The 55,804-nt window shown below is 52.1% G+C and overlaps 4 protein-coding genes and 1 long non-coding RNA gene across 7 annotated transcripts; 2 read left to right on the top strand and 3 right to left on the bottom strand.

Moving 5' to 3' along the window:
* Nucleotides 1-4,038: 4,038 nt before the first annotated feature.
* LOC118156918 (phosphomannomutase 1) lies at nucleotides 4,039-13,394 on the top strand. The gene is made up of 8 exons (XM_035311145.1): nucleotides 4,039-4,201; nucleotides 4,310-4,427; nucleotides 5,448-5,524; nucleotides 6,026-6,117; nucleotides 8,547-8,646; nucleotides 9,459-9,534; nucleotides 12,207-12,322; nucleotides 12,856-13,394. Exons 1-8 carry the CDS (start codon nucleotides 4,133-4,135, stop codon nucleotides 12,976-12,978), a joined length of 771 nt encoding a protein of 256 aa, XP_035167036.1. The 5' UTR covers nucleotides 4,039-4,132; the 3' UTR covers nucleotides 12,979-13,394.
* A 2,517-nt stretch (nucleotides 13,395-15,911) lies between these two features.
* Nucleotides 15,912-21,031, bottom strand: LOC118156919 (cold shock domain-containing protein C2). 3 transcript variants are annotated; one of them, XM_035311146.1, is made up of 4 exons: nucleotides 20,546-21,031; nucleotides 17,195-17,434; nucleotides 16,976-17,098; nucleotides 15,912-16,737 (listed from the first exon to the last, which is right to left on the bottom strand). In XM_035311146.1, the coding sequence occupies exons 1-4, from the start codon at nucleotides 20,758-20,760 to the stop codon at nucleotides 16,575-16,577; spliced, it is 741 nt and encodes a 246-aa protein (XP_035167037.1). In that variant the 5' UTR covers nucleotides 20,761-21,031; the 3' UTR covers nucleotides 15,912-16,574. The 3 variants fall into 3 exon arrangements, with proteins under 3 accessions (XP_035167037.1, XP_035167038.1, XP_035167039.1); XM_035311147.1 differs by lacking the exon at nucleotides 20,546-21,031 and adding an exon at nucleotides 19,583-20,519; XM_035311148.1 differs by lacking the exon at nucleotides 20,546-21,031 and adding an exon at nucleotides 18,776-18,826.
* A 932-nt stretch (nucleotides 21,032-21,963) lies between these two features.
* LOC118156920 lies at nucleotides 21,964-23,980 on the bottom strand. The gene is made up of 3 exons (XR_004746495.1): nucleotides 23,707-23,980; nucleotides 22,953-23,144; nucleotides 21,964-22,145 (listed from the first exon to the last, which is right to left on the bottom strand). It is a non-coding gene; the product is annotated as an uncharacterized LOC118156920 (long non-coding RNA).
* Nucleotides 23,981-24,911: 931 nt separating this feature from the next.
* Nucleotides 24,912-31,514, top strand: LOC118156921 (DNA-directed RNA polymerase III subunit RPC8). The gene is made up of 6 exons (XM_035311150.1): nucleotides 24,912-25,158; nucleotides 26,360-26,456; nucleotides 28,044-28,130; nucleotides 29,122-29,185; nucleotides 29,763-29,970; nucleotides 30,651-31,514. Exons 1-6 carry the CDS (start codon nucleotides 25,048-25,050, stop codon nucleotides 30,702-30,704), a joined length of 621 nt encoding a protein of 206 aa, XP_035167041.1. The 5' UTR covers nucleotides 24,912-25,047; the 3' UTR covers nucleotides 30,705-31,514.
* A 1,130-nt stretch (nucleotides 31,515-32,644) lies between these two features.
* LOC118156917 (aconitate hydratase, mitochondrial-like) lies at nucleotides 32,645-50,808 on the bottom strand (the record flags this gene model as incomplete). The annotated part of the gene is given in 18 exon segments (XM_035311144.1): nucleotides 32,645-33,146; nucleotides 33,556-33,677; nucleotides 33,985-34,027; nucleotides 34,029-34,118; nucleotides 34,940-35,131; nucleotides 36,285-36,440; nucleotides 36,615-36,737; nucleotides 36,924-37,035; nucleotides 37,763-37,836; nucleotides 38,751-38,908; nucleotides 40,172-40,277; nucleotides 40,555-40,646; nucleotides 40,889-40,993; nucleotides 42,139-42,289; nucleotides 42,664-42,822; nucleotides 46,950-47,042; nucleotides 49,267-49,525; nucleotides 50,618-50,808. Coding segments are annotated over 18 exon segments (2,370 nt in total), but the record flags the coding sequence as incomplete, so codon positions are not given.
* Between the last annotated feature and the right edge of the window lie 4,996 nt (nucleotides 50,809-55,804).

Below are 55,804 nucleotides of genomic sequence, written 5' to 3'. Positions count from 1 at the left end.
CCCCCCCCCCCCCCCCCCCCCCCCCCCCCCCCCCCCCCCAAATCAGGGGAAGGAAAGATGAGGCACATTGATTTCTTTTCATGCATGTATATACACTGTTTTCCTGAACAATTCTGTAGCAAGTACACTTGGGAAGGAACACAAAGATATCAGGCAACCCCCCAAAACATTGCTGGTGTTCCATAAATGGGGATTGCACATCCCAGATGCTGCTGAAGAAAGCATCTATGCAAAGTATAGCCCTTGGTTCCAGTGCTTCGTTGTGCAAACAAGTGCTGCAAGCTCAGTCCTGCATCTCAAACTTCCCGTACCCCTAAAGATGTCTTTCCTCTGCTGGGCTATCTTTCTCCAGAGTAATATGGATTAGTATGTTTCTCATGCTGTTATTTTTGTGGGGATGAAATGGAAGAAACCCACAGTTCAGTCTCTCTGTCAGTTACTCTGTTGCCCTGCACCTTGTGGAGTCACTACACGAGTGGAAGTCAGGTACTGTCAGTCCCTTTTGCAGTTGTGTGTAGCTGCTCTGAGTGCAGGTGGCCTTTGCCGCCCAGAACGTTTTTTGTTGTCAGTGGCAAATTTTTCCTTCTGTCATTCTCTGCTCGTGCCATCAACTTAAGTGTTTCACTTGACAGACGGGACTAGGAGACAACCGTAGCAGTTAGTACAGATGCAAAAGTTTTCAGTCTTTCACCACGGAAACGTACTGTCTGCAGAAAGCCTTCTGTAGTAAATTAATTACCATGCAGCACCTGTTGGTGCTTCTGGAGAAGGAATTGGTGTTTTCTGGGATACCACAGCATAATTTTCCTGTTGTCTGTGTAATCCCCTCCAGACTCTTTCCATGCCTATTTTGTGAAGAGTAACCAGTCTCTCATGACTATACCACAAAACACAATAGCATGTTAGAGATCTTGGAGCTTCCTCAGTCGAACAGGTATACTGAAGCTGATACAATGCAGCACAACATCTGGGTATGCTAATTTGGTACCCACAAGGAGCACAGCTGTGGTTGTTTCTTTCAGCAAACTATCACTTCAGGTACAGCCATCTGCTGGTACAGCTGTTCTGCAAGGGAAGCACAGGCACCATGGTCTCTACCCCACGCTTCATTGCATGACAAATGTGTCCACTTCAGAGGTCCTGAGCCTGGTTTCTGCTTCAGGGTCTTTTCCTTTCCTGCCTCCTGACAGGATGCAAGAGGTTCACCCCAGGCATTTTGCAGTCTGATTTTTCCCCTCCTGAACAGCCCTGTTGCAGAGAGAACGCTGCTACTTCAGTATCAGTGGGTAAAATTTCACTCAGACTCATTCTGTTTGCGGTAACTGTGGTGCTCTCAAAGAAGCTCCAGAGGATCTCCTTGTCTCTGGACCTACTCTGTGTATAGTGGCGAAGGAACTATAGGAGGGGATCCTGTTTGCTTGATCTTACTGGGTAATGAGACCCTTGTACCCTGTAGGCCTCTTAGGAAACCCATTTTCTCCAAAGATGGTTATGTGTAAATTGCAGGTCTGTGCACCCAACATTCCTCCCAGCCATACCTACTCCTAGGTGCATAAACTAGAACGAGAAGTGTATGTAAGTGTACATAGGTGGTGAACTTCAGCCAGCTGCTTGACAAAGGGGGAGTGGGGAAGCTGAACTCCTGAAGGGGAGCAGAACCCTTTTGCCCACCCACACTTGCTGTTCTGTCAAGTATTGCTGGGGTTCCACCATGCCATTTTTAAAATGTTAATAACATCTTTAGACAGAAAGTGATGTTTTGATTTTTTTCTATTACAATAAAAAAGTACAGCAATTTCCTGTTTGTGTGTATGTGTCCACGCAGCTACCCAGCAAAGGCAGCTCACCAGAAATCTGCTTCACGCCGTTCCCAGCTGGAAATGGCAGGCTAAGAAACCATCCCAGCAATTTGTGCTGTGTACCGCCAGTGGAAGTGACAGTGGCCACTGCTCTTTGCTAGGACTGGTCGTGGGCAATATTTTTATTTAAATCTGGGGACATTTTACTTCTACAATCACTGTGGTATGTTAAAATCCCTCTTCTGAGGGCAGGCAGAGCTTGGATGAGCTGAATAAAGGTCAGGCAGCAGGTGGTTTGTCAGCACAGATTTTGTACAGCCAATGCTCATTTAAATGTTCAAGAATGAAATACCTGATGTGTGCTGTTAAAGAAGAAGCCCAAAAGAGCTTAAGCATAACAAAAGGCTCTATTTTTTTTTTTCTCCTGCCTGTCTCAATGCTGCTATTTTAAAAAGGAAGAAAGAACCCTTAAGAAGCAGGCTTCATGCCTGGGTTCCTCTGGAGCTGCAGAGGGCATACGGGTGAGGGTTATGTAGCAGCGTCCATCATGCCTCTGCTGGCAGGCTGTTAAAAAATAGAGGAAAGATGGGGCGTTGGGTAAGAATTTTTTTCAATATGGGCTTTTGGACACTTACTGATGGCATCCACACGCTGAATCACAGTTTGCTGTTTGTACAGCAGTCTCTATGGGTGTAATAGGGTTAGGGGCTTTAACTAAGGTTCATGGTTGTGGTGATTTTGGTCTATTCTTCAGCTGGGGTGCTGGTTTACAGAATCACAGAATCATCTAGTTTACTTTCAAGTATTAGCCCCAGGTAAAATACCTGGGAGTGAGTACAACGGGCAGATGTTGACCATAACACCAGCCCTAGTCAGAAGGTACAGTGCTCACAGACACTGTCAAAACTCGGACCAAAATACCTGCTCTTGCTGCTGGTTATGGAGCTTTCATCCACAACGGCTATTGCTGTCCAAGTTGCAAGCAAAGGAATGCATCAAGGGCAGGCTAAGCGGGTCTCTGAAGTACTAAATAACTGGAACAGCTGCAGTGGCTTGTTCTCAGAGCTAACCCAGGTCATTTTTGTGCTCTCGGGGAAACCACAGTGGCACAGGCCCTCAGTGGCTGATGGTAGATGTCAATAAAGGTGCTGAGGGAGATGGTTTGGCATGCCGTAGGCTTGGAAAGACTTTGTTAAGCAGCACGATGGAAATAATAAGCTGGAGAAAGCACAGCAGGTAGGTCAGATTTTGGAAAGCTCTATCGGTGGCTTAAAACCAGTTTTGTAGGCATGCAGAAAACCGCAAGCTGACCAGTGCCTTGGTGGCCCTCCTAATCCAGCAGGTGCTGCGGGCTGGCAGTGCTGGAGTGTCACACAGAGCTGCTCCTGCTCCCGGGAACCGAGCGGGGACAGGTCTACGGAGGTGCCTTTTTGAGGGCTGTCTCCTGCCCCATGGGGAAAGATGAGTCTCAGCTGGGTGCTGGAGAAGAAAGGTGCCCGTACACGCATCCTCTGCAGCAGAAGCCTGTGTTGGCCTCAGATGCCAAGGTGAGATAGCACAAAGATCCCAGTGGAGACCACGTCCTTTTCATTAAATCCAGACCCAGATGTGGTTGTGAGCCTGCCTTCTTCCTCATGCTGTAGATAGAACGTAGATGTGCAGGGGTATGTTTTTAGTCCAGCTGGGTGAAGGGGTGAGCACCCAGCTTGTGCAAGCACAAGGTCAGCCAAGAGACTGCAAAGAGATGGTGGTGTCCTGGAGTCCTCAAGGGGAGCAGGTTGGCCCTAAATAACTGTGAGGCTGAGCACAAGGTTTGGGATGCCCTATGGGAGCAGCCAGGAGGACAGACCATAGGGGCAGCCTGGGCTGCAGCGAGAACCAAAGTGCTGCCACATCTCCAGGGCCGTGAGGGGAGCGAGCTGGCAGTTTTTCCCAGCACCATGCCTCTTCCAGTCAGACAGGGGAAGTCTTGTCCTCGTACCGTGTTGTGGCTTATAAACGAGAAATGGCTTGTGTGTCTGAACGCCGGGAGTTCGCTGTGCGTCTGACTCCATGGCTGTCTTTTGAGAGCCCTGGGATTTAGGGCATGGTTGCGCTGCCCGGAAGACAGGTGTATGTGTAATTGCACATAGACAACCCCTATAAAGGACCATAATCCTAAAATCAAATCCCAAAGCACCCTGGACCAGCTGCCCGAGGCCTGACACAGCTCGCCGCCGAGCCCTCCCCCGCAGCCCCGGCCCTGGCAGCCACCACAAGATGGCGCCGCGGCGCGGTCCCGCCCCCGGCCGCCCCCGGGCCGCCGGGCGGGCTGGCAGAGGGCGGCCGCGGGGATGGCGGCGGCGCGGGGCCGGGTGCTGTGCCTCTTCGACGTGGACGGGACCCTGACGCCGGCCCGGCAGGTTAGGGGGGCCGCCGGGTGGATGGGGGGGGGGGGGGGGCAGCCGCCTGTCGGCTATTTCGGCCCCGCGGGCGGCGGGCTCACCCCCGTCTGCCTCCCGCTCCCGCAGAAAATCGAGCCCGAGGTGGACCGGTTCCTGCAGGAGCTGCGCGGCAGGGTGCAGATCGGCGTGGTGGGCGGCTCCGACTACTCCAAGATCGCCGAGCAGCTGGGCGAGGGGGATGAAGGTGAGAAGCATGGGAGCCCGCCCGCTTCGGTAGCCCCGCACTGGGGGTCCCGCTTGGGTGTAGGGGCTCACGCGTGCCCCAGATCAGCAACGGGACCCCGCGGCTGCCCGTGGGCTGCTGGACGCGCCCAAGGAGCCGCCGCACGAAGCCCGGCTCCCGCTGCCCTTCGGAGAGCCCGGCGGGCAGGGATGCTCCAGCCCACGCCGCCAGCCCCGCTGTTGGTCGCGATCCAGGGCCGCAGTCGCTGCCGGAGCTCCCTCCAGGCTCCTGCGGCTCTTGGCAGCCCTTGGCGAATGTAGTCCGCCCGTTAGCTATGCGACGGGTCGCTGGCTGCCTTCAGAGCCCGAGCGGATGGGAGGAGAGGCTGCCCAAGCCGCTTGCCAGCGCACCCGCAGCATCACCAGCCCCGCAGGGGACAAGCCGGGCGCCAGCCGGGCAGGACGCGAGGCAGAGGATGGACCGGGAGGGCAGGGCAGGCAGCCTCTCCTCCCTCCAGCTTGTTTTCCATCTCTCAGATCGATGGCAAACACGCAGCCGAGTTCTAAGGTCCTTCTTCTGCCTCATTAGCAGCGATGGGCTGCGTGGCTCGGGGGAGCGTGGCACCGACGGCTGAGTCAGCAGCACTGTGTTTACTGCTGCCAGGAGGGGCCGGAGTTAGATAACCAATAACTGCATCACCGGAGCACCCCGGCAGCGGGTAACGCGCACGTGGCTGAAAGCCTGACGTTTTGGCGCTCTTATCTTCCGTCTGCCACTGATTCGGTCTGTGACCCCAGTCAGGTCGCTTCCTCCGTCTGCGTCAGCTGCCCCCCTGCCTGCTGGAGATAGCGGCTCTCCCGCACGCGGGGAGCTCTGAGGGTCGCCGCCTGCGTGCTGGGCGCCGTGAGACCTGCGCTGTGAAGGCGCCTGGAGGAAAGCACGCTGGGTCCTGGATCCAGCCAGCGCTTCTCTCTCTGTTTGGCCCCTTTTCCTAGCCGAGGGCTGAAGCAGCATCCATTTTTTCTCTTTCCTCCCTTTCAGTCGTCAGTAAGTTTGACTACGTCTTTGCAGAGAATGGCACCGTGCAGTACAAGAATGGGCAGCTGGTCTCCAAGCAGGTAGGCCGGCTCCTCGTGCAAACACAGCTCTCCTTCCTCGTCCCTGCGTTCCTGAGCGCCACGGGGAGCGGTGCCTGCCTGCATGCAGGTGGGCAGCCTCGTCTTCCCTCCCCAGCAGCCAGATTTGAATGTCCCATTCCTCCTGCTAACGTTTTTGGGTTGGAACAGGGTCTGGAGCCCGTGCTCCCCCACCTGTCACGTGGCCGGTGGGTTAATGGTTGTCCAAGGGCCACCGCAGCCATGGCAGCTGCTTAGCCCCAGGAGAGGTTCAGTGGTTTGTGCTCCTGTGGGGCAGAAGAGCCAAGCAACACACACGAGAAAAATTGACCCACTCCTGCTGTTTTATGATCCCCTCACTGCGTACCGTCAACATCTGGTAGAAAGGCCTAGTCCAAAAAAGCCTCGCCATTTTCCTGGGGTCCTTTCTTCCTGACAGAATGGCAGGAACCTCAGCTTTGTGTGTGCTCCTGCATCTTCCTCACTCCCCTTCTCCTCCCGCAGGCCATTCAGGACCACCTGGGAGAGGAGCTGCTGCAGGATCTCATCAACTTCTGTCTCAACTACATGGCGCTGCTGAAACTGCCCAAGAAACGGTAAAGGGCTGAGCCTGTGCAAATGTCTGTTGTATTTCTAGGGAGCTGTGGACCCCAGAGCTGTCGTAAGAACAGCTGAGCTACTGAGCTCATCTTTGCTCCAGGTCTAACAGGTTTTACCGTCGTATCTAGGGGCCCTGTCTAGGATCACTGCCCCCTTGAGCTGGGCACTGTAGGCAAATAATCTAGGCGGGCCTTTCTTCTGGAGAGTCTGCACTGGTTTTTAGCATAATGCCTGCGCTTTCCCCCTCAGATTTTCTTCCCTCAGAAGCAGGGTACAGCTACTGCATGCATCTGATTTAAGACAGTGGTAACAGCTAGTTGCTGGTCAGGGCATCAGGCACTGTTGGTTGTGTAAGGTTCCAGACAGACAAACAACGGGTCTTAAGATGGGAGGTGCAGAGACTAAGCACACAGTCTCATGCTCTGTCTAACCTAAAGTCACTTGAAGCCACTAGTAACGGGGCTGGCCATGCTCTGCAGTCAACCCACGTGTTCCTGCTTGCTTCCCCAGCATGAGATCCTGCAGTTACAGGGTGAGTCGGGTTGGTACACGTGGTCTGAAGGAAAACTGGTCCGCGGCAAGGAAAGAAAAGGGTAGTTTTCCATTGGATCGGCTTGCTCTGTTATCATGTCATTTCTAGATCCAGCAGAAAAAAAAAAAAGAATAGAGGGGAGAAAAAGATGACATGGAAGGGGAGAGCAGAAGGACCTCTTTCAGAGACAGCCTGCAGTTGAACCAGTCTGGGTTCAACTCAGCCCAGACGTCAAAGCACCCCTCAGACCACAGTTTCACCAACACGTGAAGCCAGCACTGCCAAGCAGCTCTGCTCTCCCCTCGCCTCTGGCTGTTTTGTTCCTGCTCTCCCCCTCGTGTCAGCACCAGTATGGTGAACCCGGGGCGAGTGATGGGCTTGAAATTAAGCTGCTGAAAGAAAGTTGCTAAACTGTGATCCAGATGGGTTTCCTGATGTGAGTCACCACGTGGCAACGTGAGCCCTGCTGAGAGGGGCCAGCCTGGTTCCTTGCGACAGGAGCGCTGGCTAAACATGCCCCCGAAACCGTGGGCTGGGACCCAGAACCCTCAAGGCTGTTTGGTTGCTTCACTGCTGTCTGGTTGCTCAACCCAGTGAGGTTTCAGCTCCCGAGTGCCTCTGTGGATTTAGGCTTATGGGATTTCTAACAAAGCAAGGACTTTAACCCACGTCTCCTGAGTCTTGGCCCTGGGCATGGAGCCATAAACCCTCGGTGCTGCAGGGATGCTGTCCGCAGGCTTCAGGCATGGCTGCCTGCGTGCCCTTTCCGCGGGCAGTTCTCTGTGCTGAGAGACAGGAGGGGGAGAGTTTCTCCCCCGGGGTAAGCGCTTTATCACAGAGAAACAGCAGACAGCTGGGAGGGACGTTAGAGGCTTAGGGAGCTCAGTGCTCCTCAGCCGGACAAGGAAGGGGATCTTCCTGCTCCGGGTAGGTTTCCGCAAGAGTTTTAATCTATTTTCAAATCAGCACTGCTGCCGATTTGTTTCTGTTTTGCTCTACGTCGTTCCTGCCCCTCCTGCGCAGCAGTGCTGGTACTTGTCTGAACCCTCGGTGTGCTCTTCCGAGGTGATAAGCCAACAAAACCGCCTGGAGCAAGGAGAGAAGAATGGGAGCAGATTTTGTGCCAGCTTAGTGGCTTGAACCAGCCCACCAAGGAACTGGCGGAGTAGTGGTGCCAGCGCGAGGCGAGGGTGTGAGGCAGGGAGCTGGGTCCTGTTAGTGCAAGCTTTGATAGGAATCACAGCCAAAGGTGCGGGTGTCAAAGGGCACACTGGAAGGCCCTGCAGGGGGCTGCCTGATCTGTGTCTCACAAGGAGGTCTTGATTGCTCATCAGCCTGCTGCAATGAGTTACACTGACCTACTGCCCCGCATCAGCAACGCCTTACACTGACCTGCTGCTTCCCACTGCCCCAAGCTACTGCCAGCCGCACACAGACCAACGCAGGGAACTTCTCTTAAAGGGGTGGAGATGCCACAGTCTCGGCAGGCAGTTGATGCAGTCCAGGCAACAGCTGTCCTTGCAGCTATTACAACATCACAAAATGTTTCCTATTATCTCACCTAAGCCCATTGTTCCCAGCCTGTTTCCAGGGCACAATAACTGTTTGTGCCTCTTCATTTGCAGTCTTTTTATTAAACTGTCCCTTGGAGACCTTCAGGAGCTGTTGAAGCCTGGTCTGTGCCTGCTGAAACAGGGCTCTTGGGCAACCTTAGAAGTTCTTGCACACCTGAAACACGAGCACCCACAAGTGGGCATGGCTCCTCTCCTCCTGCGTGTCCCTGCGGACACTGCATGCCTCTCTGAGCAGCCGTTTCCCTGGAAAAGCCTTTTCTTTTTCTCTCCCAGCCCCTGTAAAGCCCGCCAGTAACCTCGTGCTCTTGCCCACACACAGAGGAACCTTCATTGAGTTTCGCAACGGGATGCTGAACATCTCCCCCATCGGACGGAGCTGCACGCCGGAGGAGCGAATCGAGTTCTCCGAGCTGGACAAGGTACAGGCTGGGTTTGGGCTCACCCTCCCCTTTGGTGGCTTTGCTCTGTTCACAGATCTCGGGTCTGCTGAGCTCCCCCCTTCCTGGGGAGAAGGGAGCCCAGCTACAAGCTGTGCGCCAGGCCGAAACAGGCAGCAAGGTGGAGACAGGACTCGAGGCAGAAAACCCAAGGAGAGACATAAATAAAAGGAAGAATTTCACTTTGTTGGGATCTACCAGTGCAGTGGGGTTGCCAGCAGTATTCCTTGTGCTGTGGGAGGCCCCTTGGGAAGAAAACATGTATTTGACAGGGTGTTTCCTCGTTTACAGTAATCAAAGGTAGAATTCCACCGCAAGCCTCAGAAAAAGCCCTAAACTTCCTAGCCTAGCTCACCCTCCAGGGTGGCCCAGCAGCTGTCTCCTCTCTCCCGCTCTCCCATCCCTAAGAGAGCTGGAACTGAGGGGCTTTTTAGACCGGGAGAGCCATGGCAAATATGCTGGGCAGATCTGCTGCTCCCCGTAGCCTGCTGGAGCTGCCCTGAGCTGGTGTCTGTAGGCAGACATCAAGCAGGGCTGGTCAAAGCTGGTTAAATGGCGTTAAAGCGGCCAGGAGGAGAGGGTCGGACGGGAGGGAACTGATGGCAGTCAGACCACAACGGCCATTCAGGACCCTGAAGCCCCTTGTTCCAGGGGCTCAGAGAAGGTGGGAGGGGGGAGAGTGATCAGAGCAGAGCAACAAGCCAGAGTTGCCCCGGAGACAGCTTACGGTGTATTTCGGTAGAGTGTCAACATCTGATTATCCAAACCCTTCTCTTTCCTCTTCTCCTCTGCAGAAGGAGCGGATCCGGGAGAAGTTTGTGGCAGCCTTGCAGAGGGAGTTTGCTGGCAAGGGCCTGCGTTTCTCTCGAGGTGAGTAGGGGCGGCTTCCCTGGCTTTGCTTTGGCCTCTTTATTGTGTTTCCCTTAAAATCATGGAAAGGGGAGCAGGAATCCAGGCTGTTCCCTTCGGGGGCCCGGCTGGGTGAACGCTGGAGCTGTGCTCCCCAGGGAGACCCTGGTGAGAGCTCAGCAGGCTTCTGTTCCTGGAGAGCCGCCGCGAGGGTGTCACATTCGCATTTGCAGCAGGTCGATGGCAGAGGATAAACCGTGCTGTAGATTTTCCTCTCTGGGAATCATCCAAACCAGCTGGGTTCTGTCCCATGACTTTATCTGTGCCTTATTCCAGTAGGCTGTGCTCAGCCCACCCCTGCGCAGGCAGGAGGTCTGTTCTGGCTCAGGCATCAGCAGCAGGGTTGCCAGCAGAGCTCCGGGCACATTCAGTCCACTGCACAGGCTCCTCGAGGAATGCAGGGGTGTAAGAGAGGAAGGGATCTCATGTTTCTCAGCGCTGGAGTTTTGTTTGGAAGGCTGGCTACTAGGGAAATGTCTTCTTGGCAGAAGAGCTGCCGAGAGGCAGGGCGTTTGCCACCCTGTGCCGTGGCCTTTTGCAGGGCCATGTCTTGGGGTGGAGGCGCACTTTTACAGCCGGCTTACCAAGGGCAAGGGGCTGAAGGAGGGGCTTGAGCAGCCTTGGGAACGTGGTCAGGACGGGTTGGAAAAGGAGGTTAGCTAAGGGATGGGGCTGAAGCCAGAAGAAGACCCTCCACAGAACAGATAGGTGTGTGTAATATAAGAAGGTGCCACGTGGAAATCTAGCCAAAGGGCAAAGGGGGTGACAAGGCCGGGACATGGCATGTGACACTCCACTCTTGATCCCAGTGTCAGACAGTGCTGTCTGGCCCTCTGCTCTTCCAAGGACTTCCATCCTGACAGCCTCGCTATGCCTCTCCCTTTAGTGTCCTGCCGAGTGTAGCCTGTGCTGCCTGCAGCATTGACACAGCCCGTTTGTCATAGCAGAGAAAGACAAAGGCCCCGCAGCCGTGTCCCTCGGGCGCAGGGGACAAGAGCAGAACAATGGGCCTTTCTCCCCTGACTTTGGGAAGCCGCCACGCAGAGCCCAGTCCTGTTGTGTAAAAGCACAAAGACAATGGGAGCTGCTGGACCCCAGCTCCTCCGCAGCAAAAGCATCGGGTGTCTCAGGTCAGGCATCCAAAACCAGGGCTGTTGGGGCAAGCTGGCTCTGAGTGCATTGTCCCAGGCTGTGGAGGGTGCAAGGTGATGGCAGATCTTGCTGCAGCTCCCCAGACCCATGCTCTGTCTAGACAAGGGACGGTGCTCGGTGTCCCCGACACCAGGCCTCCCTCCCCTCTCCAATTTCCTTACCCATTCCAGCTGGCATCAGGAGCCCTCCTTGCTGCCCAGCTCTTTATGAAAGGACAGAACACAACGAAATGCAGCATTCTTCATAGGTAAATGGCTGTGGATGCAAAAAAAAAAGGGGGAGACTCTTAATGAGGACACTGTTCTGTTCTGGGAAACGGGCAACCAAGCTTAGTTCCTGCTCTTCTGTAGGAGAGCACTTGATCTCACAGGGCACTTGCTCCCTGGAGTACTGCAGAGCCTTGCCCAGGGCAACCTGTCCTTCCTGAGGGGCCAGCACCAGGGAAGGACCCCCAGACCAGCAGGGACATCTCAGCTAGCCAGAGCACGGCATCTGTATGTGTGCTGCTCAACAGCCTGGGGGATCAGCACCTCTCCTCCAGCAGGGATCCTCCCCTGTGGGTCACCCCCTTCCCAGGAGAGGCAGGATTATTATTTGTGAAGAAAGAGAGTGGGAAACTCCAGGGCTGCTGGCGGCACCCCACGTGAAAGCAAGAGGAGCGGGGATCTGAACTGGTGGGGGGAGGCACATCCCGGCTCACATCCCTGTTCCTCCTGACTTCAGCGAGACCAGGACATCCGTGTGCCCTCGGTCATGTTCTGAGAGGAGCGTGTCCTCTCTGTGTTGGAGCAGGGATAGCACAGGGGCAGGCACTGCCTTGGAGCTCCCCCAAAAGGCAGCAGCAGTGCTGGGATAAATTTTGCCTGATGAGGACCAAGGGCTTGTTTCTCACCCGTTTACGAAATACGATGGCGGTGCGTGCACGTGCACACGTACGCGTGCTCTCCAGGAAAGCTCCCCTAGTGCCGTACGCGGGGTTTGCTGCGTGTGTGCAGGGTGCCAGGAGCTCCAGGCCCTGCAGGGTGAAGCAGCACCGGAGCAGTGGTTTAGAAGAGGCAGTGACGTCTGTGCAGGAGCCTAGGAAGTGCTTTGTGCCAGTTTCTGCTAACGTGCTTTGTCCCCTGCTCCCCCCCGTGGGGACAAAGGACACGCAGATGCTCTCTGCGAGGCGTAACCCCAGATCTCCTCCAGCAGGTGCCTCTTACAGCCCCTGCCGGCTTCCCCCTGCAGCCCACTGTTGCCTGCGTGGCCGCAGTCACGGGGCCGTGCTGCTGTCACCCAGCCCTGCTGATGTCACTCGGCCTGTTGTCATGGGAACAGCATCTGCCACCCTCCCAATTCCGTGCCAGAGCCACAAGGCAGAGCTGGTGCCTGGCCGCTGCGTGGGGAGGGCTCCCCGCTCGCATCCAGCCCTCTCCCGGGGCAGGGGACACCCCCCCATGTCCCCACCGCGTTGCTGACGCCCTCCCTCCCGCTGGCAGGAGGCATGATCAGCTTTGACGTCTTCCCGGAAGGCTGGGACAAGCGCTACTGCCTCAACGTGCTCGACGACGAGAGGTTTGACACCATCCACTTCTTCGGGAACGAGACGACCCCGGTGAGTACGCCCCGCACGCCCCACAGACGGCTGCTTCCCCTCCCCGGGCCTGGCTGCCCACGGCACGGCTCCTGCTGGAGGCCGACACAGACCTCCAGTGGTGCCCGGGGGAGAGATGCTCCCCGTGGCGAGTGTTTGCAGCCGCCGGGTCGTGCAGAAATTCATTTGTGCCGCACTGTGCTGGGGAGCGGGTCCAGAGCTCTGCTGGGCCAGGACCTTCCCCAGCCTTTCTGTGCTCGCTCCTCCCGTGGCACTGAAGAAGGGACGCAAGAGGGAGGGAGCAGGGCTCTGTACAGCCCCCCTGCTGCCCACGTGGATAACAAAGCTGGCTTCCAAGAGCCTCAAAGCCCCAGCAGCCCGTTCCCAGCAGGGTCCCTGCCTGCCACAGCTGCTGGTGCTGCTGGCTCCCAGCCCGGCCCCGGGGAGGCTGCGCTGCAGCAGCAAATGGAGGCTCCTTACAGGACAGAGCGCGACGTGGAGGCGGCTCCGGTGAGACTCTGCTAACGCTTTCCCTGTTCTCTGTTCCCCTGCAGGGAGGGAACGATTATGAAATCTATGACGATCCCCGGACAGTGGGGCACAGCGTCCAGTCCCCCCAGGACACGGTCCAGCGGTGCCGCGAGATCTTCTTCCCAGAGAGAGCTAATGAGTACTGACTGTGAGGGCACAGCAGCCCTCTCCCCCTCTTTCTCCCCCCACGAGGAAAAGCACCTTCATTTGAGGAATCTGCTCAGGGTTAGACTGAAAAACACTTTCCGGAGCTGGTCAGGGGTTAGCTAACGTGTGAGTGCGGGTGGGCGTGCAGGAGGGGGCCTCTGTTGATCAGCCCTTCGGCACGCCCCGCTCATGGCTGAGGTTTGTGGGACCTGGCAGTCCGTCCGCCAGCAAAACTCTCTTGCCAGCCTGGGCCTCGGCGGGCAGCAGTACCTGCCCGCGGGACCTGAACGCGTTGGAAGGGGCCATTCATAGCCGCGTGTGCATGTGTGTGTGTTGTTTGTGTCCATCTGTCCGTCCTTCCCCTTCCTCCTTTCTTCTCTTTTTCGCTCTGTTTCTCTTCACGCTTCTGCACAAGGGGACGTGCATCTGACGTTCCTCCCCCTCTGCCCGGGAAGGTGGGTCTGCTCAGGCTCCGGGCAGTCGCTGGAGCTGCTCCAAAGAGAAGGGCCGATGAGGCAGTCAGCTCCGAGCCTCGCTTAGGAAGGGGAGCACGTCCTGGCAGCTTTTAAATGTCTCCAGCGAGGAGACTCCACAACCTCTCTGGGCAACCTGTGCTGGTGCTCAGTCTTCCCATCTGCGTGTCCATGGGGACCAGGACACGCCAAATCTAGTTCCTGGTGCGAACGGAGATGGAGACCAAACAATGCCCTCCAAACCTGCTTTTCCGCCCCGTCTCCTCCCAGGCACTCAGTTTATGTGGTCACCTTTAGGGAGGCAAGTTCCCCAGTGCAGCTGCCCCATGTCTGCTCTTCTGGGTCTCGGTGGGTAGCAAACCCAAACCTCAGCCTTTATTCCTGGCTGTTAGGAGCCCCTCGCCACTCCCTGCCAGTGTCACGGCCGCTGACGCCTGCCTGTTGCTGTCCCATGGTCCTGTTTCCTCTAGCTTTTTATCCCGCTTTCCTCGCACCCCGCACCTGTCCTCGCAGCCCCGTTGCTCTTTGCCTCCCCCCCCAGGATCTGGGCCTCAGAAAGTTTCTCAGCCGCTCCCGCCTAACCACGGGACCAAGCTGCTCAGGCGAGACGCTCGGTGCTCCTACGCCCAGGGCAGGGCTCCCACGGCGCCACGGGCACAGCCCCGAGGGGACTTTGGTTCTGCTGCCCGGCCGCGCTCGCACGAGCAGGGGTGCTGTATGCCCAGCACTGTCGGGGTGCTTTCTTCTCCGTGTGGCGGCACCTCTTGAATTCAGCACGTCAGGTCTGTAACGCATCAGATTTGCATGAGTGCAGCGGTCTGCCTGGCATCCAGAAATCCCCAACAAATGCACAAATTCCTCCCTCTGCCCAGACAAAAGCTGTGTGGGAGAAGAGGGCCTGTTGGAGAAGCCTGAATGCAGGGGGCCCTCTTCACAGGCCACTGTCTTGGCCCTGCACTGCAGCCTTCGTGGAGGAATTGTATTTTGTGGTTCCTCTTTGGCTTTCACTGAGCATCAGGGTATGTGTGGGTGTTTGTTTTTGGTTGGTTGGTTGGTTTTGGTTTATTTCCCTTGTAAATCTGTTCCAAGTCAGCAGGGTCTCTGGAGAGCTCGGTGGTGGTGAAGGTGCAGGACACCGTGGTGGCCCTGGGGGCTGAGGTGACCTCCCTGTGGAGCCACCCCGGGGCCATCATGCTGTGAGTCAGGGGGACAACCTGCTTGTCTTGCTATAGCTCTGGCTGGGTTCTTTGGGGCTTCCCAGAGGCAGAGAGGTGCCTGCTGCCCTCTGGGGCCCGGGAGGCCCCCACGCGCCTGTCCCATAGCGTGACCCCGTGGGGGTTTCTCCCACACGTGTGCGTGAGCGAGTGGATGCGGCGGGCCCCGTGGCGGGGACCGTGCTGCCGTACGGTTCTGTGTCTGCGTGAGGCGGTGGCTCCTGTCTGACTGGTACCAACTGTTAAATGAGAAATATATTTAATTAAATATATATATATATAAATCAATCCTATTAAAGCCCCAACGTGCAGCTGTCGGAGCGTGTGCTTTGTATGGACTGTGCTGTGCCCTCAAGCGCTGTGTGCAGGTGCAGGTGAGTCACAGGAAGGGACGTCAGGGTGAGGTGCGTGGTGGGGATGTGGTGAGCCCGCCTGGGGAAAGCCCTGCGTGCCCCAGGTCCCCTGCCCGGGCAGCTGGCAGCGTCCCGCCCCGCCACACACACACACAAAGAGGCAGGATCAGCAGGGCTCAAGGGAAAGTCACTTTTAATGGTTTATTGCCAATGTTACAAAGGTTGACACAAGGTCAGACAGGCGGGAACCACACCAGAGTTGTAAAAACACCAACGAGTCTAGGGTTGTAGTTTATTTTCAAAAAAAAAAAAAGAAAGAAAGAATAATAATAATAAAAATCAAACAGTTTGTCGTGGCCAGGCTGACTGCCCGGGGCCCGAGCCAGCACAGAACGGGGCAATCCCTACCTCTGGGTTCGGGGCAGCACGAGGTGCAACCAGGTCCTGCAGCCCCCAGCCCCCCGTGCCCGTTCCCCCCCCGGGGCCGCAGCAGCCCACCTGGCCAGGGCATGGCGGAGAGGACCGAGAACGAATTTGTGCTTTATATACGAGACCCTGTCTACACCGAGGCGTTGGCGCAGGGAGCGACCAGAGGAAGGCGCGCCCGTGTTCGCCCCATGGCCACCTAAAATCCCTTCAGCCCCACGGCAAGCTACGGACGCGCACACACACACACACAGGCACACACGGGACAACGGGGGTCCCCACGGGGGCTGGGGTGACGAGGGGAGGGAGAGGAGGAGAAAGCCATCTCCCAGAACCAGCTCCGGTCCAAGGGCAGTGCGTTGCCGGCCCCTCCGTGGCACACAGAAAAGACACAGCGCTGAGCACCACGGGGCCCTGCCAGCGGGCATTTTTCCCTTAAAACTCATTTTTTCTTCCTTTAAGCCACTTTTTTTTTTTTTACTGTAGTACTGAAGTGGTTTGACTGAACAAAGGTTTAACTCCCAGGGAGGGGGGGTTCAGCCGGGACCCACCGTTTCGGGGCAGCACGGTGCTGCCCGATGATGCTCTGACGCTCTCCTCGGCTGCATCCTGCCGGCCCTGCACACCTGGCCCCCAAACCCTGAGGCACCACGGAGGAGAAAGGAAACCAAACCAGTGCTTGCCCGCAGGCCCCGTGTCGGGGCAGAGCCCGCTTCTCCCGACGCCCGCTCCTCCACGGCCTGAGCTGGCAGTGACAGAAACACACACCAAAAAAATGAGGTGGGATCGGGTCACCCTTTTCCCAAGGAGCCGCATGGCTGAAGCCCAGCGAGGGGAACGGGGTCAAGAAAGGGCTCGGCCGTCCCTTCCCAGCAGTGATACGCTGTAAGGATGGGGGCGTGGGGCTCGGGGCTGCCCCCGGAGCTGGTGGGGGGGGCTGCAGGGAGGGCTCTGCTTTCCCCGTCCCCCTCGAAAGACAGTTACAAACACACAAAGAGAAAGGAAACCGTAACCTTAGAAAAGACACCGAATGCAGACGCCTGCGTGCTGGGGGGCGGCCCCGGCCTCGCCGCCAGCTCGGCTCCCCCCGCGCCCCCTGCAAGCGGCCATCGGCCCCCCCCCCGGGCGCCTAGGAGCCGATGATCTGGCCGGACCACGTCTCGTGCTTCGTGTGGGGTGCCAGGTTGGTGAGCACCACCTCCACCGCCTGGAACTTCTGGTTCTTGGGAGGGATGGGGCACACCTTGTACGTCACCTCGTCCCCCTCCACCGGGACGTACTCGCCCTCGATGCTACGGGAGAGGAGAGGGGAGGCGGTGGGACCGGGGCCGAGAGCGGGACCCTGTCCCTGAACCCCCCAGCACCGAGGAGGGCACCCAACCCAGGAGCTGCACCTTGGGGGAACAACCCACCTCCACCTTTCAGGGACAGAGCATCACCTGTGCCGTATCACCTACGGAGACAGCATCACCCCAGCCCACGGGTGTCCCCCAAGCGTCCCCGGGGTGACCCGGTGCCACGCGGACTTACTCAGACACGTGGACGAAAATGTCCTCTGTGCCGTTCTCCGGGGTGATGAACCCGTGGCCCTGGGAGCGCGAGAACTGCTTGCAGACACCCTTGAAGATGGGCCCAGCGGAGGCACGCGCCGTCCTGCGGGAGGGAAGGGACAGAGGCACCTCAGCGGTGGCTCGTGGCCACCAAATGGCTTCTCCAGGGGTAGGACCCAGCCACGTGCCGGGTACTTACGCGGAGTAGGTCCTGGTCCTCTTGGTGGGCAGCGGGCTGGGCAGGTCCCGCAGCAGGAGGTTGCCCCGCTCCCAGACGCGGCTGCCCTCGCGCTGGAAGGGGAAGGTGGGCCACACCGGGGACTTGGGCGAGTGCAGGGGCGGCACCGCCGGCGGGGCGCCGGGCTCCGACGACATGGCGGGAGCGGGGGGCTCCTCCGTCTTGGGGGTGGGTGGCGGGGAGGGGTCTGCTGCCTGCGGCCTGGAGGGCGAGGGGGGGCGGTTACAGGTGTCTGCTGAAAGGGTGAAGGGGATCCAAAACCAGGTGCCTCTACCCCGGGGCTCAGCCGTGTCCTTCGCCCTGAGCTGGGGACCCTGGCACCCCACAAGTGACCCCCCCTCCCTGCCACCCCTCAGCCCCTCCAGCCCCACCAGGGCACGTGCTGTATTTGGGACTATGCCCGCAGGCACTTCACACGCCAGGGAAAGCCGGAGAGGTTTTAGTCTGCTTTCTGACATCCACAGCCCCCTGAGACGCGGGGGCCTTGGAGGGATGTGCGGAAGGGGGTCACCTCTGCTCCAAAATAAGCAGGTAGCAAGGACACGGGAAAAGGTTTCTGGAGCAGCTGGCGTGCTGGGGAGGGAGCAGGCGGCTCCTGTTCCCCTCGTGCCTTTTTGCTTTCCCTGGCCAGCCTCGGCTCCGCTGCCCCTCGTAGCCCTGCAGAGCCTCACCATGGGCTGGCCTTCACTCTGCGGTCCCACTCGGAGGCACAAGGCCCCGCTGTCCTCCTGCCCTCCCAGCTGCCGTGACACCGGTGCCACCGCTGCGAAACGCGCCTCCTCCTGCGCGTTATCACTGGCGAGGCCTTTCGGCTTCCCCACCAGCTCAGGGACAATGGGGGCCTTAACCCGAATCCCGTGCCCTGAGCCAGCTGTTAGGCTGTGAGACGGGAGCGTTTTTAGAGGCAAAATAACCAGGGCAAGGGGCGCATGCAGCCCCATACTCGGGGACACGCAGCAGCCCAGCAGAATGAGGCGCTCAGGCACCCCAGGGTACTGGGTGCAAACAAAGGGATGAAGGAAACCAAATCCACGGCAAAAAGCAGAGGGGGGACACCGGCACCTCCTCCCCACACCTGCCCCACAGGTGCGGGGATGAAATGGGGGCACCCCAGGAGGCCACCGCTCAGCGTATGGCTGCGCTGCTTTCGCCTTTTGCCGAGGGGAGGCTTCCAGGCGGAGCTGCCAGCCGGGCGCTGACGGGCCAGCACACAAACCCCAGGCCAATTAAGGCAGACAGGCAGGAGACGCGTTGGCTTTTATCTGCAGATCCAAGGGCCCCCTTCATCGCGAGCGGCTGAGAGGTCTGCAGTTTATCAGACGAAATCACTGGCTCCCTCCCTCCTTTTAAACCCAGGCACGCCGGCATGGGTGCTGCCGTGACCCCGTTTAACTCCGCACCCCCCCCAAAGCCGGGCAGGAGCCCTTTGAAGAGGCACCGGCCTCGCTTCTCCTGCTGCCGCCACTCCCCGTTCGTTAGCAGCAGCAAAGAACCCCCCCCCCCCCACGTCACCCACGATACAGATTTAATTGCTTTAATCACCCTCAGCCCGTCGGCCCTCCCACACAGCTCGTCTTTGTGCTCCTTCTCCTCGCCGGGACCCACGGGACAGACAAACGGCTCTGCTGGGGGCCGTCACGCCCCGCTCTGGGACGTGAAGCCTCTGCCACCTGGCTGGGCCGCTGCGTGTCATGCTGCGTGTCCCTCTGTCATCGCCTGGCCCCGGGGCTCCTGAGCATCCCCACCCAGCCGATGTGGGTCATTTTCTCCCCCGTCTGTCCCAGCAAGACCTCACGCGGGCTATTCCCTGCCTCTCCCTACCACGTTTTCCCCATCCCCAGGGACCGCCGGTGCCTCTGGTTTAGTACCCAGTGAGTTTGTAGGTTCACCTCCCCTGTCAAGTGCAAAAAACCTGCATTTCTGAAAGAAAGCCCGGCTCCGCAGCTGGCAACTGGCAGCCACCTCCCCGCTCCTGCCAGGGCACCTGGTGGCCAACGCGATTTTCCGGCCCACCACCACCCCGGGGGGGCTGCCCCCAGCTGCAGCCGTGCTCCGTCCCTCCAGGTGCCGGAGTGTGGCCCGAGAGCTGGACACAAAATGACAGGTTTTAGCTTTTGGGCTTAATTCACGCGCTGGAGAACTCCAAGGACCCAGAAAGGGCTTCTCGTGGGGGCTGTACTAAGGGGTGGGAGCCAGCAGGTTGCCTACGGACAGAGGTGAGGTTTATCCATCCTCCCGTCCTCAGAGGAGGAAGGCAGCCCCGGCGTCTCGCAGGTTTTTATAAATGCTGTCTCTGTCCGATGCTAATGAAAGCCTCTTTGCCCCCCGCCCCCCTTCTTTTTTGGTTACCGGATCATGCCATTAAGAGCTAAATTACCAGTCAAGCAATTTCCTTCACGTACCCTGCATGCTAAAATCCCCTCCGCCGAGATGAATTGCTATAGGAAAAAGAGCCCAGGCATTTTCTGGGAATACACATTTAAAGCTTCCCCTCCCCATCTAAGCCAATCACACTGCCAACTCCAAGGATCTTTGCTGAGATAGTCTCGCCTACGATACAGCCTGGTTAGCGCTAAAATATGAATGTCACCTTTAGGGATTGATTATAAAAAGCTCCCTCAGTCGGTGCTCTGCAGCCGGGTTCTTGGGAAGGCCATGGGGAGAGCAGGGCGGCTGCTGGAAGCCAAGGGGAAGCAGGAGGAGAAGCCATCATGGAGGCTTGATTTACCTTTTCAGCATACATGCATAATCATCGCTCCCAAAGACCAAGTTTGTGGGATTTGGTCGTTTGTGGCTTGGCTGATTTTCAGATTAGAGCAGGGTCTGTTCAAAGACCTCATGCAAATGTCCTCATCCGTGTCCTTCCTCCCTCCTTTGTGGCTCTAACTTGCTGTCTGCAGGAATGAATAGTGCAGCCAGCCCCAAAGAAGCACCGATTCAAGCCCCCATCAGCGGCAGCCCGCTTTACTAAGACAGATTTTTGCCCGCCGCTTCCCCCCCGCTCTCAGCAAACGGAGAGCCGGCTCCCAGCTGATCCCAGCCCTCCGTGGCAAAGCCCCGGCTCTTTGCCCCCGGCAGCAGCGGCCATGCAGCGCTGCCACCCCCGGAGGAGTTATTGTCTCGGAGGCTGGTGGGGAATAAACAAAACGGAGGAGGGAAGCAGCACTTCACCCTCACACCTTTTCCACCACCTAAGGAGAGAAAGAACAACAACAACAAAAAAGCAGCCTTGAAAGCAAACGCCGTGCGTGAAGTTTAACCTCTGGTTACAATAGCCTGGGCGAGCTGGATGGCCGTCGTGTCTCCCCTTACCTCCTCAGCAATTTGGGGCTCCCTGGAGCTGGGGCTTGCAGAGCATCAGCGCTCGGCGGGGACAAGCGCTCCTCCGCTGCCCGGCGAGGAGCAGCACTCTCGCATGTAGCCCGGCTCTGGGGGCTTTCCTCTCGCCGGCTGGCTGGCTGCCGGCTGCCTCCCGACGTCTCTGCGGTGCCTGATGTGTGTATGATGTGCAGCCCGCACACACGCATCCGCACGCCTTCCCTGACGTCAGGGCCAGGCCAGGGGGAGCGGGCAGGTGGGAGGGATCAGGCCGGTCAGCCCCGCGCCAGGCTTGCAGGAGAGGCCGGAGGGGGGCCGGAGGGGCCGGGGGTCAGCACAGAGGGCCCGCATCACGCCGGCCGTGCCTCCTGACACATGCCCACGTCGGTGGCACGGCCGCACACGGCCATGGGGCAGCCCCGCAGGCTGCGGGGACAAGGCGATGGGGGACTGGAAGCCCCAGAGAGGGGTTGAGCCTCTCCCCACATCTCCCCGAGTCCTGCTGCGGGCATTTCTGCCTTTAAAGCGTCACATCCCTAGTGTACAGCAAGCCCCCGTACCAAAAGATCCTTCCTTTCTCTTCTGCCCTGTGCCGACAGGGTGAGCTTGAGAGGGTTATCTCTGCAGGCAGAGGCAGCGTAACGAATCGGCCCGAGACTTTCTCTCCTGGGGGCACGGCGCGGTGCGATCGCTGGCTGCAATGAGGACGGGAATCAATTGTTCGCCGTGTCCGCTGGGGATAGGGCAGGGAGTAATGGGGCTTAAATCGCAAGGAGCAAGATTGATGCTAGGCATTAGGAAACACATTCTAACAGAACAGACAGTTAATTACTCAAATAGATTGCCTGGGGAAGCGCTGGAGTCTCCATCGCTAGAGATTTTTAAAAACAGGCTGGGCAGGCATCCATCGGGGATTTGGGGTGGTATTGGCCTCGTTCTGAAGCAGGAAGGTGGCGTGTCGGTGGGTTCCACCACTGCCCATCACCCTCTGCTTGGGGCTTTTCAAGCAGCTTTCCATGACAAAACACGAGTCCCATTCACTGCCTAAGGATACCACAAGGCTTGTCTGCCCAGTCTGCCCTTCAAAACCCAGCAAAAGAAGCGGAGGAGAAACACAGCCACCTGCTTCAGCCTCTGGTCTGTGTTCCTCCTGAGCTGGCCCATCCTCTCCTGGGGACAGCTCTACCTCCAGCAGACACAGCCAGCCGCGGAAGGTGCGGAGCTGGAAGCAGCTGGAGGCTGGAGGAGTGTTGAGGACGTGCAACATGGGCGTGCCCTCTTCTTCCCCTGGTGTTTCTTTCATATGTGTACAGTGAATATCCTAAACAGCTGTTCTTCCCCGCCTTATTTGTACACCAGGTTAGCTGTGTGCCCAGCTGCGTGTGAAGCAACGCGGACCGAGGTGAGCGTCACTCTGACTCTCCCACGTAGTCAGCAGGGGCTCCCGCAGGGAGCTCGAGGTGCGCTCGGCTGGCAGGTGGCTCTGGGCATGCGCTGCAGTGGAGAAGGCAGGAAGTCTAGAGCATGTTAAAATGATAAAAGGAGACGAGGGGAAGCTTTGATCACGGAGTGGGAGTGGGGGTGCTGGAGACGCCTGCGGAGACAGAAGCAAAGGCAGGAGTGCTGAGGTCTTTGTACGTGAGAGGATACGTAATTCCTTTGGAGTCAATCAAAGCCTCGATGCAAATTGCTGCTCACCTCCTCCAGCGTCCCTGAGCCAGTGTTCCCCAAAAGCCCTGGGAATGTGGAGGCAGAGGAGATCGTAAGCAAAATAATCTGAGGGTTCCTTTCGCTTTCCTCCCAGTTTCTGAGCCTTCAGGTAACTTCAGATTGTGTTTTCAAGTGTCCTCTACAGTCATGAGGATAAGAAATGCCTAGGGTTTTCTCTAAGCAGCAGAAAGATCCTCCTGTGATCTCTCGATTCAAGAAGCTGAGGCTTCAGAAAACAGCCACTGAGATCCATGCTCCCGGATGATGGAAAAGCCCCAGCACAGGGGCTCGGCCCTGCTGAGAGACTATGGGGACTTCACAGTTCTGTACAGAAACATGTGCAGGCCCTGTGGATTCATGGTTATGTCTTGTGTCAGTGCTACTCGGACAAAAAGAAACCACTCAGCAAGACAGGGCTGCTCACACCATCTCCAGCATCAGGGCACCTCAGCTGCAGCATGAAATGCAGTGTGCTGCTGAGTGCAACCCGCGACTGAGTTGAGACAACATCAAGGTTTTATGGGGCAAAGTTTGGCTTTGGTTTGTATTTTTACATCAGAGACAGTGCTTATGACAAGGGCTGCTGGAAATACAGAATTCCTCCAAGGACAAAACCTAGCCAGTAGCAGCCCAACATCCGTCACGTCAGTGAAGCCCCGGGCGTGCACCAGCTTGGGGTCGGAGAGGTTACCTGCAGAGCGGAAGGCATTTCCTGCGGTGTTTGACTTTGCTGGTGGAGGCTGAGAAATCGCCAGACAGGCTCAGCTCTGGTGGTGCTTGTAGCCTGGTGTCTTAAGGCAATGCAGCTCCTCTGACTGCGCCGCCGCCAGCTCTCTCTCCACACATTTGAGTTGTTTCCCCAGAGCAGTATCAGAAATAGTACCTGCAAGTTTTACCAAAATACGTAACGGTGTAGAGAGGGATCCTGTCGTCCTTGTGAAGGAACAGCCTGCAGAGCTCAGCCCTTGTTTGCAATGTGAGAGCTGATACAGGAGGGGTTATGCTCATCCCAGCCCCAGAAAGGGTGTCTCACTTCAGGAGACACCAAAGAGCTAACCACGAGACACACACCAGCAGGAAGGGCGGTCTCACAGACCTACAGCTCACACAGCTGGGATTTGGGGCTGTGAATCAGGCTGAAGGGAGATGCGTTTACTCTGTATGGGGCACCCATCAGACCCTGACGGGGCAGGGCTGCTGGGGACATTAAAAATGTTAGCTCAGGAGTGGGTTAGAAATGCATGTAGGATATGGCTTTGTCCTAATCTACCTCATTCAGTCTTCCATGTTCTCCCAGGAATTCACTCTGTTATTCCCCTGAAACCTTGCCCCTATTTAACCTTATACAGCTCTTACATACAAAATCATCCAGAGTGATTACCTTGCCGATATCAACACATTATCTAACTTCTGCCTCCGAGTGTGATCCCAAGGTTGTTTCTTACCCTGCTGTCAGAAGAGAGGCATGCTCAGCAACTGATCTCTGTTCTGAAAAAGTAGCTGCAGATACCCGCAAAAACTGCACTTTGGCTAAAGGTCAAGCCTAGCACCGACCAACCTGCGTGAGGCCAGGACGGAACAGCAAAGGATGCGGCACGTGTCCCAGCAGAACTGTGCCGTGCTCGGCTGCCACCACGGAGCAGGAGAAAGGAGCCTTTGTGCAGCTCCCTGAAGTAGGACGAGCAGAGCGAGGCGCGCTGCGGATTTGGGTTGAGGTGTCCTGACGGAGCGGTTCCCGCTGAGCTGGCAGAGCGCGTCGCTGAGGCGGCAGAGGCTGCTCCCAGAAAAATGCTGCTCCTCTCAGGGGACAGGGGAAACTTGTCCCTGGACCCCCCTTTTAATACGCACACACCAGGTGTATGCAGACCAGCCATTTAATAATAAAACCGGTAATGTCCTTGTGAAACTGGAATAACTGCAGAGATCAGAAACTCCTCAGCCAAGACAGACGTCTTGTTAATAAGGCCTAGGTGCATTGTTGCAACCTAATTTTCCCCTTCCTGCTCCCAGACAGCTCAACGTTTAACGACGATCTTAGCCCAAACGCTCATTACTGCCCCGCTAAGCGCTGCTGGGGGCGCGGGGGCTGACACGCGTCGTGTTTGCATCAAAGCCCTTGTGCTGACAGGGCACTTTTCCCTGTCACGCACAGCCGCGCTTGCTTTTCCTCGCCAGCCTCTTTATTAAAATAAATAAATAAATAAATAATAATAAACACGCTTCAAGGCTTCAAGCAGCCTCCTGTCGTGTCTCAGACGCGGGCACTGCCCCTCGTTTTCCACAGCCCCTCTCCCCCGGCTGCAGGGCGCGCAGTTGCCCGGACGCGGGTGTCTCCGTGTGGTATCCACTGAGCGCTACCGCCGCCCCGCCCGCTAACGGCGCCCAACGGCCGTCAACGGCCGCTAACGGCCCCCAGCGCCCGCCGCCCTGAGGGGGGCACAAAATGGCCGCCGCTCCGCCAGGCGGGCCGGGGGCGGGGCTCGCCCCCCCCCGGTCCTCACCGCGCCGCGCGATAGGCTCCTCCCCGCGTCAATCAGAGCCCGGTGAGCGTTGATTGGCTCCGGCAGGGGAAGTCTCCTCAGAGGCGCTGCGCGGGGCGGCTGTGAGGTGGATCGGGGCTGCTCGCGGCTGCTCGCGGTTGCAGGGCGTTGTGCGGTCCCTTTCGTCCTCTGCTTCCCTTCCTTCTCCCCCCGAGCCCCTGAGGGGCTGCCCCTGGGCCCCGTGTGGCCCCGGTGAGGCCGGGCTCTATCCCCGTGTCCCCTCAGAGGCGCTGCTTGCCGGCCACCATGTTTGTGCTGGTGGAGATGACTGACACGGTGAGGATCCCCCCCTGGCAGTTTGAAAGGAAACTGAACGAATCCATTGCTGAAGAGCTAAACAAGAAATTGGCCAATAAGGTAATCTGTAGCGTGGTGTAGGCTTCGTGGCATCCCAGTAATAACTGAGCATTTCTGTCATTTTTATTTCTACACGTGCACTATCAGAACAGCATAGGTATGAAGGCCGTCCCCAAAGGCTGAAATAAAAGAGACTGGGACCAGAGGCAGCTGTGTATCACCTCAGAGGGGTCTGTTACGCTAATCCCTCACGCTGGAAGGGAAATACACCAAGGTACCAGACAGGCCAGAGCAGCATGGAAAAGAAGTCACTGCCATCCTGTTCATAGGGTAGCAGTAGGAAGCACAGCCTGAAAAACTAACATGAATAAACCCATCTTGGGGGAATTAAAAAAGCCAGTGTAAATAAATTTAGAATGTTAATACTGGAAGAGAAATGACAGTGTGTGACAGTATGTGACTTGCTCTGTGCCGAGTACGGAGTGGAGGCAGGATCTTGGCCTTTGGCGCAGGCTATGAAGAAGCGTTGTGTCATAGGCCAGGAGCTCGCCGTTTCCCCGTGCAGCCTGTGGGGGGTTAGCATGCAGCTTTCAGCACGAGGCAGGTGCAGATGTCAAAATGCAGCCTGTCAGTGTGCAGGGAGCTCTGAAGAGCTGCCTGAAGCAATCTAGGGTTGAGGGTGGCGGATCATAGGGATAGGTTGTGAAATAATTCTTTCATCCGCTGATGACTGGTAGGTGCCCCAAATGTTGTAGGCTATGAAGTCATGTTAGAAGTGGCAGAGAAACCAGGAGCTCTCATTGCTCCCCAGAGCTATTATAATTTAAGACAAAGGCAAGTCTAGAGGCTTTTGAGAACACAGCCTTAGAAAGAAAAGTGTTTGGCCTTTGGACAAGCGTTGAGGCTGCTGAACGATGTCTGTTCTTTCCTGTGGGCAACTGTTTACTCTTGTGGCAGGTCAAGTTTTTTCACCATTGAAAAAAACATTGAAAAATCCCAAGGATTTGTGTTTGCAGCAGTGCTTTTTCCAGTGCCAGTAAAAACACATGCTCCCATAACACCCAAATAAGATCGGGGATCCTCTGAAATGCAGCATGACTTGGGCTGGGGCTTTTTAAGCCCCCTCTCTTTAAGCCTCGCTCTCATCTTGCCACCCATCTGCTGCCTTCTTTTGAAGAGATGAATGCAGTGTATAAGTGTGAAGGGAGTGAACCTGGTAACTGATGTATTGCTTTTTAAATTTATTTTTTTCTTTGAACAGGTTGTATACAATGTTGGTCTTTGCATCTGTTTGTATGATATTACAAAACTGGAAGATTCATACATATTCCCTGGAGATGGTGCATCACACACTAAAGGTATGTTCTTGTCCTGAGTGTAAACTAAGTTCCGTTGTTAGATACATGAAGTTTAAAGGAGCTTGCTGAAGTTCACAGCCTTCACTCTGTTCCTGTTAGGAGGGCAAGAGGAACATGGCAGAAGTCTCTTTGCGTTTCTTTGATTACAGATACAGAATTAAAAAACCAGTCCTGCCTGCCTTCTCCTGCAGTCTGTCTGCTCTGCAATTAGAGCCATAGGTGTTGGATACAGAAGGGGTTAATTTAATTTTAAATGATTGGAGATCTCCAAATAGAAAATAATTTATATTAATCATTCTGCTTTTGTCAAATATTTTGTCTTTTTGAAGCTTATTTTGCCTGCCAGGAATTTTGAGACATGTTTCTAATTATAGCATTCACACAAGAGTTGATGCTGTTTTTCTAGCTGGAAGTTTTGCTGCTTTTTTGTTTGAGACTTAGACAGATCTGGTTCAGCATACATTTTAGGTGACTTTTTTTTGGTAGTAATAAATGATTCATCTCTTTACTTTCGTCTTTTAGCAAATCTGAATGAAAACTGGAAGCAAATGCATAAAAACAAATTTAATATATATTTTTAAAGTTTGTTTCTTTAAATAAAATAGAGAGAGATGCATTTTTCTAGCTTTAATTTTCAGTGTGGAAATATGCTTGAGTAAATGAAGTGTTTCCTTTTAGAAGGGAACTGGACTGATTGCGTGTGGCTCCCCTCATGTAAATTTTAGTGCCAGTCGAACTCACTCCCTACAAATAAAAGCTCCTCTAATGCTGAGGAGGATGGCAGGCTCCTGCTTGCTTTAATCTCCATTTGGTTTCTTAACTTTGAAATACTCCTTGAACTGAAACAGGATAATATGTGCTCTGCGAGTTTGCAAAGTCTCCTGCTTTCAGAAGATGAGATAGCATTTATTATTACCAGACAGCAGGATTTATATTTATTATTACCAGACAGCAGGATTTATTACCCTTTCTCTAATTTTATGTAAAAGAGCGGCACTGAGTATGGACAGCTAAAATGATGTTAAATAGCTCTTAAGTGTTCTTCTTTGTCCCAGTACAGCTTCCGTATAATTATAAATACTCGGTTAGAAACATAACTGGATTTTTCACTGAGGTTAAATAAGATTGTTAGAGAATCTTATTCACTTTGATAATATTGTGTACCACATAATTTAATTGGAAGAAGATACATCTTGACAAAGATAAATGGATCAGAGGTAGTACAAGAAAGCATCATTTCAGCTGATACTCTTGGCCTCCAAAGAATGCTAACATCATAAGTAAAGCAGAGGCCTGCTCCACGTCCGTAATTTTATAGTTTTATTCTCTGAAGTTAAATTCTCACAAGCTTGAAAAGCAGAGAACAAGAATCTGATGAGCAGCTGCTGTCATAATTTGTACAAATCAGAGCTCTGATTCCTGTTTCCCTGAACAAACCGGTACTGGTAAGGAAGGTGTATAAGATGCTTGATGCAGCATTTTAGAGGGCATGTAGGATGTGGGATTTTGTTTTAATGGCTGCCACCCTGTGGAAGGAGAACGGTTCAGTCGTGTGGTCATAACGTTACTGATCTGTTTTCTTTCAAGTGCATTTCCGCTACGTGGTCTTCCATCCCTTCCTGGATGAGATTCTGGTCGGAGAGATTAAAAGCTGCAGTCAGGATGGTGTTCACGGTAAGCTGCAACTTCTAATGCTAGGGACAGAAGAGCTGCAGAGCACTTGGAGCTGCGACGATTTCAGGCCGCGCAGTGCTGGGTGTAGGCTGGTTGAAGACGTGACCGGCCTCTGGTGCTGCTCCCATCTGAGGGTGGTTGGTAGGCTGAGCCTGGCAGCTTCCCTTGCGCTTGATGGCTTTGCCTGCAGCTCCCCTTTCCTTTTGTCACTTGTGTGCATGCCCAAGAAGAATAGGCAAGCCCATCTGGAGCTAGACTGGATTTATTTTCTCGCTTCAATTAACAACTTTTTTCTTTTTAAGGTGGTAGTATCAGATCATGGTGGTCTGAAATATCTTCCATGTAGTTCCATGAAAATTCATGATTATTTTCTGTATCTGAAAACACAGCAGGGAAACATCTTTCTTAAGACAGATGATCAACTGTGTACTTTATGAAGTACTCAATTGATGAGTTGCCTTCTGTTATTGTAGGAGTCCTCTGTGCAAGTTCCTCTCTATGCTCATTTGTTAAGTTGGGACAATGAGATTATCGTGGGTACATTTATTGCTGAATTTGGGCAGGTCCGCTCTCTGATCAAACTCAACATCGTGAAGTCTAACAGGGGAGGTGGGATTGATCTGACTTTCCTTTGGTCTTTATTTGACACGTTTCATCTGTGATTTCTAAGCTCTTTTCTTTCACGGACCTCTATAGCATCTGACTCATTTCTTGGAACACTTCAACACTTCCAGCCCTGCTCCAGGCAGCCTTTTCCTTTCCCAGCGGGCAGGAAGACTGTGCCCTCTGTTGCTGCATGTGCTTCAGCTGGGAGGTTGCTTCGCTGCCAACTGAAATCGAGCGTTGTGACTCGAAGAATAATTCCTGCATAATCTCAGACGTCCTTCCTAAGGGAGGAAGGAGAATAAGTCTAGAAATGCATTTTAGGAATTGCTGTGGCACATTGTTGCAAAGAGTCATTTCAGTCTTAATCAGCTTCTTTTCTCCACAGTTTCTATTGGATTCTTTGATGATATTGTCATCCCACCAGAATCCCTGCAGCAGCCAGCTAAGTTGTATCCTTTGATCACCTTGGATAACTTGACTGCTTCATTTGAAAAGATTGTGCAGTGCTGGCCCAACAGGCATTCACTGCCGCAACAATGGAGGTGCTCGATGGCAGAAGCTAAGCTGTTGTGTCGGGAAAGTCCCACAGACTGTTATCACAGCTAGACAGGCCTCGCGCTTATTAGGTTTTGCAGGATCATTGTGCCAGCTGATAGAAACGAACAGCAGTGTCCCACCAACGACCACGCTGTAATCCCTGCCTCTAGTCTTGGCTGCTGCTGAAGACAGAACGCAGGTTTTCCCACGTGGTGCAACCTCTAGATACGTGGTGTGTCTAATGTCCCTGCTCGTGGTAGGCAGCGTCTTCCTGGGGTTTGTTTGTTTTGGGGGTGGGGAGAAAAACCCCAGCCGTGTGCAGGAAAATCAGAGATGAGGCCCTAGAATGTGCAGATGGTGACCTAGGACAGTGTGCTGCAGCTTGAGAAAGGATTGTGGAAAGGCTTTGAATCGAGAGGATTCTCAAAACGGTCAGAAAGTGTTCTGCCAGGTGAAGTCGCTTCCATCCTTAGCCCTTGGTGTGGCCAGCGATGAGGCAGAGCAGGTGTGGGTGTGGGAATATGAGACAGAAGAAGGGGCCCACGACCTTTACATGGACATCGGGGAGGAGATCCGCTTCCGAGTTGTGGATGAGACGTTCGTCGATACATCTCCCACGGGCCCGAGCTCTGCAGAGGCTTCCACTTCAAGCGCCACAGAAGAAGTCCAGAAGAAGGAGGCACCCTACACTCTTGTGGTAACAACGTGCATAATTCGTAGAGCCGTCTAAACAGTGTGGTTTATTCTAGGGCTAAAATAGCATCCCTTTCCCAAGGAACTGATGGTGTTAAGCTGACCACGAACCAAAGAAAGTCACAAAATCAAAGGAGTGGGAAAGGGGAGGAAGGAGATTGTTCTTGCGGTCGCTTTATGCTCGCAGCGTGTTTTCACTGAAGGTTGTTGGTGGAGCTCCTGTCAGGGAGGCTGAATTAGAACGGGGTGTAGATGGAAGACCTGCAGATAGGGATGAGCATATGGGGGATCCAGAGCTGGGAAAACCACGTCAAGGTTTGCACAGCAGCTAAGCAGCTTTTCCCATGCTGTGTGTTGGCGTAAGACCTCCCTGAGTACGGTGCGATAGAAAGATGGATGGAAACAGTAAAAGTTGTATTTCCTCACGGTTGGGGTGCGTTGGGGCAGTCAGCACAGCCAGGAGATGGAACGGGAAAGCACTCGATTCTTCAGGTGCTGAAGGTTTGGTGTAGCACTGACAAGCATTAAGGAAATTTGGGCGTTTGCAGGGCTGCGTTCTGATAGCAAGAAGGAAAATACCTCTCCTGTAACTCACGGGGGAGACATCTTGTATTGTTGTGCATTTACTCCTGTATTCTCTGTGCAGTTTACAATTGCACGCTCTCTTCTGCTCTGTGTGAACAGGGGTCGATCAGCGAACCAGGCCTGGGCCTCCTGTCATGGTGGACGAACAGCTAGCTGCAGTCAGAGCCTGCTCTGCTGCAAGTCTTTCTGGTGGATATTTGGGGGATTACGGGATCCTGCTGGTGCTCACTGCTCCTTTGAAGCTGAACGGGAAATCAGAGCTGCCATCCTCTGTTTTCCCGTCAGCTTCCAACCTGCCAGATCAAGACAGTCGCTTTCAAGAAATGCCTTCACTGATCCGTGGAAGTGAATTTGCAAGGACAAAAAGGCCTGAGCCCAGCAGCCACAAACCCAGCTGGGGCTTTGGTCTCCTGCCCTGGAGGGAAAACTGGGGAGGTCCTTACTCGTCTGAGCTAAGAAGGGAGTTGGACTTCTGTGAGTGAAAGCAGGAGAGAATGGAAAGAAGCATCGCTTCCTTGGGCTGACAGCTTGATCTCAGAGGGGCAGAGTCCGGCCCTTTTTACAGGAGCTGGCGGAGAAACCCCAAAAGACTGGCGCTGAGAGGTGTGGTGCTCTGGAGACTGGAAAGTGCTGCTGCCGGCAAAGCTGTGGTAACGTTCTGCTGAGAGTGGGAACTCAATGCGCGGATTAAGTCTGCCAAAGAGAACTGGAATGAAATTAGTTTACCCCAAAGTAACTCGGGCATTATGCAGATGACCACTGCGGAAAGCTACAGGCTGCTTGTTGTGGTGAAGGGAAATGCTGTATCAGGCGGGCTGTATTTGTGTAGAAGGGGCTCAACGTTGCTGGAGTTCGAAAATACATAATTACGAACTAAAATGGACCAATGTTATTTTAAGCAAGTTAAATACATTTGTGGGAGTGTGTTAATACCAGAAATGGAATAAATAGTAAAAAACCCCACAGCCTGCCTTCCTCTGCAATTTCTGGAGAAACTCTTAGCTTCCTGCCTAGCAGGAAGGAAAAAAGTTGCCTCCTGCAGTCTAGCTACTTGTATTTCAAGGCAGACCGTGTTGAGTGTCAAGACTGATGCTTTGCTCTGCTCTAACAGCCAATAACAAACAATTGCCATCACCCTCTCTGACAGCAATGAAAGGAAAGAGGGGAACAAAACAGTGAGTAAAATCTATGCAGGGCCCAGTGCCAAGCGGGTGATGTTGCACATAATTACAAAGCCAGGCACATTTGGCAGGAAGGGGCTGTAATTCCCTGGGATAGTGGCTCTGCTAACCTCCGACTGTGAAAACAAAGCCTGAGTCACCAGCACCCTCCCAGCAGTGCAGCTATAACCCCTTAATTCGGAGCTGTTATTCCTGGTGCATTGCTCTAATTAAAAGGGAGCCTAGAATTCTTTAGGTTCACATAGTAACTGAGGTCTGGCTGCTGAGACAATGCGCTTACTGAGTGCTGGCTGTGCAGCAGTGCTCGGACATGCAGCCATCTAGACGTGCTAGGAACAAACTTTGCAAAAAATGCCCACCAATTTTTGTAGGTAGAAATTTGGGTGAAGCAGGTTAGCGCCTCACCAGCCAGAGGCTTCCACACAGACCCCTCTGGAGCCAGGGTGTGAGGTTCCTCCAAGCAGCTGTTGTGCTCAGCTCAGCTTTATTTGCTATTCTAACCCAATTGTTCTCAACATCACGCTTCTGCTGTGGAGGTGAACTGTTCTTGAGGAAATTACTTACTGCACGATGTTGGGAAAGTGTACATAACTCACTTGTTTCCTGCAAGTCTGTCATTCTAACAGTGGAACTGATGCCCTGAACAGGAAGGCAGCATTAGTCGTGAGCACAGCCTGCCATAGTTAATGTCAGGGGATAAACACCCCCGGTCCTCTGCTCCTACTGCTTTCAGAGCACTGCTACAGCTGTGAGGCTTTTTTTTTTTCCCTTAACCATGTGGCCTTTGCATAACAATACAAACGGGGCAGGTAGCATTGAATCTTCAAGTTCTTTCCCACCCTCTCAGCAACAGCGAGGGGGAAAGCAGGAGCTGCAGAACCGGATTATGAAGACAATCACGCAAGGCAGAAGAGATGGTCACAGTCTTTATTTCCATTTTAAATCTTTAGCCATCAGTAAAGTGAATGGGCAGAAAACAACCAACTGAGCAGACAAACCCACTTTAGCTGGTTATTTCCAAGTATAAATAACTGTGGGACAACTGAAATTGAGCCAAAATAGAAAAAGGGAGCTGGGGAATTTAAAAGACAAAAGTAAGCCTGGTTGCACTCCCTTTTCATAGTGTCAGTGAAGAGGAAGTACCATAACAAAAAGGAAGCTATGGTTACATTTGATCAGACATTTATTCCAACAGTAGGCATGGAATTGCACTTTCATGAAAAATGCCAAAGCTGAATCGAGTCCAGTGCACTGGGGGCATTGTGCGCACTTAGCTTGATTTCTGCTGCAGCTCCTTCATTCTGTTCAGGGCACTGCCAGCTTGAAACCACTCGATCTGTGACTCGTTGAAGGTGTGGTTCAACATGATTGTTTCTTGGCTCCCGTTGGGGTGCTTGATGATGCATTTCAGAGGCTAAGGGAAAAAGACAGCTTTTATTTTCCCCCTTCTTTTTCAAGGGAGCAAGTTAGCCGAAGCTTCTCACAGGAAAATCCCTACATGTTTTTAAAAGGGTCGAAAACAGAAAATGGTAGCTCAGGGGTGGTCTTAAGAGAGAAGCGTGGTTGCAGTTCCTTCTAGGGAGCGCTCCCGCCTTAGGTAACAAGTCCAAGAATTCAGAATGTTGTACGAGGACTTCCCAAAACAGAACAACATGATCTGATCCTGACCCTAGGCCGCTAGTGTGGAGCATCTCCTGTGGCCTCCAGGCCGTGCTGCCCATCAGTGCCGCTGCTGCTCCAGGCCCTCGCACACAACCATGCTGCTCCCTGCCACGGGCACATCCCCGACCCCCAGAGCCGTGACAAGATGTGCAGGCACTTACCTTTCCAGGAGCAAAGTCTGCCAGCCCCACGATGCTCAGCTTGTCCACAGGATGAATCTTGTTGTAGTCTGCCGGATCCGCAAAAGTAAGAGGCAGTAGGCCTTGCTTCTTCAGGTTGGTTTCTGCAGAGAACAAACCATCAAGTATACTTGGAACAACCCGCTGCAGGGGATGAGGATAACTTCCCAGCTGCTCACTGCTTCTCTGAGTAGGACTCTAACAGTAATTACTACCTTTGTCACAAAATCAGCGTTATCTGCTGTTAGTGGCACATCTAAGTAGAAGAGGATTCCCGACAAGAGGGACCACACGATCTGTCAGCAGATAGTTCCTTCCCACAGGTGTTGAGCCCTGGGGCAAGGTAAACATCTCTGCCGCCCCAGCCAAACACATCCTGTTTATACACGCTGCAGGGGAAGCGCAACTCACCGTGGATCCTGGCAAAGCTCTTGGTGATTATGACCCTGCCCCCCCAAGTGACGAGGTTCCAACGCTGCGTGCTCTCGGCTTGATCCCTCACCGTAGTTTTCATCCCCAATAACCGCCCATTTGACACCCATTTTCTGTGATAAAAGAGGAAGATTGAGACTTCTGCAGTCACTCAGGTGAGGAATTAGCAATAAACACAACCCCGACACATCTCATGTCAGTGCAACACTAGTGACGTTGCTGTGCTATGGTACTTCCTGCCAGGAGACGCCCCTTGGTTCTAAGGAAGGACAGAAATGAAGGAACTAAGTGCTTCAGAGCAGTTAGGTATTGCTGTTCTTGGCTAACACGGGCTGAAGAGGATCGCTCTTGGGAGCCAGAGCAAATCCTTGTCACCACCTTTCCTTCCACGGTCTTGTGCCAGGTGAGCATTCACACCACCATGATCCCTCTACTTCTGTCTACCAGAAGAACCAATCTGATACTGCTGCCAAGCTGTTCTGAGAGTGAAAGGACACTTCGAGATGTTCCAAGCCAAGTTTTAAAGAACAAAGGGGACAAGAATAGAATTTTAGACTAGCCATAGGTGAATTCTTTAGGTTCACGTAGTAACTGAGGTCCATCTGCTCAGATAAAGAGGTGAGATTTAGTTGCAGCCTGATGACAGCAGTGCCTTGCAAGTTGTGCGGTGTCTAGAGGTGTTCTGCTCCCTTCACCTAGGGTTTCTGGTCCCCTTTGGTTCACAAGATCCTCCGCCCTCTGCCCTGCAGCAGGTAGGGACAGAATCCCCTTTAGGAACTGCCACAGTCAAAGTGTGTCCCAAGAAAAAGCCTCAGTGCTGAATGAATTCACAGCTGCTGTTACTTGAGCAGTAGGGTGAGATCCTCGGTCTTGGCACAGAGCACACAAAGTGCAAACACCCTCCTAAAATAGATGCACCAGGAGACGGTCTCACCTTGTAGTAGCGGGCTGTGTCTGGGACTGGCCCAAACTCCTGGGTTAACGCGTTCCTCACGGAGTTGGCTTTGCCATTTTCAATGTTGATAGCGCCGATGAGCAGGTTGTTGGAGATGTTGTCCAGATGGCCACGGAATTTCAGCCACGGCCCAGCGGCAGAAATATGGTCAGTGGTGCACTTCCCTTTTACCTAAGGGGAAGTACAAGAGGTCAGTCTCTTTAGGATGGATCAATGACTTGGCCCTTCCTCAGCACTTTTTATTCTGAAGGATCTTCCTACTCTTCTTAAAAGCACAAACCCAAGACATGTTATAGAATCAAGGCACTCTTAACGCAGAACACAATGGTCTAAGGCAGAATGCAAAGCCAAAAAGAATGTTTTTTCTGCACGCTTTGGGCAGAGAAAATCCCTGTTCCAAAGGGCAGAGTCAGAAAAATACGGTAAGCTGTGACACCTCCTGCCATGTCCTCACTTCCCTCAGCAGCAGGTTTTGCAGGTACCAAAAGCCATTAAGTTCTTCCTGGTACAGCTCAACCTCTCTGCTGGAGGAGCTCAGCAAGACACCAAGTGTTTCCTCAGAGTTCCCAATCTGCATAGAAGCCTCCTCAGCCTGTAGGAGCAGAATTCCCGACCAGAGAGAACAGCCCTCCAACTGGCTCCCAGAGTGTCTCCAAAGGAATTGTGCGTGTCAAGCAAGCAGAGCTCAGTATGGAAGCACGGCCCTTGGGAATATCTGCGGCTCTCTGCTGCTGAGAATCAACAATTCTCTTGAAGGACAATTCCTAAGGGACTGCATTTCAGCACCTATCACTGTGTTAGCTGAAGCGTTCATCCTGTTAATTCATCACACAGAGTGAAACAAAGCATGTCTTCAGTAGGAGACTGAAATGTAATGTTTAACTATTGCGAAGTAATAGTTTCTGTAAAATGGGAAGACAACATAAATACCGGTGGATGAGAAGATCCTAACGACCTCCTTTCAGACAAAACGCATCTTAGAACAGTCAGACATTAGAGAGGCTAATTAATGGTTGTAACTGGGACAAATTCTCCAAACTGCGTGGTATGGGTGGGATCATATTACAGGGTGTAAAAAATTAATTTTTCATGGTGTTAGCTAATGACTAGCCCCAAACAGAAAAGTCTCTTAGTCATAATATATAAAGTATCAGAAGGAAACAACACCACAAGGGAAGCAAGACCCTTGCTTCACTTCCCATAGCAATGCAGCTGAAGGGAGAGGAATCTGTCAGCTCAAGGCACACCCAAAGCTTCAGTCCACGTGCAAATCCCTGTTTGCCCAGCCCTGTCGCGGCTTGTGTTCCCCCGCCTTGCTCCTGACCTTGATGAGGATCAGCATGTCTTCTAGATCCTTGCCATCCCACTTATCGAAGGGCTCGAGAAGCTGGAGGCGCTGGCTGGTGGGGCTCACATCCACGTGCTGCCCACTGCCATCCTTGGGAGGGTACTGATAGGTGTCCTGGCCTGGGTCAAAATCCTTCAAAAGAATAAAAAGGAAAGGAGAATCATCAGTCTCAGCCATCCCCAACAGCATGCGAAGAGAACAAGCCAATTTTAACATTAAAGGCAGTGCACAAGAGTTCCTCTGCTACATATAAAACACTGACAGTGACCGGCCTCCCCTCCCTCCATCTCCAGAGCAAGCAGTTACCAGCTTGGGCAGCTCATCTGCATCAGGTGCTTCGAGTTTAAACTTCTTCCCATCTGTTCCTGTCAGGTAATCTGTCTCGGGGTTAAATTTTAGAGTGCCAGCAATGGACAGGGCTGTGACAATCTGAAAAAAATAATAATTTAAAGGCTTAGTCTTCCTCCCATCTTCATTTGAAAGCCCTGTGCCTAACAAAGACAGCAGCCAGAAGGCTCTCAAAGCTACACACCAAACTACGCCGGGTCTCTTCCGAAGGCAGCGGAATTGGCTCTATTGGAACTATTCCCCATGCCCCCTCTGGCTGTCTCTTACCTCTGGGGAGGTCACAAACGCATGAGTCTCTGGGTTGGCATCATTGCGACCTGTGAAGTTCCGGTTGTAAGACGTAACTATTGTGTTTTTCTCTCCTTTCTTTATGTCCTTCCTGTGAAAGAAGGAAACACTCTTCAAATCCAGAGGGAATACTGCTTCTAGGTAACTGGCTGCTAAATCCCCAGGCTTGGTTGTGGCAGCAATCACTATCTTTGGAAACATGAATCAGCACACACATTTTCCTCCCCTAAGTACAGACTCAAAACCAAGGACAGTGCAATGCCAAGTCAGACACTGATTCCTGGAGTAGTTTCCGTAGTCCATGTTGTGCAGTGCTGAACCGTCTGAACAGTAATCAAGTGCATGCCTTTGGACATGCCACCATCAGTAATGACAGAGCCAAACGAGCATGTGTCTCCCACCTCTTTTATCAGGATTTTCCTCACTGCCACTCCAGAGATTTAAGCCAGACCAACCACTCTTCCTGTTTTAAAAGGCCCACACCAACTCCAGCCCATCCTCTCAGAGATAACTGCTCTCTCTCCATTTCAAAATGGAGAGAAAGAGAACGAATGGATGAAAGAGAATGAATTCCATTTCTTCTCCATTTCTCTCCCTATCAAAAACCTATAGATGTGGCCATGCTGCAGCTTCATTCATCCAAAGGCTCAGCATAGATGTGCGGTTTATTTCTCCTCCTCCAGTGTGCATCAGGCAGCTACGACCAATGGCTAGTGTGTTTAATTCCCTGTGCGTGGTATTTACTATCAAATTTGGCTTCACAGAGTGCTTTAGGAGCTGAGATACAAAGCTAGACAGAGGCCTGTCTTTCACTTTACCTGTCCCACTGGCCAATGCATGGCCCACAAGCGTTGGCAAGAACCAGCCCTCCAACATCACGCAGGATTTGTGCCTGGGGACGGACAACAATTTCATGATTAGTAGGAAGTCTGGGGTACATTTCTCACTGCATTCGTTCAGAGAAAGAGGACATCCATCTTCTAACAGAAAGCACCAAGCCTCAGAAAATTCCTCTTCTTGTTTCACTTGCAAGTTTTGGGTAATTGTCATAAATACAGGGGGCTGATGCCAGTAGAGCTGTAAGTTAATGCTGGGGAACGGCACAGGAAGATTTACCATCAAGTTCCTGTTCTCTGCCTACTTTAAACTGAGCGAAATCCAGCTACTCAGAGACATTTGACTGAAGGGCAGCAGCTGGTTCGATTAATTTTCACCACATTTCCTGGCAGCCTAAGGAGTGATTTGGTAAAAGTGCAGGCAAACATGGGCCTGCTCAGTCCATTCCGTAAGGGATTCAATCAAGAGGGCAACTGCTGGAGAGAAGTAACTGCAGTCAGACAAATAAAAAGCTGAGTTGTGGACACACCCGCACATAAACTCATACAGCTGATCCCCAAGCTCTGACAGCATCCAACACTTACTAGATATTAGAACCAATTAAAATATCGTTATATTCTGCTCCCCACAGAAAAGGGGAGAAGGCACATGGTGGTTCCTCTAGGGAAACACTTGAGTTTTATCTTTAGTCTATGGGACCTACTTCCTACATACACAGGTTTGCTCACATCCGAAACTGTCCTATAAGGAGAAGAGTGGATGAACGTATCAGGTCAAAACATTGCCTGGCTCGTGGCAGGACCCAGGGGCACAGTAACACAAGGCTGGTCCCTGTATCAGTCACTGCGCCTCCAGCAATACGCGAGGACAAATTTAAGAGGTTTCCATTAGTCACTTCCAGACTCCTGAGTACCGCCTGGAAAAGTTTAACCTTTACTGTTTGGACCCGTAAAGAGCAGTCATACTCACGTAACCGTCCCTTTCAATGGTGGCTCGGATCTGCTCTGAGCCTGGAGTGATTGTGAACTTCGATTTGCACTTCAACCCATGTGCTAACGCCTGTTTTGCCACTGCTGCAGAGCGTCCCATGTCCTCGTAGCTGGAGTTGGTGCAGCTGCCAATCAGGCCTGTGGTGTTTGACAGAGACAGAGAGGCGGTTAGTGCTGCCCTGGTTGCTTCTCCCTGAGGAGACCTTCTCTCGCAAAAAATAAAACAAGAGACAACCTCCTTTTCCACTGGCAAGGAGCCTGAAACAGTTTCAGGTACAAACACTGCCAAGCCTCCCAGCAAGATACTGTGGTCACAAGCAATCAATCCCTCAGGCTTCGGAGGCTGTAAGCCAGAACACATTACCTGGTCACTAGGCTGGTTATTTTACAGGGTCAGAGTGCCACCTATGTGCACTTTGGTTAGGCGAATTACCACAAAGAGGTATTCTTCTAGGAAGAGAGAAAAGGCTACAAATCAAGATGAGAAGAAATCAAGGAAACGATTAAAAGAAGAGGTGGGAGCCTCGCTACGCATATTGAATTTTAGATTTCCCAGCCCTTTCAACTTACACCTCAGAGCCCACTGGCCTTTCTTCTTTTTTTTCTTCCAAGGAATTTACACGCCCAATTAGTTCACCTCAGTTATGGTGGGCTAGACCCCAACGCACTGTTTGTTTTGGTATAGGCATTCTGTAGGCCTTGGATAAAACATCCTTTGTTGCAGTGTGAAGATCACCCGAGGACATACAGAGTTGCACTGACAGCACTCTGATGCTAACTAGCAAAGAGTAAAACTCTGGACTTTCAACTACTGCTGCTCCTGATCCTACTTGTAACACTACTGAATAACTTGTTTCTACCTAGGATGTGGCCTTTACAACGTACTTGCATTCTTTTCATTCCCACCCGGAGCAATTCCAGAGAAGCCAGGGAGTGTACTAGTATCCACCCCTCCTCTTCAGGACAGCGAGCATCAACTTCACTTTGTCCTGAGAGCTCAGTCTCCTGCTTGGAGAATGCACAGCTGTGCGCCTGACAGATCTTTGTTGAAAGCCTGCTTGTGGATTTGACCAAATGTGTACCAGGTAACATTCCTGGCAACCCCATCTTTCAAAAATTTCCAACAAGGCAAAAAATTTGCCTAGCTCTTGAGATCTAAATCCCTCCAGCTATCCCAGACCTCGGCCACAGGGGAGACTACACACACCTGGGAAAAAAACAGAGACTACTCTTCCCAGCAAATTCATATGCCTATGTAGAAATGACACTGCAAAAAAGTCAAAGGGCATAGAGCAGTAATTAAAGAATTAGACCCCAAGCTATATGACCAACTGCTTATCCCAAGACAGCAACATTTATGGCACAAAGATGAAGGCGGAGGAAAGAGCAAATGCTACCCACCAACTCTGATATCAACAGGCCAGCCCTCCTTTTCTGCCACAGCACCAATATCTGACACAGGGTGTGCCAGGTCTGGAGTGAAAGGTCCATTGATATGTGGTTTCAGCTTTAAGAAACAACGACAGAGTCAGAAATTACAGTAGCCAGGAAAAAAAAAAAAAAAAAAAAAAAAAACAGTTATGAAAGGAATTGATTTGCTACCTGGAAGCTGTTTAAATAGGACTCGCCTGCCTGAGCAGAAGCTGTTAGTGGGACAGGTCTCAGTGTTTGTTACACGTTTTAGCACAACCAGGGGTGCTGCATCCAACTCCCAGCTTAGTCCTCATTCACACGAGGCAGTCTCACCATGACATCCAAGATGGCAAGCAGGAAGGAAGCCTTACCTCACTGAGGTTGATTTCTATCACCTGGTCATATTGACAACCAGAATCAGGTACCAGGTGTTGCTTGAATTCATCCGCCAGCGCAGCTATGTCTGGAATGAGAAAGAAGGGAGACCTGAAAAACCGCAGCAGATATGATGGAAAAGAAAGAGACCAGAACAAGTGAACACAGGGTCCACCAGGTGCTTCCCCAGGCACTTCAGCTACAGACTCCCCGCTTGTACACGCAAGGACAGAAGCCACATCAGACACCGCTGCAGGAGGATGCTGCTCCCAGAAAACACCTTCATTCAAACCCACACTTCTACCCACTTCAACCCCCAAGCCCTCTTACCAGCTCGCCCAGTCTTGCCCAGGTATTTCTTCATCCGTTCGTTGTAAGGAAAGATTGATGTGGTAGCTCCAATTTCAGCCCCCATGTTACAGATCGTTGCCATCCCTAGTGAAGGAGTGGGAGAAAAGACCACAGGGTCAACAAAGTCCAAGGCCATCCAATTCTTCAAGAGTCAGCCCATGGAAAAGACAGCAAAGCCAAGAGAGATCAAGTGCATTAGGCACAAACCTAACTCCACAACAGACAAGATTCCAGACAAAGACTCCAGTGATAGAAAACAGTAAAAAAAAAAAAAAAAAAAATCACTAGTGGCACTGGGATCACCCATGCCTTTCAAGGACACAGTGATGAAGCTGTACGAGTTGCTCTTTTGCTGTTTTACGTTTAGGGAGCTAGAAGCAGGTATCACAAGTCAATGCTCTCTGATTCAAGAGAATAAAAAAATCCTAAAATACTCTCAGATCGTAAAAGCAAGTATTCCAAGTAGCAACTATTCCAAGTAGCCAAGCATTATGAATGGAGAGAGGCCCAGCTTAAAGGCTACATTTCAAGCCAAAGGAAGGGACACCTCTCTCAATTTGGTCCTGACTAGTATCTGTACTGGGTCTGCCCGGTTAGTACTTGGATGAGAGAGCAGTTGTGGTGTTCAGCTGCCTGGCACGGTAAAACCACCACACTTTCGTTACAGACAACTAACTGCAGTATCTGCTGGTTCAAATTCAGCACCTGAGACCCAAAATTGGTTACTGCAAGTCTCCACATTAAACTGCTGCTTTCCAGTCTCTCCTCTGCTCTGCTTTTCTGGGAAGCTTTTTCTTTAGCAGCTGTCACACATTTTGCTCCCTGTCCCAACCTATTTCTCTTCCCTACTCACAACCTATTTTAGGCTGAAATGAAGATGTCAACCTTTACTACCCCCAACATCTCCATCCTCTAAGCATATGGCAAAATACCTCCATCCTTACTCTCATCCTGACAGCACCACCTTACAGGAATCCTCACAATTAACCATTCAGCGTTCTCACAGTCCCAAGAGGTAACAGAGCAGTCCAGAGAGGCTTTTCACTTGTTACACACTCTCACCCCACCAGCTTGCAGAGAAACAGACTCCCAGTTTGCTGTGTACTGGTCTCCCAGCCAGGCTAAGAGGGAACATTTAACACTTCTTGCCCCATTCCCTTCCCCTCACAGACAACCCAACACCTACCTCCAACAACAACCCACTCCAGACAAGATTCCTGTTGCCTTACCAGTGCACGAGATTGAATCCACACCGGGCCCGTGGTATTCGATGATGGCGCCTGTTCCACCCTTGACCGTGAGGATGCCAGCCACCTTCAGGATCACATCTTTCGGAGAACTCCAGCCAGAAAGCTTGCCAGTCAGTTTTACACCAATAACCTTAACAACATGAATTAAAACAACAAAAAAAGTACATTGGTATCATTTCCCTCCAGCAGTCAAGAGAATTCCTCAGGCTTCTTTCTCAGAATCTGGGTGGTCACCAAAACACAACGGGGAAAATCCTGAAATACCACAGCACACGCACATGGGCTGAACCCCCTGTCAAGGCCAACTGAAGACAGATCACTACTCACCTACCTCTCCCAGTCCCCAGATTAAAAAGGCTGGAAACAAAACTCAGAGATGCCAATAAACCATAGACTGGCTGTTTGAGCCAGGCAAACACAGGCACCACGGTGCCTTACATATGTTTCTTACCCATCTTACAGCTCACGCCCCACATAGAGGATTAGTGTTCCTTTTGCTCCTACCTTTGGGCATTTAAGCTCCCAAGGGATTCCTGCCATGACATCCACGGCATCAGCTCCACCCACTCCAATGCAGACTCCTCCCAAGCCACCTCCGTTGGGGGTGTGTGAGTCTGTGCCGATCAGCATAACCCCGGGATAGGAGTAGTTCTCCAGAATGATCTGAAAAGAAAAACAGATTGTTTGCTTGCTTATTTGCTGGGAAAGGAGGGGAAAGGCAGCAAGAAAGCCAACAAGAATATAGCCTAGTTTTTGTCTGCAGATTTCAGTAGCAAGAAATTTCTTTTAGACAGTAAGTTCAGTTGTATTTCAACTGCCTTCTGGAGAATGTAATGACTGAACGAGGTACCAAGTCTTGGCCCTTGCTCATCCCAGGACAGTAAGAAGACTTAAACAACGATCTTCCCTTTTCCACTGGAAGACCTCTTCCTTCCAGTAACCTTTGTTAGGGCTCAAGAAGCCGTTCCTTAGTCTCCAGACTCTTGATCAACCGCTGAGCCAGCCAGCTCACCTGGCCAGCGCTAGCAAGACCTTTTGCAGGCTTTTATGGTCCCGCAGCAGTAGAATACCAGCAGGGCCCTCCAAATCCTTACTGCCAGCCAAAACCTAATCACACAGAAAAATCCCGCACAAATACACCAGGAGGCTGCCTTTCACTCATTGCTGCTACTGATCCCATGCAAAACTCTTCAAATATTAGCAAAACCACAGTCCTTTACTGAAAAATGACAACTTTCCTACAGTAGTAAGCCAGTAAAGAATTCAAGCTAATGAACTTCTTACTGCCTATGTGCCGTACCTACATGATGTACAGCCTTTCTGGGAAGCACGGAACTCACAGCACATCTTACAGAACAGCCTGGGCAGAACTACAGCAGTCCTTTACTGAGAAAGCTAAGATTTTGGCCTGTAGTACTTCCACCTTTACACACGCATGCAAGAAAGGTCAATTCCAAGAGCCGGACTCTGAAGCTGTACAATAAGTCAAATTTTCTCCAGCTTCTTTTCCTCAGAAAGTGAATCACAAGAAAGCTGGTAACAACAATAGGGAGCTATGTTGCCACATGACAAGTGTTATGTGTGGTTTCAGAGCAGAAGTAACCTGAGGTGCTCCCACAACCTTTTGGGGAGTTCACCTGTTCTATTTCCTTTCTCCACTGCGTCACACCAAGTTAAAGTAACCTTAGTAACTCATTCCATAGCTAAGAAAAGACGTCAGAGAGCTCTTGACTGCACCTGGTCACAAGTTCCCTGCTGACAGCATGTTTAACAGTCATCTGTTCTCCTCTCCACTCCTCTTGCTTGTGCTGCACTTCAACTTTTCCTGCCTGCAACTCAGGAACAATGAAAACTGTCTCCTGGACATCCATAGCAAACCAACCAAAATCAAGGTAGGGAAGTCCTGCTAGAGGTGTTGGGTTTAAAAAAACAAAAAGCTTCATCATGTGCTAGGTTATCTTGGATCACAGAATCACAGAATTTCTAGGTTGGAAGAGACCTCAAGATCATCGAGTCCAACCTCTAACCTAACACTAACAGTCCCCACTAAACCATATCCCTAAGCTCTACATCTAAACATCTTTTGAAGACTTCCAGGGATGGTGACTCCACCACCTCCCTGGGCAGCCTGTTCCAATGCCTCACAACCCTTTCAGTAAAGAAGCTCTTCCTAACATCTAACCTAAAACTCCCCTGGCGCAACTTTAGCCCATTCCCCCTCGTCCTGTCACCAGGCACGTGGGAGAACAGGCCAACCCCCACCTCTCTACAACCTCCTTTAAGGTATCTGTAGAGAGCGATAAGGTCGCCCCTGAGCCTCCTCTTCTCCAGGCTGAATAAGCCCAGCTCCTTCATCCGCTCCTCGTAGGACTTGTTCTCCAGGCCCCTCACCAGCTTCGTCGCCCTTCTTTGGACCCGCTCAAGCATCTCGATGTCCTTCTTGTAGCGAGGGGCCCAAAACTGAACACAGTACTCGAGGTGCGGCCTCACCAGAGCCGAGTACAGGGGGACGATCACCTCCCTAGCCCTGCTGGTCACACTATTTCTGATACAAGCCAGGATGCCGTTGGCCTTCTTGGCCACCTGAGCACACTGCTGGCTCATATTCAGCCGACTGTCCACTATCACTCCCAGGTCCTTCTCTGCCTGGCAGCTCTCCAACCACTCATCTCCCAGCCTGTAGCTCTGCTTGGGATTATTACGCCCCAGGTGCAGGACCCGGCACTTGGCCTTGTTAAACTTCATGCAGTTGACCCCAGCCCATCGGTGCAGCCTATCCAGATCCTCCTGCAGAGCCTTCCTACCCTCGAGCAGATCGACACACGCACCTAACTTGGTGTCATCTGCAAACTTACTGAGGGTGCACTCAATGCCCTCGTCCAGATCATTGATGAAGATGTTAAAGAGGACCGGCCCCAGCACCGAGCCCTGGGGGACGCCACTAGTGACTGGCCTCCAACTGGATTTGACTCCATTTACCACAACTCTCTGGGCCCGGCTATCCAGCCAGTTTCTAACCCAACGAAGCGTGCGCCAGTCCAAGCCAAGAGCAGCCAGTTTCTTGAGGAGAATGCTGTGGGAGACGGTGTCAAAAGCCTTGCTGAAGTCAAGGTAGACCACATCCACAGCCTTTCCCTCGTCCACCCAGCGCGACACTTTGTCATAGAAGGAGATCAGGTTCGTCAAGCAGGACCTGCCTTCCATAAACCCATGCTGACTGGGCCTGATCGCCTGCTTGCCCTTCAAGTGCCACATGATGACTCCCAAGAGGATCTGCTCCATGAGCTTCCCTGGTACTGAGGTCAAACTGACAGGCCTGTAGTTCCCCGGGTCAGCCCTCCGGCCCTTCTTGTAGATGGGCGTCACATTCGCTAGCCGCCAGTCAGCTGGGACCTCCCCCGATAGCCAGGACTGCTGATAAATGATGGATAGTGGCTTGGCCAGCTCCTCTGCCAGTTCTCTCAGTACCCTTGGGTGGATCCCATCCGGCCCCATCGACTTGTGCACATCCAAGTGCCGCAGCAGGTCACCAACCAGTGCTTCGTGGATGGTGAGGGCCACATCCTGCTCCCCATCCCCTTCCACCAGCTCAGGGTACTGGGAATCCAGAGAACAACCGGTATTGCCGCTAAAGACTGAGGCAAAGAAGGCATTGAGCACCTCTGCCTTTTCCTCATCTCTTGTAACTAAGTTTCCCCCTGCATCCAGTAAAGGATGGAGATTCTCCTTTGTCCTCCTTTTTGTGTTGATGTATTTATAAAAGCGTTTTTTGTTATCTTTAACGGCAGTAGCCAGATTGAGCTCCAGATGAGCTTTGGCCTTCCTAATTTTGTCCCTGCACAGCCTCGCTACATCCTTATAGTCCTCCCTAGTGGCCAGCCCACTTTTCCAAAGATTATAAACCCTCTTTTTTCTCCTAAGCTCAAGCCACAGTTCTCTGTTCAGCCAGGCTGGTCTTCTTCCCCGCTGGCTCATCTTTGGGCACATGGGAACAGACCGCTCCTGCGCCATTAGGATTTGCCTCTTGAAGAGCGCCCAGCCTTCCTGGACCCCTCTGCCCTTCAGAACCGCCTCCCAAGGGACTCTACCAACCAGTGTCCTGAGCAGCCCAAAGTCAGCTCTCCGAAAGTCCAGTACAGTGGTTTTACTGGTTCCCTTCCTGGCCTCGCCAAGAATAGTGAACTCCACCATTTCGTGGTCACATATGGATGCATATTCTTTTGAGGTGCAAGAGAATTTCAGACCTGAAAACCCATTGAAAACTCTTTTGCATTTTATTCAATTCAGATAGCAACTAGTTATGTGTACTAGTTCTGTATAGCTGCTCTATTTGGTGTCCTCATTCACTCTCTCCTGGTTTTGTTTTCTTAAATGAAACCAAACACATACGAAAGAGCCTTAGAAAAGGTCTATTCCAAAAGCTTCCTTCCTTACTCCCACAAGGAACCCACGTTAGCCCTAAGTAGCTATTTTCACGGCATCACTTTACTCTCCCAGCCGTACCCAGACAAGCCAGCTCACAAACAGTTACGGTTCTGCGATTCACGTGGCCTGCTGCTGGCACTAACTAATCACGCATCAGGTTACACTTTGACAAAAATAACCTTTAAGTAAAAACATTGCTGCCAAGATAACTGAAAGGGAGCAAGCGAGAAAGTTCACCTGCCTCAGAGAAAGCGAGTTGTTCCTCTCAACTGGTGAAATTCTCTACGGGTTTGTACTGGAGCTCTCCCCCCACCATAAGGTAGAAGAGCCACTGGATGTTCAACGACTACAAGCACACACTTTACCTGGTGAATGATTCCCGACCCAGGTTTCCAGAATCCCACTCCATACTTGGCACCAGCTGTTGCTAGAAAGTTGTACACCTCCTGGTTTATATCCTAGTCACACAGGAAAACACATGGTATTAGTAACACATTTTGTTCTTTGGCAGATCATGAGCTCAAACACATTCCCTTCTTCCCAAGCCTGTGCATAGTTTGCTCCAGTTTTGCAGCAGCTAGAGGGAGGTGCACAACGCTCTTAAAATCGAAAGAGATCAAGGCTGTTTGCCAGTCAGTTGTAGCAGGCCACTTAATTTCAGCCAACTTGTAGCTCTACTAAGGCATCTTTTTTAGTTTCCAATGCCAAATCTCACAATTCAAGGAAAACCCTGCCAATAAGGCACTGGAGAATGCCCTGCTCATTTCTTCTACTCTCAGAGGGAATTTTAACCTGTTTTTCTCTCCTCTTCTGACCCCCCTTCCTTTTCTACCAGCTGTTTCTTTTGTTTTATGCATGCTTTGCAGACATTTCAAACCTCCTGATAAGCATTTCAGCTTTATTTTTTACGGATGAAGAAACGGAATGGGAAGTTGCTCGCTGCCAGGGGAGCTGGTGGGTGTCGTTTCTCCTTCTGCCGAGTCCCTTGCTTAAGGCTCTCACAATGCTGCCTTTCTTGCTGCACCACCACTGTTATTCGTGGAGGCCACACCATGAAAATTGCTTGTGAGAATAGCCACGGTTGCCAAGGAAGTATGACAGTACTACGTCCTGATAGTTCTTGGCAGAGGAGCGGCAGAACAGATAAGATAAGCACCAGGAGGAGGGAGTTTCTTAAGGACGTTTCTCAGGCAGCTCCGCTTCAGAATGAGGAGAAAGGGAAAACTGGAGATAATGGCAGAATTGTCTCAGCACGCATTTGCTGAAGTTTCCCATGAGGCAGCAGCAGTTCTTTAAGCCTCCTTTTCCACTGGGAGTCAGGTCACTTCACTCTGTTTGTGCATCCCTCCCCCAGTAAAGCACGCTGATGTGCCAGGAGCAGATCCAAGCCACCCTGAGGCCTGCCAGCATTCATTACGTGCCAACTGGCAGCTTGAGAAGCAGAACCCAGTCACAAGAAGGCAGGACCTTTACTTGGTCTGCTCAGAGCGGGTGGCAGACGAGGAACACTGCTCAGCTCAGGGCTGCAGCCAAACACCATTGCACTGAAGAGAACAAATGCAGGAATAGGGGAAAGACAGGAGGTGAGGGAAGAAAATCAACAGTCTTATTTGGTAAGGTCCCAAATTCTTAATCTCATAACTTGGGCCTGAGACAAAATGTAGAACAAGAACTCTCCAAATTTAATCTTTGGCGGTGTACATTGCTTTACTCTAACCTGGGGGGGAAAAGCCAGAAGCACTTGCTTTGACATCAGGAATTTCTTCGAACAGATACGGACTAAAATCTTAAAATGCAGCTGAGCGTTTTTAGACGTGTTTAGAACAGATTCTTCAGTTTCAGTATCAGGGTCCAAGTCAGAAGCCTCCTGGCTTTGATAATGGACTTACGCTATGCCCACTTGGAAAAAAAAAGGCTCCCCCCACTTCCCTGCTATGCTAACAGGATATTCTTCCCTGGCAGATTCGTTGTGGTATGTGGGACAGAGGTGAATGTGTTTACATTTGACAGAACCCCCTAAGGAAGAATAAGCAGTAAAACTGCGGGGGAAATGTAAAAAGAAACAAAACCTCATTGAACCAGAAGTTGGACAAACAACATTGGAATTCCCAAATCAAACCCTTCATGCCTGTATATACATTTATTAGCTATCCTTGCTGGTCTTGAAAGCTGAAATGCTTCAGTAAGCACTAATCACTTGCAAGTGGTTTGGGAAACAGGAGCAGTTAGCTGCTCCCCCTTCGCAGGATAAACCAGCGCAACGCAGATGCATGTTCAGAAAGCTTTTCATGCTGCTGTACACAGCGTTAATTCCCTAGAGTAATCCACCTTCCTTTCCTACCCTTTGAAATAGATTTTTCTTCTTCCCTTACCTGAAACATCTTCTTGCTCTACAGAACATATATACGACTTGCAATTCCATTGTTAGCAGATTAAGAGCTAGTGCTTCCTACTGTCATGGTCCTGTAAACCATGCCAGGGATGAATCTCTGGTGAAAAACTCCCACAGCCCTGCTCACTCTGTTTCTTTACTGCATCTGACCTATCTACCAAGCTAACCACCACAGGTAACCTGCTATCTGTCTGATTTTGTGGCTGTCCTGGAATAAAAAATAAAAATCCCTCCCCTAGACTGGAAAGAAGCTTTCAAACGGCCTGAACTTAAGTCTCTGCAACAGTCACCTTGGCCCTCCGAAGATCTTTTTCACCACCTGACTGAGCTTCTATGAGGTGATCGCAGTGGATGGTGGAAGGCACGGCCACTTTGGGCAGCCCGCTGCTGATGAACTGCAGCATTGCCATCTGAGCAGTGGCATCCTGCATGGCCACGCGATCCGGCCGCAGGCGCAAGTAGGTCTTGCCTCGCTCAATCTCCTGCTTCGCTGGGTCATCCAGGTGGCCGTATACAATCTTCTCAGACAAGGTCAGGGGACGGTCGAGCCTGGGGAGACGAGAAGAATTTTACATCTGCACGTTGTGTACTTTAACACTTGCCCCCTTAAGCATGTAACAGAACAAAGATACTCTCTTCTTCCCTTTACCACTCTAAAACACACGAACATACAGCAGCCTGCACGGTTAGCTTACGGATCTAAAATATCAACCGGTAGCTGGCTGAAACAGGTGCTTGGTCCAGAAAGTTCAAAAGGATACAAACCAGCGTCACTCTGCGCTTTCTTTTGCAATCTCCCTGCACAGTAAAGGAAACTTTGACTCTGCTCATTTCTCAAGGTCACACCAGGACAGCAAATAGGGAGGTGAGAGAGAGGTCAGACTCAATTCACAAGTACCAGACCCCACAGCAAGGAAGGACAACTAAGCAGAGTTTCGCGAACACAGACCTTTTGTCCTGCAGGCTTCTGACTGGCTGTCTCAGCTGAGGAGCCTATTTATGTCAGTGGTGAGATCTTCTGAGAGGTAACTAAGTAGACACAACGACTTGAAACGAGAGTTACCACATCTAACAAAGGACGCAGAGACCGAAGGACATGTCTTACAAACCACTGCCAAGGTAAGTGGAGCAGGAATGACAACTCGGCAAGCCTCTATCAGCAGATTAAGGTCACCATGTTTGCACAGACTACGAATTCCTAGCCCTCCTTTTTGTGTCTGACGCCTACAGTGGCACACGGGAGAAGGTTCACCGTCAAAACAAGGTGCAAAGGAGCATTAGCCTGCAATGACCACTGCCCACACGCTGCTTCCCCAGGAAGGCGCCAAGCGCCAATACGAAGGCGGGCATTAAAGAAAGAGGGCAACCCTTTCTAGTGCCTCCTCTGCACTGACCTGGTTCTCTACGTGTCACAGTGCTTCATCCTACAACCCTCCCCACAGAGCCCCACACCACTGCACAGAGACGCTACAACTCGTGTTTCGCTACGCTGGCAACTGCTGCGGCTCCGAGCTGCTCTCCCCAGTAAATATTCCCTCTGCCAGAGCCCTGTGGTGTTTTTTTCCCCTCCTCTCCCATCACTGCAGAGCTAAATTCTGCACATTGACCCGGCCCCTCCCCTCCTCCTTCCTCCCCTCTTACCTCTTACGGACAATGTTGATGTTCTTCTCCAGCTTTTCATAGTTTATGTATTCATTAGGCTCAAAGTGGCTCATGGCCACCTTGGCCCGCTGGCACAGGACGGGTGCGACATGGTAGCGCCGTATCCCACCATTCAAGGCATGCTGGAAAGAGGAGAGCGTTAGTGCTGCAACCCCGCAGAGTGAATCCCTCTAGTACCAATAAAATACTTGCTTTTCAGCTTTAATTGCTGGAATTTTACAGGCTGGGGAACAGAAAGTTTGCAGAACTTTTTTATTTTTTTTAAAGACACAATGAATGTTTGATCACACAATGCTACATATGGAGTTAAACAGTGAGACAGCAGGATAGCCAGAGCTGGTAGCGTTTACCAAATTACTTGGTGTTCCTATCTGAAGCACGAGATGCCTTCTGTTTTCGTATGAAATCTTCTTTCAGGCAATTCTGAGATATTCCCTAAGCGACCAACAGCTGGATGTATTCCTGAGATACTACGGCCACGGTGGAGAACATCATCTACGGTTTCCACATTTGTATTTACTCGCTGGTATTGAGTTTATGCTGAAGGACTGGCAGACAAAACTGTATGGGACTGAGAAAACGCCCTTTTACTCCACCACGACATACCACGCTCCCTGTGCAGGGTCTCTACACCCAGCCACGAGCACATTATTACACGATGCATAAGGTGAGCTGCATTTCAGGGCTAGCGACAGTGACTCTGTGGATGTGCTTGGTCTACAACATAACACGGAGCAGCAGAGGCCAGTTGTGGACCAAACACTTTTGCTTCACCCATCTGGCTGCGGGGACATCCTCACCTTGCCCCCAAGAACAGCCGTGCCCCCCAGGCGAGCTAACAGCAGGACGGATGAGCTATACCACAGGTTCAGCAGGAAACACCACCAAAAAAAAAAAGCCCAAACATCACTTGGCCGCCTCCAGAGTGAACCAGTCCCCTGGAACACGGAAGAAGGGCAGGCTACGCAAGGTACCTTTACAGCACCTGACCTAGAAGGAGCAGGTCAGTGCCAGGGTTAAAAGGCCCTCACGCAGCTGTGAAAATGGAGTCAGAGGGCAGCCTCCACAAAAACTGCCAAGGATTTGGCACATGCCTGTCTTACAACCCTTGAAAGTCTCTGTCATCGTTGCTGGAAGTCTGGAAACAGAAAACAAGAGCCCAGAGTTTTTCCTCCCCCAGTGTTACAATTTAATCCTACTCTGGGTTTCCTATGCCCCATCCCTGGAGGTGCCCAAGGCCAGGCCGGATGGGGCTTTGGGCAGCCTGGCTGGTGGGAGGTGTCCCTGCCCACGGTGGGGTGTTGGAACCAGGTGGGCTTTGAGGTCCCTTCCAACCCAAACCAGCCTCTGATTCTATCATCTTCTACTTTACATTGACAAGACTTTGTATGTACAATCACAGTACCAAACCCTGGTTCTGCATTACCAAAGATGCTAATCAAATCTTTAATTGCGTATTTTTTCATCTTTCCCTGTGAATATTTTTTCCCCAGTTTTCTTGCTACCAGCATTTCAAAAATTGCCCAAATCAGCCATGATCAATGAAACGATACCACCAATTTTTAATCCAAATCTTGTTTTATTGTCCTTCTGATAAATGTTACCAATGTCTTCCGTAATAAAAAGTTCAGGAAATCTAGGAGAGATCCTAACAGCTAGCACACTACCAACAAGGGTGTGGTTTCTTTTCTTACCAAACAATCCTAGGCTCTTCGATATCCACCTTTCTGTAGGAACAATAAGGGTCTACGGTGTTCTGGCAGCCACGCATGGTTTTTGTTAAAGAAAATGGGACGTGAGCACGGCACTACAAGAGAGCATTGCTCTCCCAGAAGTGCAAGTGAAAGCCAGTCATCAGATTTCACTCGGCTGCACTTCAAGCTCCGAACTTCCAGAACATATCACATGTGTCAGCAGGGAGACTTTCCTTCTCCTGCTGGAGGAAAAAAACAACCAACAGCTTCGTTCCCCCTGTTGCTCTTTATCTAGCAGCCAGACAGTTTTTGTGTTTGCTTAGTTGTTTATTCGTATCTGCTTTTTTAAAAAATAAACTTCAGCATTCACCCAGAAAAAATAATACTGTGGACAACACCTTTGCCTCACGAGATATCCTTCACATTTTGAAAGCTTCCAACTGCTGGAGTGGTTGGAAAACACTAAGGGATTTTGCCAACGTTCATGGAAAAATCATCTCTTCCCCAGACCAGGAAAGGCATTTTGTTGTAATGCAGTGGTTCCTTCTGTCTCCCACAAACTAACCCAAATGGCATAATGATTAGCTGAGTTCCTCCACGTCACCCAGTAAACTGAAAGCTACGTTTCACCAAAATTCAGAGCACAGAAGGAGAACAGATTGGCAAAGTAAAGTAATGGTGGAGGCTTCGCAGCATTCTGGTCTTGCCTGGGACCAGAGCTGCTGCTGATCAAAATCTAAAGCAGGGCTCTCCAAAGATCTGAAGAGAGGTGCAAAGATTTTATTTCAGATAAAATTCAGATAAAACCTTTTCAGTTTGAGTATGTGTGTCCATACATGTTTTTACTTCACGAAATGGCTGTGTGAAGTTCAGTATTAATCAGAATGCTATATAAATAGTCAAATTGTAATCACAGAAACAGCAATACAAAGTAGTTGACTTCTGTTTGATCCCCACCACAGCTTCAGAGCTCAAGAAATGGAAGGGGAGAGAAACGAGCCTGCTTGAGGAGAAGGATCCCAGCTGGACATGGAAGTCTGGAAAACTGAGGGTCTGCACCTGTCCTTTTCACCCTCCCCCCCCCCGGTGCCTCTGAAAAGGGGGGGGGGAACAACGCGATTTAGTCACCAGCTTCCCGCTTTTCTCCCCCCCCCCCCCCCCCCATGCTCCTCCATGAAAGGTGGTGGCTTGGGGGCTTTGTTTTTGGTGAGTAGTGACAGAGTAGTGACAAGTTGGGACCAATAGCCAAGGGTAGGAGGCAGTCAGCAGTGTTAAGTTCTGGACTGAGTACCCAGCGAGCAGCTGCCCAGTGGTCTCTTCTCCTCTGGTGTTGAATTTGTTTTCCCTGCACCAGTGTCCTTCATCCAGCTTTCAGTCAGAGAAAGCACTGCAGGCCTCCCAAGTCCACCACTGTTTTGGCAGGTGAAAAGCCTCCTCAAAAGGCATGGAGAAGACAGCCTCTTACATGGGTCATTAATTTGAAATCTCAGAGAAGCCAACTCTTACCCGTACAGACTTCAGGGGCTCATCTGGAAGAGCTAGCTGTCTTGCATTTAGCTCGCTGCAGCGAATGGTCTAGATGCACGACTGAATTTCCAGAACTCACGTTTTGGCACCAGATATGGTAGATAAGTCCAGTAAGTCAGTTCGTGGTCAAAAGAGTAGAAACTATGCTACGTGCACTCCTATCCCAGAAAGCCCTCCTGTAAACTCTAGCTGAAACCCAAATACCATCTTTCCTCATCCCCCCTAGTCTAAGAACACCGGCCAAGTTTCCATCTTTGACCACGGTACGGCCTAAAAAATGGTACGGTATAATCAAAATGTGAACGCAGCCTGGTTTCCCAGGCCCACCGCCGAAGGACAACCAAAATTAGCGTCCTGAAGATCAGTCCAACTCTAGCCAACTTTTTTTTTTTTGCCAACGTAGACAAAGCTCACCAAATGTCATTCCCATACTCACATACAAGACAAGAGCTTCAATGAAACCCTAACACTTGGGCTGGTTTGGAGTTTCGTACTTCTTTCAGTCAATCCTCAGCCAACGTGGCTCAAGAAACGGAATGCTGCTAAAAGCATCTTTCAGGCAGGCATGAAAAAGACCTCAACCCTTTGAGGCTATTAGAAGAATTGTACTATAAATAGGGCAGTTGGCCTGAACCGGGCTAACTCCGATTTATTTCTGCGAGATAAGCTTCCTGTGCAACTCCAGAAGCTGTTTTAGGAGAGGCGATGAGCAGAACCAGCGTTAACAGCACGTGCCACGCTCAGTGCCGACATCATCACCGCCACTGGCAACACAATCCACTTGTTCATTAAATCTCTAGGCTGCTAAAGATTGGAAAAGAAAAAAAAAAAAAAACACAACACTATTTGCCTCCTACAGTGATCAAGGAGACAAACGTTTGATTACAGCCAGGTGATTCTGTCCTTTAAAAGGATACACAACTGATAACCCCGGACAGGCTCCCAGAGTACTGAATTCCACACAGCCACCGTGCTAGCACAGCCTTTGTTCCTCGTTACACAGCATCCACCTTACTGCCTGCTTGCTCTCACGTGTCGATGCACCGTAAAACGGGAACCAATTAATTGTGTGAATCAAAGATCTGCCTTCATTTTATAGCTAGTCATTTCTGTTTAAAGTGCAAATTAACAGCTAATTCCGAACCAACGGTGAAGACACCGAGTTGACTTTTGCTTAAATAAAAAAGCAACTCTTTTGTAAAACTCCTACCGCTAAAGCAGTGAGGTCATAATAAAAAATAAGAATTAAGCTTCATAAAATACTTTCAGAAGGCCGGAATCAAGTCATTACTTCGGCTCCCGGAGTAACGGGAGCACGTTCGCCAAGGTCACAAGAGGCAAACCGAGAAGTTAAAGCGCCCCGTGCTCTCCTACGGGGAGCACAGGCTTCCTTACCCCGGTTAGCAGCCCGGAAGGAAGAAAACGGCATCCTGGGGTTTATTTCCTACGGCAGAAAGGCCAAGGAAGCCTCAGCACGGAGCAAACCCTAAGCACAATAACGCCCTCAGCGCGACGGCCCTGCGGCGCCTCACGTCGCCCGCAGACGCGGCCGTTAGAGGTCACGGTGGGCAGGGCAGGGCGAACCGCTACGAGCGCCGCTTCGGCTTACTGGGGGAAAATAGCGCTTCTGGGGCTGTTTATAGGGCTGGGTGTATTTATATGTATATGTACGTATTTTCACAGCGCTCCTCGCTGCTTTTGATGCCGGCACGCCGGCACCGTTCCCACGCAGGGACCCCGCCGCCCCCACGGAGCGCCCGGCCCGGAGCAGCCGCCACGCAGAGCCCGGCTCCCGCCCCGCCACCCCCGGCGCACCGGCAGCGAGGCACGGCCGGGACCGGCCGCGGTCACCTTGCGCTCACCTTGAGGGGCGGCCGGACCGGTCCGTCCCCCGGCCCCGGCCCCCCGCGGCCCCCTCCCCGCCGCCCCGCGGCCCCCGCCGCCC

This window comes from Oxyura jamaicensis (genome assembly GCF_011077185.1).
Source record: "Oxyura jamaicensis isolate SHBP4307 breed ruddy duck chromosome 1 unlocalized genomic scaffold, BPBGC_Ojam_1.0 oxy1_random_OJ106549, whole genome shotgun sequence".
Classification (NCBI taxonomy): Eukaryota; Metazoa; Chordata; class Aves; order Anseriformes; family Anatidae; genus Oxyura; species Oxyura jamaicensis.
This window is presented reverse-complemented; position numbering and strand designations above follow the sequence as displayed.

Excerpts from the sequence above, each read along its gene's own strand:
- LOC118156918 (XM_035311145.1), top strand. The coding sequence starts at position 4,133 with ATGGCGGCGGCGCGGGGCCGGGTGCTGTGCCTCTTCGACGTGGACGGG. Across the intron at positions 4,428-5,447 it reads GCTGGGCGAGGGGGATGAAG|TCGTCAGTAAGTTTGACTAC; the intron begins GTGAGAAGCATG and ends CCTCCCTTTCAG. Across the intron at positions 12,323-12,855 it reads TCGGGAACGAGACGACCCCG|GGAGGGAACGATTATGAAAT; the intron begins GTGAGTACGCCC and ends GTTCCCCTGCAG.
- LOC118156919 (XM_035311146.1), bottom strand. The coding sequence starts at position 20,760 with ATGCGTGTGTGCGGGCTGCACATCATACACACATCAGGCACCGCAGAG. Across the intron at positions 17,435-20,545 it reads AGCCCCAAATTGCTGAGGAG|GCCGCAGGCAGCAGACCCCT; the intron begins GTAAGGGGAGAC and ends CTCGCCCTCCAG. Across the intron at positions 16,738-16,975 it reads ATTTTCGTCCACGTGTCTGA|CATCGAGGGCGAGTACGTCC; the intron begins GTAAGTCCGCGT and ends CCTCTCCCGTAG.
- LOC118156921 (XM_035311150.1), top strand. The coding sequence starts at position 25,048 with ATGTTTGTGCTGGTGGAGATGACTGACACGGTGAGGATCCCCCCCTGG. Across the intron at positions 25,159-26,359 it reads ACAAGAAATTGGCCAATAAG|GTTGTATACAATGTTGGTCT; the intron begins GTAATCTGTAGC and ends TTCTTTGAACAG. Across the intron at positions 29,186-29,762 it reads CTGCAGCAGCCAGCTAAGTT|CGATGAGGCAGAGCAGGTGT; the intron begins GTATCCTTTGAT and ends TGGTGTGGCCAG.